Genomic DNA, 72,089 nt, shown 5'->3' with positions numbered 1-72,089 from the left:
CCCACAGTATGGTCTACCTGTTAGGATGAGCTTTGTACTTCCCTGCCAGGGTTGTTTGTGTAATAGTGCTTAGCTCCCTAAGCTGATCATGGGTGGTAGGCCTCCTTGAGGCCTCCTCCTGAGGTTCAGCCCCAGGCTGGTTTGTGTTCCCCTGTATCAGGGTTTCTAGCGCACAGCCTCCTCAGTGCAAATTATCAAGCGCTGAGTAGATCCTAGGATGAGCGGATTATACTCCCCTCAATACGAGGATTTATAGCACTCAGCTGAGTTCTGCTCTCCAGGATGCCCATCTCTACGTGGCCACTAGACTAACGCCTTATGTTTTACAGGTATTAGGCCCTCTGGGCCACCTTTGAACATACTGGTGTATGTGATAGTGTACTCCTGTTGCTAAGAGAGTTACAAGTGTCTTATTGAGTACATTTCTGGTTGGCCAGGGCCCCAGGTGATAATTTAACCTCCTTATGGTTCGGTTATTTGTCCTTCCTGGTGCTTAAAACACTGCCACAAGCTGATGCCACGTGTCTGCTGAGGTCATAGGCCCTTCTTTTGGGGCCTTCCTTAGTGCGTGATGGCGTATGTTGTACTCCTCTTGCTTTAAAGAGTAAAAAGGGTTCCTTTTACAGAGTACACTGCTTGTTGGATTGTGTTAGGTGGACTGTTATGTGGGCACCTCACAGTCTCATTTGCTGTATACTGAGGTCATGTTCCTTGCTTCCAGTGAGAAAAGTGTTCAAGGTGGCCTTCGCAGGCCACCATTAAATGTCTTACTGTTGTGACAAAGTACTCTGGCTTATGTGAGTCTTACTCCACATAAAATTTCTATCATGATATAGGTCCTTTCTGGCCTCCACAGGTCAAAGTTTGAACTAATTTTTATATGCAATATGCTAGTTCAATAGTATATAACAATTAGTTCAAACTTTGGCCTGTGGAGGGCAGTAATACACTTAGCAGTGTCTACACTGCTGGAATTCTAATAGAGGAGAAGAAGAAGAGAGCTAGTTCAAGATGAGCATTTCTGGTTAAAACTTATATAATTTTTAATTTCTTTCAGAAAATGAGTGATGGTTTCACTAGATAAGAACCTTATTTCTCATCTGGGATCATGATGAACAATTTGAAGCTGCAGTGAAACTAATTTTGACCTTCAACTGTTTGTTGCCCATTGAAGTCTACTATAAGGAGAAAAATCCTGGAATGTTTTCATCAAAAACTTTAATTTCTTTTCGACTGAAGAAAGAAAGACATGGACATCTTGGATGACATGGGGGTGAGTAAATTATCAGGAAAAGTTTATTTAAAAGTGGACTAATCCTTTTAGGCACTTACATTTTAGAAGGAACATTGAATGTTTTTGTTCTTTTTTAGCAGCAAAAATAGTTTCAAACAAAGATCACAGCAGAACCAAAGCGCAACACTTAGCCTTGTTTTCATTACTGAATGATTCAGCGTTTAGAACAAATCGGTTGAGTCAAAGATTCAATGACCTATTTATACACAACTGCCTCATTCTAGAATGAATCAGTCGTTTGAATGAATGAATCAATGACTCACTCAATAAGACGGTTACTTGCCGCCACCTACTGGTGGTTTAGTTTCATTTTTAAAATATAATTTCCCCTCCAACATTTCATATTTGTATTTTCAAAAAATATTTAAAACAATCCCATAACATTATTTAATGCAGTTGTAATCAATCAAAAATATGCAGATTTACATATGTCAAAGCTGCAATATTGTGAAAGGATATTGCTTCAGAACAAATTTATATTTCTACCAAAATATATATATTTATATACGATTATATATATATATATATATATATATATATATATATATATATATATATATATATATATTTTTTTTTTTTTTTTCCTGGACAAGCTACTGTTTTACTCGCACAAGTGACCGATTTACTCTTGTCCACATGACAAGGCTTAATGTCGAGCCCTGTATAATCTTAATGGGCCGCGTTTTAGTCACCATTTCATATTGTCTGACAACCAAAACAGAAAAAAGATATAGATGAAACAATCTTATTGGGAGTTTGGCTGTGATAAAATATATTATGTGAGCAAAAGGGTAGCAGCAGAGAAGCAAACAAATGTAAAGGGCTGACACTTGGCAGAATGCGAATACAACAATGACATGATGAATATTCTAATTGCCGTATGACGTCATTTATCGGCATTTTAGCGGCATATATATGGCATTAAAAAATTAAAAAATTGGCATAAAAAAGGCATTAAAAAGCATTAAATTAGATCTGATGAAACCTGTAGAAACCCTGTTTCAGACTGTTTTCCTGTTCCTTTCGAGGACCAAAGCTTTATGTAATCACTTCTCTGTGTGAGCAACAGAGTAGAGTAACTGAGTCAGTAACCATTTTGACTATGTACTATAAAATGTCTCTGGTTATGTCTGTAACCATAGTTCCCTGTGAAGGGAACGAGACGCTGCGTCAGTGACACTTTGGGAATGCCTCTGTGATTGCGTCTGAAGCACGTGTGTCAACTAGTCTAGTGGTGAGAAGGAACGTCACAGGAGGGTGTCATCACGACCAGTAAAGCATTAAAGCACATCCGGAATGACAGGCTACAATTAGATGAAGCAGGTCAATAACAGGGACGAAGGAAGTATGGCAAGGTGACGCAGCGTCTTGTTCCCTTCTCAGGGAACTATAGTTTTAGATGTAACCTGAGACGTTCCCTTTCGAGGGAAGTAGCACTGTATCAATGACACTTTGGGAACAATAATGCCCAGACACCATGCTTACAAGTGCTGGTTTGTGTGAATATTGTGAGCACAACTAGGACATGAACACCTGTGAACCTGGGGCAGCGCCCAGGTCCACGTTGTAGAAATATTACAAATGTGAGCAGAAAGGACCAGCCCACAACATCTTTAAGGGAGACACTCGAAATTAAGGCCTTGGAAGCCGATGAGCTCTGACAGCCAAAAGCGACGGCTGACCAGAAACCTCATAAGCAAGATGAATAGCCTCCACTATCTGCTGACTGTCTGTTTGGACACAGGGAACCCCCGTTCATATGATCCAAAGCAGACAAATAGCTTATCAGTTTTCCTCCACAGGGCAGCTCTGTGGACACAATAATAATAAACATTATTTTATAAAGCACCTTTTAAAGCAGCTTCTCAAAGCACTGCACACAATATAAGAAATACAATTGATAAAACTAAAGATAATGAAGGTTAAAAAATAGAAATAATAAATATCAACAAGCAAATTCAAGTTTAAAAAAAATGTCTTAAGTGGAGCTTTAAAAATGTCATAAGTCTGAACTTCCCTTAGTTCAAGAGGCAGAGAATTCCAAAGGGTATGTGCGTAGAAGGAGAAAGCCCTGTCACCCATAGATCTTACGTGTGTTTAAGGAACAACGAGCAAGTTTGATTGTGAGGAGAGTAATCTACAATTAGGAGTATAAGAATGTTCTGTCATTATTTTCATGTTCATTATTTAACAGAACTGAATAGTTATGTTAAATAATGTGGTTTCAGGCCATAAAATGCTTTATATATAAGCATCATAATTCTGAAGTCAACTCATTCCAAAACTGGAGTAATATAATTGCATATCCTCAACCCAGTTAAGATCCTGGCAGCTGAATTTTGTACACATTGCAGCTTGTTGAGTATGGATTTAGAAACTCCATCTAAAAGGGCGTTACAGTAGTCTATCAGAGAGATGACAAAGGAATTTATCAGCTTTTCTGCTACAGGAAAATTTAACATAGGATATAATCTTGATATGTTTTAACAGTACTCTGAACAAAATAATCAAATGAAAGTTTAGCATCAAACCAAGGTTCCTCACTTTACTTTGGGTCTCCAAAACAGCCATTAAAAGTCAAAGACTGAGAACCAACTTTGGCAATTTGATGACGGAACCAATGAGCATAACTTCGGTGTTACCACAGTTCAGACACAGGAAATTATAACTCATCCATGTTTTTATCTATATCAATAATACAGTCAGAAAGAAAAGCAGTGTCAGGGCACTCATCAGGTTTTGAATGTATATAAATCTGCATATCGTCAGCATACAAATGATAATGAAGACCGACCGATTTCAAGAAATGGCCAAGCGGTGACATGTAGATGTTAAAAATTAAGAGGGCCCAAGACTGACCCTTGAGGAACACCAGTGAAAACAGAGCTGATCTCAGACCATCCATAGAATTAATGGAGAACAGTCAGTGAAATAGGATCTAAACCGCTTCAAAACTAACCCAGACACACTAAACACTCTTTCAAGACGTGTGAGTAATAGATTGTGATCAACAGTATCAAAAGCAGCTCTTAGATCAAGAAGAATGAGAACGGATGTTGCACCAGAGTCAGAAGCCAACAACAAATCATTGGTGACTTTAACCAAAGCCGTCTCGTTACTGTGAAATTTATGAAAACCCGATTGAAGGGGTTGAAGAGTTACATAGCTGCTGAGAAACAGGCATGGAAGTAACTGCATTGACTTGAAGCAGTCTATTTATAGTTTGAAACAAATGTCTTGGGTTTCCTTGATGGTTTTCATCAGTCTGAAGGAATTAAGTTCTTTCAGTCTCAATTAATGCTCCGTAGTCACTCAGAAGATCCTTCCAAGCTAGATAATAAACATTCAAGCCAGTGAGATGCCATTTACACTCTTCTTAGTGCACAGATTGTCATTATACCATGGAGCAGAGCGAGCAAAAGTGACCTCAGAGGAGAAAAACTGTCTAGGTTAGCAGCAAGAGTGTTATTTAACTGTGAGACTTTTTTCCTCCAAAGATGTAAAGTGCAGATCACTTAAAGTGGAAACAACAGAATTCTAAAAAACTGTCTGATCAATAGATTTCCACTTCTGTAATGTTACAGTTCGAGTGGTAGGCACACATGAATGATGTAGTTCCAAATTAAAGAAGACAGCTGAGTGGTCTGACAATGACCGACCAATATCAACAGATGATAACTGTGATACATATGAGACATTTGTAATCACAAGATCCAGAGTATGGCCTTTGCAGTGAATCGGGCCAGTTAACAATTGCGATCCATTGTAGAGTCACTTTGGTCCACATGAATACTGAAGTCCCTCACAATAAGAAATCTGTGGAGCTTCAGGGTCAACATTGACTGAAAATCCGCAAATTCTGACATAAACCCTGCATGTGACTTAGTCTTAGGTATTTTGTAGACTGTAGCGATGATCATAGAAGTAAGAGCAGAAATACTCAACATTCAAATTATGAAAACTGAGGAATAGACACAGCACCTAAGTTGAACTGCAAGTTGTAAACCACAATATTGCCGCTGCTTCTCCCAGATGACCGGGAGATCTACAATTCCAAAACCAGCTGGACTAATCTGGTTAAACAGGAGTTCATGCTGAGAACATGAGCAGGCGAAAGGACGGCCTCCATCATTACTGGATCCCACACCAAGAAAAGTGGTCCACTGAACTGGAGAACGCACACTCTTCTTGGCATTCTGTCTCAAACCCAACTTTTGCATGTGAGCGAGAACGACATCTCGATGCCAAACTGCCATCTGCTTCGACTCTGCTAGAATAAGCCAGTCATCTTTATAGTTCAGAATATGAATTCCTTGCAGTCTGAGTGGCGCCAGAGCTGCATCCATGTGTAGTGATGTTTGTGACATGTCTGAAACGTCACCATCATTAAATACTTGGCCAATGAGGTACTGCTCTGCTTTTGTATATAAATCTGTTGTTCATGTATTTAGCTTTGTTGTTTGTTTTCAGTGCTATGCAGTGATATCATGCGATCCTTACTTTAGTGTGACGTCGGTCCGCAAAGGCTGTGTGTGTGTGTACTGCTTACCCCCAGGTAAGTTTTAATGTGGTTCATTCACGGTGTTGTGGGAAGTTTGGTCTGAGTTAACTACAGGTATGCGTTTTAGTGTGGTGTGTCTACAGGGTGCCCACCTGTGCGTCATGGCAGCACAATAGCCAGGTCGGAGCACCAGCTGTTAATCTACCAACTAAAAGTATACTATAGTATATTTTATCACACTGAGGACAACTGAGGGACTCAAACACAACTATTAAAAAAGGTTCAAACATTCTTTGATGCTCCAGAGGGAAACACGATGCATTAAGAGTTGGAACAATAATGCCCAGACACCATGCTTACTGTTTGAAATAAAAAACTGAAACTGTCATTTCAGTTTTTTATTTCAAACAGAGATTTTTGTTAAACAGTAACACCAGTGACACGTCCAGGGGATCACTACTTTTATTATATATTTTATAATATATATATATATATATTTTTAAAAATCCAAATAGATATCATTTACATCATGTATTTGATAGATATGTATACTTTATTGTATTTTAAATGGTAGAAAAACCTGTTTTTTAACCTCAAAATAAAGCACTTTCCCTACATGATTCAGGGGATGAGCACTTCTGTGGTGCTTGGAATTCTATATAATTAATTAAAAAACATATATTGCCACATTGATGGCTCGAGAAGGTGCAATTGTTCAAATAACATATTGTTTTATTTTAAAATATAAAGAAATTGTAATCCTAAAGCGTTTTTTCAAGTGTAATATTTCTGTTAAGGCTAGGGACAGAAAAATGGACATTTTAAAATAGCTGCTGCATATATAGAGAAAGTACTCGAATGGCCTTAAATCAGAGGATACAAGTTCACTGCAGAGTTATGGATGTTGTAATGCAATGGAAGAAATTGAGTACATGGAGGACTGATTGCAAAGTCTATTTAAGCTCTAACCAACAAAGATGTTTTAATTACAGTGTTGCTTTGGAATCTGTTCTTTGTATTACTATTGTATTGCATTGTAATGTCTATCATGTCTGTCATGTGCGATTAGGGGCCATTATGCTCTATTTAAATGTCTGTTGTAGTTCCACTGGGGGACACTGGGTGGAGTGTGGGTTTAATTGTATACAGTATAGTATACAGTATACACTCATTCAAAAATTTCTAATCTTTCATTTAAGTAAAATAATTGAAAATGGGGATAAAACTCATTATGAAATAAATGTTTATCTCTAGTTCATGTTAGCCCCAATTATTGGGAAATGCAAATTGGCTCGGATGAGTCTACAAACACTGTGAGTCATGTCATCCTCTCCTAGCATTGTTACCCGTTCCATTTGCCACATGTTCAGCATAGCTGTCTTTGTCAGCGACGAGGGATTTACATGTCATAAATGTAGGGAAATAGTCAGGCTGACAGAGAGAATCTCAGAATTAGAGACACGCATCCAAGCTTGAATCGAGGATAGTAAGAATGCAAGGGCTTCAGATACTGTTTTGGATGCGACTAGCTTAGTGAACTCTGTACATTGTTCGGTTCTGGCTGTAGAGCCTGCGCAGCAGGGCACTTGGGTAAAGGTGAGGTGGCCTAGCCGTGGAAAACACCACTCTTCCGTTCCAATAAAAACCTCAAATAGGTTCTCCCCACTCAGTGATGCACCCACTGAGAATCATGTTGAAAGTGCCCTAGTTATTGGCGATTCTATTACACGGAACGTGAAAATAGAGACACCAGCCACCATAGTCACATGTTTGCCGGGAGCCAGAGTACCTGACATCAAAGCTAATTTAAAAGTGCTGGCTAATGCTAATCGTAAATACTCTAAAATTATTATTCATGTCGGCACTAATGATGTTCGACTTCGCCAGTCGGAGATCACTAAAATTAACATTAAAGAGGTGTGTGAACTTGCAAGTACAATGTCAGGAGAAGTAATTTGCTCTGGTCCCCTTCCTGTTCGTTGGAGTGATGAGATAGTTAGCAGATTATCATCACTCAATGGCTGGCTGTCTAAGTGGTGTCCGCAGAATAATATAGGTTTCATAGACAATTGGAAAGGTTTTTGGGGCAGACCTGACCTGTTGAAAAGAGATGGTATTCATCCCTCTCTGGATGGTGCTGCTCTTCTCTCTAGTAATATGGCACATAGTCTTAGAAATGAAACATGACAAACTGGGGCCCAGGTCAGGAAGCAGACAGACTGGCTAAACCAAACGTCTGCTAGCTGCCTCATGTTACAGAAGTCAGATAATTCCCAACACATAGAAACTCTTACACCTAGATATTATCACATAGAGACTGCACATAGTGTCTGTACCCCGAATTAGTAAAAACAAAAAACTTCCAAACCCATTTAATGGTAAAAATGTAATTGATGTTCAACAAATAAAAAATAGAGATAATAATGATAAACAAATGATAAAGCTTTGGTTGTTAAATATTAGATCCCTTTCTTTAAAATCACTTATTGTAAATTATATTATCACAGACAATAATCTAGATGTGCTGTGTTTGACAGAAACTTGGCTAAAACCGGACGATTACATTACTTTAAATGAGTCTACCCCTCAAGGTTATGATTATCGACACAACTTAGCCAGCAATGACACGTGGGGCCCAGATGGGTTAACTACGGGTTCCATGGGTACTGTGTGGGCATGGGCTTTGGCTGGGTGAAATCAGCGGGTCCCATGTAGGTTTTGTAGTATGAGTCCCACATAGGAAGACCATATGAGCTGATTACATGGGCCCCATAAGGGACAGGCATGGGCCAAGTGGGCATGGGTTTGATCTGAGAACACATATATGGGTCTTGCATGGCATATTTATGGGCCAAGTGGGCATGGGTTTGAACTGGGAATGCACATATGGGTCCTGCATAGAATTTTTATGGGCCAAGTGGGCATGGGTTTGAACTGGGAACACATATATGGGTCTTGCATGACATATTTATGGGCCAAGTGGGCATGGGTTTGATCTGGGAACACATATATGGGTCTTGAATGGCATATTTATGGGCCAAGTGGACATGGGTTTGAACTGGGAATGCACATATGGGTCCTGCATAGAAATGTTATGGGCCAAGTGGGCATGGGTTTGAATATACGCATTTGAATAATACGCATATTGCTGAGTGACACGTGAGCCTTGCTTATCGTGGACGCTTGCACACACTAATGTCCCTGTGTGCTCTGCACGCATACACATGCACACAGACACACGCACACACACACACTTAGTGTCATGTAAGCTGGTTATTTGATGTTAAATGGTTACTTATCTTTTTATTGAAAGCTCCTGTTGAACACTGATTTGCTCAATTTTTGTCTAATTTCATTAAGGTCTTGCCAGCCAGAAGACAGGAGCCAACCAGACAGGAGCCAGCCAGACAGGAGGAGGTGTACCCTGTTGTTCATAAATATGGCGTAAGTTTCCATACATCGACCTTAAAGTTTCCTTTAAATGCTCCTGATATGTTACAAGACGTTGACAAATTATGTTAATTTCAAATGCTTATGACTTATATCACAGTAGTTTAACCAGGATATTCTCATTTCAAAAGCAGAGGTGCAGCCCACAACTGATATTACATTTGATATTTGATGAAAGTTCCCAATCAGGGAGAGGAGGGCTCTAAAGTATTCAGAATTTGGGTGGATATTTTATTTAACCCATTTTGCCCATTTTTATCAATTTCTTACACGAAAGGTTTTTCCTCCATAGAGATTTCGGTGGCGGCCGCCACCACGTTATTTCTTGCCGCCACCGCCTCACGATGAGGAAATCCAAAAATAAATACTTCAAGCGCTGTCTGTCGGGTGCGCTGGTTTTTCTTATTCTGTGCGACCCATGCTATTTCTGGATCTTACAGTTACGCTAGCACCCCCCCACCGTCGTAGCTATGATCGCTCCGCGAGGGGTTACCGCCACTCTCCTTTTTTGGCCAAGGAAAAACCCTGATATTGCTCAATTAAACATGATTGTAGTATCAGTTCTGGCCACAATCTTACATATGACTCCTTTAAACAGACCATCACAGATTAGGGATGTGTCACGATCTTTGGATATTGGAATATATTATTATTAATTATTATTAAAGATAATTTTTGTTGTTCAATTTAACATATTTCTTGCAGTTCAAAGCATCAAGTGTCTTGTATTTATCTTGTACTTACATTCATTCTTCGTTTTTAATTTTTCTTAGATTGTTTCCTTAAATGAATGGTTGGGCTTACCCAATTATGAATTTAATTATGAATTACCATTAATTATGAATTGCCCAGTTAGGACCAACATAAGATCCTTACAGAGCCCACTTTAAGCCCATATAGGCATTCACGGTTGAATCCTGGTGCAAGCCCACTTTAAACCCCTTTAGGCAGGTGGGGCCCAAATGGGTCTGACACAAATTGCCCGGTTAAGACCCACATAAGACCCTTACAGATCCCACTTAAAACCCACCTGGGCATCCATGGCTGGCCCCCATGTGGATCCCGGGTGCAAGCCCACTTTAAACCCCTTCAGACTGGTGGGCCCCAAATGGGTCTGACATGGATTGCCCAGTTAAGACCCACATAAGACCCTTACAGATCCCACTTAAAACCCATCTGGGCATCCACGGCTGGCCCCCATGTGGATCCCGGTTGCAAACCCACTTTAAACCCCTTTGGGCAGGTGAGGCCCAAATGGGTTTGGCATGAATTGCCCAGTTAGGACCCACATAAGACTCTTACAGATCCCATTTAAAGCCCATCTGTGTAGCCATGTTGCAAAGCCCACTTTGGACCCCTTTGGGCAGGTGGGGCCCAAATGGGTCTGACATGAATTGCCCAATTAAGACCCATGCAGTACCCTTACAGGTCCCACTTTTAGTACGTCTGGGCTTCCACGGCTTGCCCCAATGTGGATCCCGGGTGCAAGCCCATAATGGGGCCCACATTTGCCACCCATGAAGCCCTCATCTGGGCCCCACATGTCATTGCTGGCTGGGAATCCTCGACAGAAAGGAAAAGAGGGAGGTGTTGCTGTAATTTATAGTAATATTTACAGTATCAGCCAGAAGTCATTCAAATATAATTCCTTCGAAGTGATGGTACTTTACGTAACATTATGTAAGTTGACATTTGTGCTGGCAACTGTATACAGGCCACCAGGGCACCATACAGACTTTATCAAAGAATTTGCTGATTTTCTATCAGAGTTAGTACTAGCTGCAGATAAAGTCCTTGTTGTTGGTGATTTTAATATCCATGTAGATAATAATAAAGACTCATTAGGATTGGCATTTACAGACATTCTAAACTCTATTGGTGTTAGACAACACGTGTCAGGACCCACTCATTGTCGTAATCATACTTTAGATCTAATATTGTCACATGGAATCGATATTGATGCTGTTTAAATTCTGCAGCAGAGTGACGACAACTCAGATCATTATCTAGTCTTGTGTATACTACATTTAGTCAAGGCGGCTAAACTGCCTCCCTGCCATAAATATGGTAGAACCATCACTTCTACCACTAAAGATCACTTTATAAATAACCTTCCTGATCAGTTTCATCGCCTTAGCATACCAGACAGCTTAGAAGACCTCGATGTTGCAACAGAAACTATTGCCTCTGTCTTTTCCTGCACATTAGACTGAGTTGCTCCTTTGCGTTTAAAAAAGATTAAGGAAATTAATCCAACGCTGTGGTACAATGAGCACACTCAGGCCCTAAAGGTAGCTGCCAGAAAAATTGAGCGCAGCTGGAAGAAAACAAAACTAGAAGTATTTCGCATTTCGTGGAGAGAGAGAATAATTGAGTACAGAAATGCCTTAAAAACTGCTAGATCTGCCTATTTTTCAAAACTTTTAAAAGAAAATATGCACAACCCCAGATATTTATTTGATACAGTGGCTAAATTAACAAGAAATAAAGCTTCAACTTCTGATGTTTCCAAAGAGCACAGCAGTAATGACTTTATGAACTTCTTTACTTGCAAGATTGATAATATTAGAGAAAAAATTATAACCATGCAACCGTCTACTACAGTATCGTATCAGACAGTGCATTGTAGTGCCCCTAAAGAAAAATTCAATTCATTTACTGCTTTAGGAGAGGAAGAATTGTCTAAACTTGTTAAATCATCAAAATCAACAACATGTATGTTAGACCCTATACCGACTAATATATTGAAAGAGATGCTTTCAGAGGTCATAGATCCTCTTCTTAATATCGTCAATTAATCTTTATCACTAGGATACGTACCAAAAACTTTTAAGCTGGCTATTATTAAACCTCTTATTAAAAAACACAACTTGATCCTAAAGAATTACTCAATTACAGGCCGATCTCAAATCTCACTTTTCCGTCAAAAATACTAGAAAAGGCAGTATCATCACAACTTTCCTTTTTAGAAAGAAATAGTATCTGTGAGGATTTCCAGTCAGGATTTAGACCGTACCATAGTACTGAGACTGCTCTCATTAGAGTTACTAATGATTTGCTCTTATCATCAGATCGTGGTTGTATCTCTCTATTAGTGTTACTGGATCTTAGTGCTGCATTTGACACTATTGATCACAATATTCTTCTAAATAGACTCGAAAACTATGTTGGCATTAGTGGAATTGCTTTGGCATGGTTCAAATCATACTTATCTGACCGTCATCAGTTTGTAGTAGTAAATGATGAGATGTCATATCAATCACAAGTTCAATATGGAGTACCGCAAGGCTCAGTACTAGGACCGTTGCTATTCACTCTGTACATGCTACCCTTGGGAGATATCATTAGGAAGCATGGCGTTAGTTTTCATTGTTACGCTTATGATACTCAGCTCTATATTTCTTCACGCCCTGACGAAACTTACCAATTCACAAAATTAACGGAATGCATAGCTGATATAAAAAATTGGATCACCAGTAATTTCCTACTACTAAATTCAGAAAAAACAGAGATTCTAATTTTTGGACCAAAAACTACTTCACGCAATAACCTAGAATACTGTCTAACACTTGATGGCTGCTCTGTTAAGTCTTCATCGTCAGTTAGGAACCTGGGTGTGCTCTTTGATACCAATCTTTCATTTAAAGGCCATGTTACTAGTGTAAGGAACCCCACATCGGCCCAAAAACGGAATCCGACACGCCTGGGCGAAGGTTAACGCGTGTATGTCTTTTCAGCGTCTCTATGAAGTTCACTTAATTTCACTCGTTTAATCTGACTCCAATTTCAAATGATTATTACTCTTAGGTTGTGTTTCCAATTAGAAATTAATCATTTGTTATGTATTAATTTAGATATTCGATTATTCTGATTACCTTATATCTTCAATTATTTCGTTCACTGCAGTCCCGGTATCGCTTTAGAAGAGTTACTTCGGCCGACTTGAGCACTCTTTCCGAACACAAACTCGTCAGTCTGACCTTAAACATTGGATGCAGGGTAAATATCTATCTTTAAGTCGGTCCCGCTCTGCTTACTCGTAACAAAAAGCATAGTTTTTTATATATTTACGAAAACTGCAACTTATTTAAGGCAGTGATAGTCAGAAATCGAAATGGACTTAATTGACGTGCCCTATGCTCCATCTATTAAACCTTTCGTATGAACAATCCTGAACACAGATTTGAGGTAATACCTTCGCTTTAATCTACTAGAAATAATAGATTAAGAATAATACAGAATCAACCAAATATAACATTTTATTTGTCAAGTAAAAATATATCATGCCAATTACATTACATTAGACAATTAGAAGCCAATTCAGAAATGTTAAATGCATAACATCGATTACTCAAAGAAATGCATATACACACAGTGATACGTGAATGTCTTCAGACATTTACCCATCTCTGTATGGGGGTTCTGGTTACAGAAGTTCCCCCATGACTGCTTTGCTCTTTACCTTTTATACCAGGACCAGAACAAAAGGATCGTAAATGTTTATTACACCAACACCTGTTTTGGGGGAGAGGAGAAGAGACACCACCCAAAAAGAGGACAGAATTTTCCTTAGTTTTCCATCTTCTTCATAATACCAGTGACTGCTGTGAAATTGAGACCATTTTACCAACCGCACCTGAGACATTTAAAATGATACCAAACATGAAAATGGAAAAACAATAAATACACAAGTTACATTATACGTGTTGAATAACTTTCAGTCAGGGGGAAGGAGAGTTTGTGTGTGTGTGTGTGTGTGTGTGTGTGTGTGTGCGTGTGTGTGTGGTGGGGGAGGTGTTGTCCTTTTGGGGTTAGGGCAAGGCGTTGCCTCTTGCTATTTCTCTGAGATCTTCTTCTCTAGGCGAGTTTTATTGCTTTATTGCAGGATGCTTGATCTCAGTTTTCGTTTAGCAGGAAAATCAAGCCTTACACAATCATATTTTCAATTTTTAACATTATGTTTACTCTTTCCTCGTATGTCCTCATAGATTGCTGAAGTGTTGGAGAAGTTTCTACAGGAAAAGCACAACTTTTAATATATTACTTTAAAAAAATATATATTAAATAGATAATAACAAACTTCCCCAAACAGAAAATGGAAAAGCTGCTGATCTGGGAAATTACTCTATTGTGTACTGTAGAATTACTGTAATATTAAAGTATTTTAAATGTGTGTATCTATTCGACAGCTGTATTCTCCAGTGATCATGGACAAACCAGTGTGCTTGATTGACACAGAGTCAGATGGGAAGCTGTGTGTGCAGCAGTCAGCTATACAGATCCTGCAGCAGATCCAGCAGCCAGTGGTGGTGGTGGCCGTGGTGGGTCTCTACCGCACCGGGAAGTCCTACCTGATGAATCGCCTCGCAGGACAACAAACAGGTTAGACCTATACAGGCAACAGTGATAACGTCCAAAACCTTAAGAAAACATCATACGGTTCAAAAGAATGACCTAATTTGAATGCATGTAAGCATGCATATAAGCCAGTGTGTGTGTGTGTGTGTGTTTGGTGTGGTTTATCAGGGTTTGCATTGGGCAGCACCATTGAGTCCAAGACGAAGGGCATCTGGATGTGGTGTGTGGATCACCCCACTAAAGCAGGAACCACTCTGGTGCTGCTGGACACTGAGGGACTCGGAGACGTGGACAAGGTGACAAAAACCAGAGTACTGAAACACAACTAAAAATAACATCAAACGTCACAAACAGTTTTGATGGTCCAAGAATACTTTCACTTTCAGAGCAGAGAAACCCGTATTCAGAGGGAATGTCACATTCACCATTTGTTCACACATTTTCAATTAATAGCTAGTTAGTTTGTTGACTAGTCCTCAAAAATTACACAAAAAGTTCAAATGCCAAATAAATTCAGAAACGTTAACTGCATTAAAAGCAACAATGTAAAAAATAACTTCAGTTAATGCGCCACATTTAAATCCGCAGCGTTAATGTGAGACGTCAAAGGCCAAATCATTTCATTGCATTTTACATCAGGAGCAGCTGTGCAGTACATTGAGAGTTAAAGCGCAAAGAGGCGATGGCCAGAGAAATGTTATGGATGGTTTTATTCCATCTGCACTCACTGAAACACTAGCAGTTCTGCGTGTTCACATTCCTCCACCGATGAACAGAACTGTCTGTGTTTTAGTGCGTGCACAAGAAGAAAACTAATGATATGCTGATTTATGCAATTACTTCCTGCAGCATTAGTGATAGATCATGTCAGGTAAAAGGGATGCAAAACATTCTGCAGATAATATTTAATGTTGTGTCTGCTGGCTTTATTTCTTCAACAGAGTCAAGTTTAACACTCTTCCTTGTTCTATACAGGCCATTTTGCGTTAATTTTTTTACGCACTGCTTATTGCACCTATATTGAGACTTTTCTCGGTGATTCACAGTCTTTAAATCCATATAATTTGTGCTGTCATTGATGGAAAAATCTGTTTGCTTATAGCAGTACTTAAAAAGAAGACAAAGTATTTGTGTTGTGTATATCTGCGTGGTGGCACAACTGGTAAACAGAGTGTGCTTATGTAGCAGCGACCCGGGTTCGAATCCAGTCCGTAGTGTTTCCTACATTTAATGTACATATATATACAAATATGTACATATGGCCTGTTATGGTGAACGCTAAACTCTCGCGAGACGGTGCATGATTGAACATGGTAAGAAGTCAGCAAAAGTCAGCAGAAGTCAGCAAGTAGAAGTCAGCAAGTAGAAGTCAGCAAGTAGAAGTCAGCAAACAGAAGTCAGCAAACTTCAGAAGTAGAAGTCAGCAAACTTTTCTTGTGTTTTTTGCCCCCGTGTTTGTTTATTGGTTTGTTCACTTCACCTCCCACAAACTACAATAAACTGGATTACAATTCGGACCTGGATCATCCAGAAGACTACATCGACGAATGCTACAATAGACTCTGCATCATGGGACGCTCTCGAAAAGCTAAAAAACCATGCATATCGGGCTCACCTGCTTCATCCAACGCATCTTCCTCACCCACATTTCTGCACCCCCCGTGCTGTCCCGAGGTAAGCGACATACTTACATCCAAAGACAATAAACTATCCGGACTGGACGCCAGAGTAGCATTAATAGAAGTACTGCACAAAGAATTTCAACAACTCCACCACAGTTTGGAATACAGCCAACAACAAATCGACAGAAAACAGTTCGCTTCAAACTCTGTTACAACTCTCACAACGCAACTGTCTACTGTTACCACTCAGCTCGCCTCCATCACCTCCGAAAATAAAACAATGAAAGAAACAATTTTGGACTTACAAGCATGCAGCATGAGGGACAACCTGATTTTCACCGTCATCGCTATGCACCTATGTCTCGCTGCACTATACAAGTATGCACCTCAGTCACCTATGTTTTGTTTTCAAACTTTGTGTTTTTTGTTTTATTATGTGCTTTGCTGTAAATGCTTATGTTTGTCTAGTGTTATTATGTCCTACTGTTCTGTTCTTTATGTTCGGCACAATTCATTTACATATATATGTCAGTATAGCTCAACATGCAACTCAAATTCATAACCTGGAACATCCGTGGCGTTGGCTCTCCGACAAAAAAAATAAAAAATTCTCACCTCTTTGGATAATCTACAGACAGATATATGTTTACTTCAAGAAATACACCTTGCAGATTCAAAACAAAACACCCTAAGATCAGCTCAATTCACTATAATTCAGAACAAAGAGGAGTATGTATCTTGATAAGCAAAAAAAATCAATTTGTTCATAATACAACTATTTCAGACCCAGAAGGACGCTTTACTATCATAAACATAACAATTAACAATAACCCGGTAACAATTGCCAACATTTATGGTCCAAATTCAGATAACCCTGCCCTTTTCCACACATTTTTTTTCTTCCATTTCAAATTTTTCCAACGGCCTGGTAATTATAGGAGGCGATTTTAACACCGTAATTGACCCATCACTTGACAGAGCCACAAGTAACAAAAGACACTTGCAATCCACTGACACAATAATACAGTCCATGAGAGATTTTGGCCTTGGCGATGGTTGGAGGCTACAGCATCCAACTGACAGAGAATATACATTTTACTCAACAGTTCATCACAGCTACTCTCGCATAGACTTTTTCCTAACTAGCAATTCAATCATACCAAATATCTCTGAGCACAGATTAAAAGAAACAGAGAAAAAGTAACAATTGCAACTATTAAGAACTCAGCAGGGAAGCCTACCAACTCTCCACAAGAAATAAATACAATATTTCGAAACTTCTATGCTAAACTTTATTCATCTGATAATAACACAAGACAAGACGATATTAATTCATTTTTCAATAATATTCAACTCCCAAAACTTAAGACCGAACAAATCAGTGCACTGAATAAACCAATCATAGAAAAAGTACTCCATATCGCCCTGAGTCGAATGCCTAACAATAAAGCACCAGGACCTGATGGCTTCCCTGCTGAGTTCTATAAACACTTCTGGGCTGGGTTTCCCGAAACCTTCTTAACTCTACGTCGTTCTTAAATTATACCTTAAGCTGTACCTTAACATTAATACGTGTGTCCCCAAACGTTCTTAGTTAAGTATACCTTCTGTGAGTCATACTTTCATAACGTTGGTCTGGAGCACTCTTAGCTATACCTTATCACTGTTGACAGTCAATACGAATATAATTCTGAAGCTGTAATACACCCAGTGTTCAATTAGGATTAGGGCAAAGAATAAAATGCAAAGATTCACTGCTAAATTTAAATGTGCTTTATCGCTGATCCAGAGACCGACGCACGCTCCGCGCTTGTTATGTATCATAATTATTCGGTGTTTTTAACCTCATCGCGCTTTATTTTAGGTTTAAGACATTTAAATACACATTTGAATTAAGTAGGCTACTGCATAAAAAAGACATTTATAGTTTGTTAAATTCCATATGCTTATGTCTACGGAAGCTGCAACAAAAACCCTTTCAATTATAATTTGACGAAGCGTTTTATTCATATCAGATACATTGTGTATGAAACAAAAACGTTTACTCTATTATTCTCCCAGTTCACTGGCCACATACTTTTATGTATTTCAGGGAAAATTTCGTAAATCCGACAGCTCTGAATTGCTGTGCAAACTCATCGCGCAACAAAACACATTCACTTCCACATATTTTACAATCAGAATATTTTATAAAATTCATGATATAGTTAACAAGTTTGTGAATATTTTGAATAAAAATAATAATAATTTAAAAAACGGTATAAACGCCATAACTACTGCATGTCTGTCAGCTGCATGACACGTCTCCAAGGAATTGAAACTTTGTTCTAAATAACGGTCGCCTTAAAGGTCCCGTTTTTCGTGTTTTTTTGAAGGTTTGATTGTGTTTATAGTGTGCAATATAACATGTTCATGTTTCGCGTGTAAAAAAAACACAGTATTTTTCACATAATTTACTTATCTGTATACCGCTGTTTCCACTGTCATAAAAACGGGCTGATGACTTCCTTGTTCTATGAAGTCCCTCCTTCAGAAATACGTAACGAGTTCTGATTGTGCCAGCGGTTCCTGTGTTGTGATTCGACAGCAGCTTAGCGAACCTTGCCCGGAAAGGTCACGCCTCTTACCATAACGTGGAGATGCACGCGCTCAGTGTTATTGTAAACATGTCTTTAATTTTACCCTATCAATTTGAGCCGGAATCAGACCCGGTGATTGGACTGCGGGATGAAAATAACAGCGTTTCGACGACATGGCGACAAACACACTCTACAAACGCAACTCTTGTGTATTCCTGTGGGCGGAGGTTAGTCAAAAAACTGTTTTAGTGACGTCATTAAAGAAGGAAGTAGAGGGATGTAGTCCAAACTGGCCGTTCGATGTAGGCGACTTCTGTTAAATAAAATATCTCGCTTGGCATTGAACTTTGAGCTTTAAAATTTTACAGATTTTATTTATACTCTAACAACAACATTACACACTAACTAAAGTTTGAAACATGGGATCACGAAGAACGGGACCTTTAAACTCACGCTGATGGGGGCTCCACGCCCCCAGAATATAGATAAATTACAATATAGATTTAGTTTGGAATTTGGATTACTTTTATAACAGCCCATGAGTCCTGATAAATGCAATTTCTACTTCTGAAGATATACCTTAAGCAACCACCTAAGGGATAAAAACGCCTAAAAACGATATATCTCCAGTTAAGGTCTACCTTTAGGGTCTTCGTAGCACACTAAGAGACAATGTTATTGAGAAACCCAGCCCTGGTCCATTTTATCTCCATTATTCATCAGAGCAATAAACAGAAATAAAAGAAAATTCAAGATTACCAGTGCACATGAACACAGCCACTATTTCACTTATCCCTAAACCTAATAAAGATCCAACCCTTCCGCCAAACTACCGTCCTATATCTCTCATCAACGTAGACATCAAAATAATCAGTAAAGTTCTTGCACATAGAATTGAAAAAATTATCCCATTCATAATCCACCCAGATCAGACTGGTTTTATTAAAGGTAGGCAGGCATCCAACAACACACGCAGACTATACGATTTAATCCATTATTCATCACTACAACAGGAAAATACCATTATAGTCACTTTAGATGCAGAAAAAGCATTTGACAGAGTCAACTGGAACTTTTTATTCACCACATTACAAAAATGTGGCTTTGGTGAGTCGTCTATTAATTGGATTAAAATTTTATACACAGCATCTTCTGCCACAGTCACAACCAATGGACTAACATCACAAAGCTTCATACTGCACAGGGGGACTAGGCAAGGATGCCCACTCTCTCCTTCTTTATTCACCATCTTCATTGAACCCTTAGCAGCCATCCGTCAGAACCCACTCATCAGAGGAATCCACACACCCCAAACACAACATAAGATTAGTTTATATGCTGATGACATTTTACTCTTTCTGCAAAATCCTCAATCATCTCTGCAAGAAATAACTAAAACCATTGATTTATACTCTACAATATCAGATTATGCAATAAATTGGAATAAATCTTCAATTCTCCCACTACATCAAACCAAATGGGATGTGGTAGCCCAGGTATCACCCATTCCTCTATGCACAGGCCACATCACTTATTTAGGTGTTAGGGTTTCCTCCAGGCTGTCAGAGCTGACTGGACTCAACTTCACTCCTCTACTGAAAACAATAGACGACCTTCACCGCTGGCACAACTTACCACTTTCCATCCAGGGCAGAATAGCTATAATCAAAATGACAGTACTTCCAAAAATAAACTATTTATTCTCAATGATCCCAACCCAACTTTCTCTCAATTGGTTCAAATTTTTAGACTCCATCATTACCCGAATTCTACTGGAAAAATAAACCACCTCGGATAAAATTAAGCACTTTACAAAAACCCAAATCTTTAGGAGGATTAGAAGCACCGCATTTTTACCATTACTCACTAGCAAACCATCTTCAATACATATATAAATGGATTCACCCGAATCAGTCAGACATTATATGGCTAGACATAGAACAATCACTCTGCGAAAACTTGCACATATGTGACATCCCTTTTCTCAGTCAGTCCATTAAACACCACCCATGTTTCAAATCATTGACAATAGCCTCTGCTCTGACAGCCTGGTGGAAATATCATCAAATCACAAACTCCAATCAAGCCCCATCTAAACTCACCCCACTCTGGACTCTAGATTTCTCATATTTCAATAAATGGGCACAAAAGGGCATCACACATATAAATCACATTTTTCAGTGTAACAACTTTGTTTCATTTTCTTACTTAGTCCAGGAGTACGGTATCGGGAGCAATCAATTCTTGAATTATCTGTAACTCAAATTACTATTACTATTACTATTATTGTTATTACTGTTATTACTGTTGCTATTATTATTGATACAAATGTTATTATTATTATTATTATTGATTTCACTTTTTCCATCAACACAAAATATTATCATCACCATCTTTAGTATTAGTACCACTAGTGTTATTATTGTCATTATTATCAATGTAATATATAACGATGTAGCGGTTCGTACAGTTATTAATCAATTTATGGATGAAATATGAATATAATAATTCATAAAGCTTTATGAATAAATTATGATTCATATATCGACCCAACTGGGAATTAAACATATATTGTGAATTAATTACAACGAATTATAATCAATTACATGTATGATTAGTTCTGGTTTAATAATTATTTAGAGAGACTGTTAGTTTGTCCAGCAAACCGTTGCTTCTCATAGAATATTATGAACGGAGTTATTCTCTGGCCAAGAGAATATTCCTATTATAGCATCAAAGCATAAAACGATCGAAAAACGTTAAAGTGACTTGGTCTTCAGTTGAAAGAACAAACAGAACAATTGAGCGTGAATAACGTTTTAATATATGCCAACTACGAATACAGAGGTTATACGTCTAAATATATATACAAGAATATACACACATATGTACAAGAGTGGAAGTAGAGAAGGAAAGAGAGAAGGCAAGTAGCAAACTTACAAACAGTCCTAAGCCAGCACGGAAATCAGTTTCATCATCTAAGATTGAGAAACGGCAGTATACTTGCATTGGTTGTGCGTGTCGAATTTCAGTTTAGCGCTGGTGCAGTTCTTTGGCTTCTTCCGTTCCGCGGGAAGGTTTGAATTGAGGACTTGAGAGTGAGTTTCGCTGGAAGATGGCGGTCCCGAAGCTGAGCGCGATGGCAGCGCGTGGTCACCGGAGACGTCCGGGAAAGACGTGCACGAGGTGCTCGTGAGACAATCGGGAGAACCCGCGTGAATGATTCAGGGCCGTTGGGAGCACACACAGGAGAATCCTGGTGTTCCTTTTTATGACAGATAGGCTGACACACCTCCTTGAGGTGGAATGGCCAATGACATTGATCCAAAGTTGGCGGGCAAGTTCTTTCTTTGTTTGGTCTCCTAGATGAATTTGCATACTTTACGACTATCAGATCGGATTTCGAGATGGAGTGCTTTCTTCACAATATCATTAAACACATAGAAAAATGCATTTGTCAGCTATGTGACATCTCTCAGTGAATAGCTCGAGTCCGGAGCTTTAAAACGAGATCAAACTCGATAGATCAGAAAGGCATATACAAGAAGTTATGATTTACAGACAAAATTCCCTTATTACAACTAACACTAGCACAAATACACTCATTTAAACACTAGAAAACATGCATACGCTCGAAATACATGATGGATATATTTCAGCGTAGTTGTATTTTACTAGCCTGGGTGCCAGCCTGAACACCGCCCACAACATTTTTTGGACGGGAAGTTCGGTCTGGACTCGATCCATTGTGGAGTAATTATGCTCGGCTCCCAGAAGGCCGAGCCAATCAAATTGCCAGGGCGGGCTTTAATCGATGATGGAAGGCTATCTGCGGTTACGTAACCACCCGCGTCATCAAAGAGCGCTTGGGGAGTTTGATTGACAAGCGATCTAACCAATCAGAACGCCGCATCCGCCTTGTTGTCCGACAAAGCAGTCAGGAGTTAGAAGATTAACATCGGTGGAGTTAAACTTGGAAAAATTGTGCATATTGACGTCTTTCCGCGTTTGAAACAACATTCATTCTCATGTTTATTTGATGCTATAAATGGACTAGTAGGAAGAGATGATCGGTTAACGAGCCTCTTGAGCTGAGGCGCTACAGCAATCTGTCACGATCATGGTCACAACACATTAAAGAGCCACAAAACGGTTTTTATTGTTTGAATTTTTTTAATAACTACACAGTTTGAAAGCTGGGACTTTGTTTAATATCATAAGTAACCTGCTGTCGATGTGTTGTCAGTTTCCTCTTTGCTCCGCGATGTATTTTCCACTCTGTGTGGCGTGACAGCGCCACGGCTTGTCGGACAAAGCAACAGTAACTAAGGGGGGCGAGTCTTTGCGAAAGGTCAATTAGTTTACAACAATGATGGCTGTTGAAGAACTGAGTTGTGTAGATTCCGCCATCGCGTCCGTTATAGAAGATATCGACAGCGCATTAATTTTAAAAGAGGAACAAAGGAGGTGGGGGGGGGGGGGGGGGGGGGTTGGGCGGGGGGACTTCCTTTTGAAGTCACCAAAGTGAGGAAGTTTTCTGTTTACCCTCACGGGTCCACAAACCTGCCGAAAGTCACAGCCGGTCGGAGCCGATTTAGTGATTTATAAACACAGTTCATCAGGTTAAAAGCGTTCTGAGAACTCCAAAGTTTATTGATTATCCTGATGCGTGTGCATATGCTACATCAATGTTATCTATTATTATTACTGATATTACTATTGCCGTCAACACAACTTATCATCACCACCTTTAGTATCATTATTGTTATTATTACTGTTATTATTATTACTGATATTACTGTTGCCGTCATCACAAAATATTATCATCATTATTATTATTATACATGCTATTACTATTTACATACTTCTACTATTACCCATTTGTCATTTCTGATTATTTTTCATTGCTGTTACTATCACTGCTGTTTTATTGTTGTTTTTTGTGTTTTGTTGTTGTGTTTTGTGTTCATCCTATGTTGTAAGTTTTGCACTCCTAATAAAAAAAAGAAGAGTGTTAAGATTGAGTGCAGTGCATGTCCACAGCAGGTTTTTCACCTTGAGAGAATGCACATCCTCATTGTCATGTTGAAAAAAGCCAAACAATGCAGGAAATGAGGAAAGGGTAACATCCTCTGCTTCAAGTTTGTGTATTAAATTACACAGTGGTGTGGGAATTCACGACAGCATTGATAAAGGACAACTCCCTCACACCTTCAGCACTCACACATCCCTATATAAGAGCTTTACTACCACTGAACTTTACTGTAGGAACCAGGCACTTTTCACTGTACTCCTCCTCTAGCAACACCACAACATTATGGATGCTGTTAGATCCAAAATGATTGATTTGGTCAATAAATTTTTCCCCAAAGCGTTTCAAACACAAAGCGAGTTCCCTTTCACATGATTTATATATATGATTAGAGGCAGTTTAGCCTAGTCTATAACATAACTTAAAAATATTTTGAGGTTTTTATCATTTCATGGTTTATATTTCTTGTGAAATCTGATCACTTTGGATTTGATGCAAATATCAATAAAAAGGTGTAAAATACAAAATAGTATTTTTAATGTCTATTATCTCTGTTTAAGTGATAAAGAAGACCTGAATATACAATTTAAGCCATTTCGTAAAAATATGTAACTCATTTTAGAGAAAATATGAGTAAATAAACCATTGAGACAGTAAAAGTCACTGTATAACAGGAATGACCCAATAATAATAATAATAATATCTTGGCAAAAGGATGTTGCAAAAAGTGTTTATTTATTAAAAGAGTGCCAATAATGATGGCCAGTACGTTTGGACAAAAGCATTTATTTCATAATGTGATTTAACTAACAGCTCTATTAGGCAATTCTGCAGTGACACCTTCACTTTCTGACATGGAAAACAAGGAAGGCTTTGACAAAGAAATTTTATCTTCAACAAGGAAGTTTCATCTTTAACAATGATTGCTTTTGTCTTATCTTCTAAAATGTTTGTACAGGAAAGGAGACAAGTAATATAATCTGTTTCTATAGAAATTACAAAAACAGGCATAGGCGTAACAATGTATTACCCAATAATTGGGTGTATATATATGTGTATATGGCTCTTTATAGAAACTGTAGTCTTTGGATTCGAGATTTGAGGGAGTTAAAGAGAGCTGAAGACAAGTGCACATCAAAACCCAAGTAACATGAAGACTGTGGCTTTTCTTTGTTTTAGTTTCTTATGTTCTAGGTGAGTTATTTTACTTTTATTATGCAGCAACTATTACTCAGTTTTGTTTTTACACCCATAATTTGGACAATCCCATCTAAAAACCTTTTAATTTTTTTCTATAAAAAATAGACATCTTAATATAACTCTTCCTTGAATTTAACAGGCCCTTCACTAAACGGAAAAGCATGAGAAGTTGTATTGAACCGTCTCATATAGTAACGATTACCTCTTGATTTACCCTCTTGTCTAAGAATTCAGTTTGTGTGTGTAACAGGTGCACACTCTGTACCAGCCCGAGTGACAGTTTGGAAACTAAATCTGTGACAGATGTTTATGAATATCTCTGGGAGAACAACAAATACATTGCCTCCGATACAATCGAGGTGGACTTCCTACAAGAAATGCAGAACGGCAGTCTGCAGGCAGAGCGATACATCAGCTTCACCATGCAAGACATAAACTACATACTGAATGTGACGAAAATGTTGAAGGAAATGAGTACTAAAGTAATCCTGCCTGTTGACCTCAGGAATTTCATGATTGGCCGATACTCGAGTTATAAAAAATATTCAGACTTAATTCTCAATCAATTCTTTTTTACGGTAAGAAAAAAACAAAACTAAAGAAACTAAGACTTTAAAATTTCCAAATGCTTACTGAAGATGCTTTATTCTCCCATTTCCACAGCGTGAGCCAACCATTCGGCCAACTCCAGCTATGATGAAGTATCTGTCGTTCTACAGAAACCTGATGAAAGATGATCCGGTGTACTTTGCCGTGGGTCTTCTGCCCTGCGAACGACTCTGGGGGTGGCTGGCTGAAAACCTCAACACACCTCCAACTACTGCGTACTACTTTTGGAAGGTGGAGAATATGGGCGGCCATCCTGAGAAGCACTACAGAGCTCTGCTGAACAAGTATCTGAACACGCCTAAAAAAGTTGCGAAGGCCAATGCTGTATTCCGTGCACAGATGCAAAACGAGCACAATTTCTTCTTCTCATCTTGAGTGGTTGATGGCTGGCTAGTGGTTATGAAGTGTTTCTACAATTATAAATGGAAATGTGATTTCTTTGAATTCTTTGCATGACCCTCATGAAATTAATCAGAAATCCTATTAATGGTTATTCAGGGCATTTATTCTGTATTTTTCAGGTGATCTTTGATTGAAGTTTGTAGGAGAATCAAATTCAAGTTTTGTTTCATTAAAACTGTAGGGAAGGTGTGAGGATGAAGACCAGGATGGTTGTAAAACTGTTTGCTTTAAGTGCACTATGTATCTGAAACTTCAATATTATTTCTACACATTTATCTGCTACAATTAAAATTGTTTTGAAATCTGCAACTTGTGCTTAAAATGTGAAAGTAAATGGGAAATGGGAATCACAGTCTTACCAATCAACCAGTCAAGTTTGGAGGCATATATATTGAGTTCGCTCAGCACAATCTCTACCATGTTTGAACATGGAGGAACGTCACAACTCTAAACAGCTGCAGCTACAGCAGTGTTTCCTTTAATAAAATATAAATGTTCATTTTCCTTTTATACAGTATTGACTTTTCCCAGAAAATGTTTGCCCTACAGTTGAAATCTGTATCTAAAAAGCTCAGTGTGATACACGAGCACTCAGCTAGACAAAACTAACATACTTCTATAGTATTGAAAGCAGTAGGTGTCAACAAAAAGCTTAAAAAAGGTTAAAAACAACAACAACAAAACATTACATTTGTAAATAACATATTTCCATGGTGGCAATTTCTTCAAAAACCAGTATGGCTCACACAATGACAAAAACACTTGTTATTTTGGTGGCATTGGCAAATTTACTGACACGATAACTAGGTTTTGAAGTATGAATTTAATGTTTTACTGAGTTGCTACATTTTGCAGACATGATGTTTCAGCAAACAGTTCAGACACTTGAACATTGAGAAACTGTAATAGGATATGACTGTCTTTCCTCTATTCTCTTGGCTGTGTGTCTCAGATATGTACAGGTATGTTTCAAAGTTTAATGCTCTGCAGTTGTCTCGGCTGTTGAATTGTACAGCATCATCAACGATGTGGAGCATTGAGTGGCTGGATTATTTTGCCTTCATCCTCTCCAGCTTACCTGAGCTTCGAGGTGTGCAAGAGAAGATAGATGGGATTTCCCTTAGTTGAAGAAGCCTATTGCTCACCTTTCGTTTTGGGTGGTGGAGAGCCTGAGTCCTCTTGATCCACTGGTCCAACTAAAACTGACCACACACTTGAAGAATTTAAGGCTAATTTTGAGCCCAATTTGCACCCCTCAAACGATCTGTGGCCTGATAATATAACACTTATAGTTAATTAATATTTGAATAATGTAGCAATTGATAATATTAATAATTATTATTAGTAGTGGTAGTGATCATGTAGGAGATAATTTTCTTGTTTTAAACCATAACATACTTTGCATGCAGCTTTTAATAGTAATTTTGCCTGTACTAACAGGCAAAAAACAAACAAAAAAACCCTCAAATACAATAAACAAGACTTGCTAAATATTGTCTAAACAAAGATAACATAATTGCTTTTAAATCCACAGTAATGATTAGCAAAATAACTACAAGAGTGTCACTATTGTAAAGGAAAAGTCATGAAAACAGAGAGGACCTCACCCCCATTTTAAAATCAAGAGTTTGATACAACTCCATTCAGAGGTGGTCATTTATCTAGACTGAAAATGTTTACAGCGTTTCATGGTTTATGGTTTTAATAGAGATCTGCAGTAATGGTACATCTATTATGCGTATTCTGCGATTAAGTACATCCAAACCGCTAGGGGGAGCTCTCGCAAAGCTCTGCTCAAGAGCACACGATCACTGCAGTTCATTCAGAGACGAGCTGATATCGCCAGAGAGTGAGACGCTCCGCTCATGATTAACTTCGAATTGTTAAATCTTCTCTTGCAGGTGAGATTAATTCAATACATTACAGGATAAAGGGTTCATGAGCATTTTTCATTGACACTTTGATGTATTAAGTGGGTTTTGACTCAAAACAATATTTTAATTACTTGCGAATATAACGTGAACAAAAACTATGCGAAAATTATACATTTTTAATGATATTTTTTTCCCCGTTTAATTCTCAATTAGATATTTTTTTGCTGTGTTCTGGTTTCTACATATTTACTACAATATTCCTTCATTACACCATTAAATTTAAGTTGTTTGTGAATGTTGATGTAGGTCAGGGGTCTTTTTGTGAGCGAGGACTACCTCAAGGGATAAAATAATCTGGAGGGATACTTGTTTGTTATACTCAAAAAAAATATTTATCATAAATATAACATGGTGGTGCTTTTTAATTTTACTTTTGATCACCATCATATGTGAAATAATCAAATGGATCAGACTTACAAGTGTTTTAAATTATTATTTTTAATCAAAAATTCCTGAAGAATTCTGAATATATGCATTTAAAGATGTATTTATAATTTTCTCTCTGAAAATCACATTATTAACTGCTACACAATTTTAAGTCATTTGCCACAGTGGCAACAGTAAGTGTTTGATTTGTCTCATGGACAGTAGGCTAAAAGTGTTTAAGTTGGGATGCAAATGTACATTTGTTTAAATTAACTACATCTCTAAGAAGTGTAAAAACCTAATTTTTAAATATTTAAGTATTGAGCTAGTGCAGCTGAGTTGGATCTGGACAGCTCTAGCTTGTTTACCATTTGCTCCTTTATAGTGTCATACATTTGTAGATAATGGGATCTCTGTTAAACCATACATGGCTCTTCACTAGAACAGTAAAAAATAACTATAGGTTCTCTATAAACCGATGGTATGTTATAAAAAAATAATAGCCCAAATATTTATTACAAATTTCTCAAGCTCAAAGTCTAGTGTGACTGCGTATTAATGCACACAGTTATTGATGAAATATCAATGGTGTCAAAACAGTTGTTTGCCTTTGTAAACTGGAGACTGCAACAGATGAAAGGAAACTAGAAATCATTTGGTGGATTATCTGTACTAGCTGTAGGAGATGGGGATGTGTAGGCCGAGTCCTTTAGCAGGTCTCCACAACCAAAGTCCAGCAGCTGGATGTCATGGGAAGCTGTAGAAATCAGCAGGTTCTCTGGATTGACGTCCCGGTGCAGGACTCCGCGGCTCTCGCAGTGTTTCAGCGCGGTGATCAGCTGCACCAGCACTTTCCTGGCCAAGATCTCATCCACACAGCCGTTCTCCTCGCAGATCTTGGCAGGGAACTGGCCGTTCCAGGATCATGCAGTAGCAAGTGGGATGCTCAAACCACTCCAGCCTCTTCCCAGCAACTTCGCATAAGCTTCTGCAACGCATACGATCACAAGAAATGTTTTCAAATGACAAATCATTTAATAATTGATTCATTCTTTAATATAAGCTCATTAATATAAGCCTGTTCTGACCTCTGTGAGATCGTTTAGCAAGGTCTTTTGAATGAAGTGGACAGACGTCCATCATCTGGGATCTCCTGGCTGCCGCTCTGACACTTCCTCTTCTTGTCAGCCTGACCTGCGGACACAGAAACAGTCAATTCAGAAGGCAAAGGTGTTAAATATCCAGGAAGCTCTTGGCTCAGTGTCTGATGGCGGATCCTGACCGCGGTCATCAGAACCGAGTCTCCAAACCTCCTGACCATTCGTTTGAGTGAAAGCAGCTCTGCTGGATCTGGAATATTTCAGACATTAGTTATTATAATAGTAAAGTTTTAGTAATAATAATATTTTTTTTTAACTTTCTATTGGGTCTTGAATTGCAATTGAGCTAGAATCATGGCAAGAAATAAAACGCATATTTGAACTTTAGACATTTTTTTCAATCACTGTAAAACTTCATTCCAAAACATACCAATAAACAAATGAAAAATTCATCCTCCTCCAAACTGCAATAAAAGCAATACAAAATATAGCTGCAAGCAGCAATTACGGGGCCAAGCACAAAAACGGCACAAGGAGCCAGCCAACATGGCTGGGAGCATCAGACCAACAGCAGCAGTGAGCAATTAGAAAAAAAAGTTATTAGCATTTTTGTCAATTTTGTTATAACTTTTGACCACAAGGTGGCGCTGGTCCAAAACTACTCAGGCTCCGTCAGGGCATTGTCCTGATGACCCATACCAAATTTATGAATTTTTGTCGAACCCATCAGAAGTTACAAGCAAAAATAGCCATTTTTCATATTTCCCCTCCAGTAGGTGGCGCTGCGCCGAAACACTGTATATTGCCTCAGGTCATGCTTGTGATGACACGTACCAAGTTTGGTCTGAATATGTCAAAGCATTGTAGAGATACAGCTTCAAGAGTAATTTTTGCATCATGCCTCAAATTCTTTGCTCCGGTATACGAAAACGGTTTGACTTATCGACTTGAAATCCATAACTTTTTGTCGGCATGGTCTGAAGATGATATGGTTCAATTTTGGTGAAAATCGGAGCAACGGTCTAGGAGGAGTTCGAAAAAGTAGGTTTTCAAAGTAAAACGATATGGCGGACAGGAAGTTCAGCTGACTATGGCAAATTTGTAATCTATGTTCTCAGCATGACCCAAGGAATCTATTGAGACCAGTTTCATTACAATCGGTTAATATAGTCAAAAGTTATTAGCATTTTTGTAAATTTCGTTATAACTTTTGACCACAAGGTGGCGCAGTGCTGAAACTTCTCATGCTCCTTCAGGGCTTTATCCTGATGACCCATACCGAGTTTCGTAACGATACGCTAATGCGTTCGTAAAATACAGCATTTAAACACAAAATTCAAAATGGCCGACAGCTAAAATGGCCAATATGGGAAAATTGGATATTATTCGACTCGGCATGATGCCCCAAATCCAAGGAGACCAAATTTATGATTTTTGGACAAACCCATAAGAAGTTATAAGCAAAAATAGCCATTTTTCATATCTCCGCACCAGTAGGTGGCACTGCGCCGAAACACTGCATGGTGCCTCAGGTCATGCTTGTGATGACATGTACCAAGTTTGGTCTGAATATGATAAAGTGTTGCAGAGATACAGCCTTACTTCTATTTTCGGAGGCGCTACGTACAATTCGTTCGTGTGTTTTTCGAAAACGGTTTGAGCAATCGACTTGAATTCCATAACTTTTTGTCAGCATGATCTGAAGATGATCTGGTTCAATTTTCGTGAAAATCGGAGTAACGGCCTAGGAGGAGTTCGAAAAAGTAGGTTTTTCAGAAAATTCAAAATGGCGGAAAAATTTTCATGACGGAAAATGACGTCATAGGGTGCAATCTATTCGACTTGAGCCAAGGAATCAGAGGAAAAAATAATTTTGTTTCTAGCCCTTATGGTTCAAAAGTTATTAACATAAACATAAGTGCAAATTTGGACAGCTGGTGGCGCTAGAGGGATTGAGTTAGAGACTCCAAATTTGCTATGAACATAGGTCAGACTGTCCTCTAACTGTGTGCCAAATTTCATAACTTTCCCGCAAACGGTTCTATGGGCTGCCATAGACTTCAAGAGCGGAAGAAGAAGAAGAATAAATATAGCTGCAAGCAGCAATTACGGGGCCAAGCACAAAAACGGCACAAGAAGCCAGCCAACATGGCTGGGAGCATCAGACCAACAGCAGCAGTGAGCAAATAGAAAAAAAAGTTATTAGCATTTTTGTCAATTTTGTTATAACTTTTGACCACAAGGTGGTGCTGGTCCGAAACTTCTCAGGCTCCTTCAGGGCATTGTCCTGATGAACCATACCAAATTTATGAATTTTGGTCAAACCCATCAGAAGTTATAAGCAAAAACAGCCATTTTTCATATCTCCACTCCAGTAGGTGGCGCTGTGCTGAAACATTGTATGATGCCTCAGGTCATGCTTGTGATGACACATACCAAGTTTGGTCTGAATATGATAAAGCATAGCAGAGATACAGCTTCAAGAGTCATTTTTGCATCATGCCTCAAATTCGTTGCTCTGGTATGCGAAAACGGTTTGACTTATCGACTTGAAATCCATAACTTTTTGTCAGCATGGTCTGAAGATGATACGGTTCGATTTTGGTGAAAATCGGAGCAACGGTCTAGGAGGAGTTCGAAAAAGTAGGTTTTTAAAGAAAAACAATACGGCGGACAGGAAGTTCAGCTGACTATGGAAAGTTTGATATCTATGTTCTCAGCATGACCCAAGGAATCTACTGAAAACAGTTTCATTACAATCGGTTAATATACTCAAAAGTTATTAGCATTTCTGTAAATTTTGTTATAACTTTTGACCACAAGGTGGCGCAGTGCTGAAACTTCTCAGGCTCCTTCAGGGTATTGTGCTGGGGACCCATACCGAGTTTCGTAACGATACGCTAATGCGTTCGTAAAATACAGCATTTTAGCACGAAATTCAAAATAGCCGACGGCCAAAATGTCCGATATGGGAAAATTGGATATCATTTGACTCGGCATGATACCCCGAATCCAACAAGACCAAATTTATGATTTTTGGACAAACCCATCAGAAGTTATAAGCAAAAATATCCATTTTTCATATCTCCGCACCAGTAGGTGGCGCTGAGCCGAAACACTGCATGGTGCCTCAGGTCATGCTTGTGAAGACATGTATCAAGTTTGGTCTGAATATGATAAAGTGTTGCAGAGATACAGCCTTACTTCTATTTTCGCAAGCGCTACGTACAATTCGTTCGTGTGTTTTTCGAAAACGGTTTGAGCAATCGACTTGAATTCCATAACTTTTTGTCACCATGGTCTGAAGATGATCTGGTTTAATTTTCATGAAAATCGGACTAACGGCCTAGGAGGAGTTCGAAAAAGTAGGTTTTTCAGAAAATTCAAAATGGCGGAAAAATTTTCATGACGGAAAATGACGTCATATGATGCAATCGATTCGTCTTGACCCAAGGAATCATAGGAAAAAAGAATTTTGTTTCTAGCCCTTATGGTTCAAAAGTTATTAGCATAAACATAAGTGCAACTTTGGACAGCTGGTGGCGCTAGAGGGATTGAGTTAGAGACTCCAAATTTGCTATGGACAAAGGTCATTCTGTCCTCTAACTGTGTGCCAAATTTCACAACTTTCCCGCAAGCGGTTCTATGGGCTGCCATAGACTTCAAGAGCGGAAGAAGAAGAAGAAGAATAATAAGCGTACGGAACGCCAACAATAACAATAGGTGCCTAAGCACCTTCGGTGCTTGGCCCCTAATAATAAGCGTACGGAACGCCAACAATAACAATAGGTGCCTAAGCACCTTCGGTGCTTGGCCCCTAAATACAATACAAAAAGGAATAAAATACAACTCTCCTTAGAAATACTCCATAAAAAAAATAAAATGTTAAATAAACACCAAACTCATTCTAAAATAAGAAAAGTACAATAAAAAAGTGTCCTCAGAAATATGAACTCTTTCAAAAACAAAACTATCCTCCGATCTCCTTCTACAATGAAAGTCTCCTCTCAGAAATCCTCCGAACAGCTTCAAAATCACAATATCCGCACAGAAAATACTCTGCAAGTCTCCTAAGACGAGGCAAATTCACAGAATGATTTACAGAATATTGAGAGTGTAAATGAAGAAAGAGTTATTTTATGTGGGGATTTTAACGCAAATGACAGTGTGGTGAGGAACAATGAATGATGCTAATGGGATGGTTATTGAAGAAATAATGGATCTAAAGAATTTGGAAATGATGTAAATTATACAGACTTTCCTACAGGGTTGTACGGGTGAGTAATTAATCCATTAGGAATGGAAACTGCCTGGTATTTTAGACTGTGAATGCGTTCGTGATCATGATATGAGGGCTCCTATATGGTGGATGCAGTCAGCCAATGTTCTCAATGCATCAGGGTTCAGCATGTTGTCAATTATCTTCTCTTGACGTGTAGAATATATATCATCCAGCAGAGAGTTTGTGGCCATACACAGGATTGGGACTTGTTGGTGACCCAATATTTGTATCTCATTACTGTAACGGGAAGGTATGTCAACCTCTTAAGAAGCACTCACAGCACCCCCAACACTTCTCTGATCACAGACAATCTCATTGGGAATAGTAAGAACATCTGCCAGGATTGGTAAGCCAAGTTTTCTGACACAAAATTCATTTAGGCATTCATCTTCCTCTATGTCATCAAGATTAAAAAGCAATTGTTTACATGGTAAATCTATTGTTAAAGACTAATTGGCATCATACAAGAGTAAAAACTCTTCTTCTGACAGCAGATGATCATTTAATGCCAAAAGATAAAACTCTACTTAAGAAAGAAGATTAAGTAAACAGTCATCAGTACCCTCCACTACATAAATATAACTTTGCATGATCATCCTTTATTTTTTGGGCAGTCATTGCCCCGGCAGAAGGACTACTGCTGAATTTCACTGAGGAAAGAGTCTGCAAAGTTACAAAGCACAAGATCGCTCCAGCAGGAGTTCTTCTCTATATCAGTGTCAGTTTCTGAACTCCCTGAAACACCTCCACTGTAGTCTTGAGGTTTCTTTTGGGAACAAACACATCACAATATATCTAAAGTATTGTTCACAAAAGACTGAAGCAAAATGTAGTTATTTGTTTTTATGTTTGTTGAAATAATTGTGATTATCAAATTAACCATTATGCAGCAAGATGGAAGTGTATTTCTTTTTCATCGACTAAAACTAGACTGAAATGATCAGAAATATGAATTGATTATAATTTGTTACAATTATACATATATCAGTTACAATAATTAACATTATGTAGCAGCATTGATATTACAATGAATTAACCTGTTCGTCCAGCGTTTTAATTGTCTATAAAACATATTTTTCCAATTGTCTAAAAAACATTTCTCTCATACTACAAGCAGTGTGAAATTTGTGATTTCTTTCTCCACTCCTGTAGTTGTATCTGTATCCCCTGGATCTCATGTTCTGCATTGAGGACCATCTCCTCAAAAGACCTGGATCCACTTCAAAAAGCAGAATCAACACATTTAAAGATCTGTCAGCCAATAAGAATAAAGCATTTAGTGTATACATAGGACAAATCTTTAATGAAATCTGTGCATGATCAATTTCAATTCAAAGGTACCTTTGATATTAATACAATTATTTGTGACATTACAATAAAAACAAAATGAGATTTCCATCAAAGCAAATAGAGTTTGAGAAAAGACTTACAGCAAAATCCTCAGTGGTAAATTAACACTGCTCAGTGTCTATACAAGTCCTTCCATTCTACAGTGTCAAAGTAACACTTAAACAGTGTAGCAGTCAATGAGATAACTGAGGATTCATTAAAAAAGTACATTTCGATTGAAAACTGGAAGTCACCACTTTGACATTTATTTAAAAATCATACTAGCAGGCAACTTTAGCTGATCTGCTTCTTTATTCTCTTTCTTTAACAATGTGAAAAGTAATGTGTCAGTGAAACTCTATTGAAATTGATAATAGAAAATTAAGTTTAATTGACGTCAACAGTTTAATTAAATGAAACACTAATCACCATAACAATGACCATTATTAAAACAAAAAAACATCTAGAGCTAAACTTATTAATTCTTAAGAAGAACTTCTGTAGACATATGAAAGAAATAAAGTCAAACTGGTTAGTAATGAGTGAAGATGATAATGCTGATTTTGGAGTCGTCTGCTTGGAGATCTTGAGAGATTTAAGGTCTTCTTTTATCTTCCGTTGACTAAGGCTGTGTGTGTGTAAGTCAGTTATAGTTGTGTTTCTGCTCACCTCTTTTCTTTTTTCTGTTCTTATTGTTCCTCGTTCCTGCAGTGATTCACTAATGCTCAATCATCCTTTATTTATTTAATTATCTCATAAACTGCAACATTGCTTCAGTGTTACTTTAACACCAGGTACACGCTACATGATCTTCACCCAGCCAGCAATGACACGTGGGGCCCAGATGGGTTAACTACGGGTTCCATGGGTACTGTGTGGGCATGGGCTTTGGCTGGGTGAAATCAGCGGGTCCCATGTAGGTTTTGTAGTATGAGTCCAACATAGGAAGCCCATATGAGCTGATTACATGGGCCCCATAAGGGACAGGCATGGGCCAAGTGGGCATGGGTTTGATCTGGGAACACATATATGGGTCTTGAATGGCATATTTATGGGCCAAATGGGCATGGGTTTGAACTGGGAATGCACATATGGGTCCTGCATAGAATTTCTATGGGCCAAGTGGGCATGGGTTTGAACTGGGAACACATATATGGGTCTTGAATGGCATATTTATGGGCCAAATGGGCATGGGTTGAACTGGGAATGACATATGGGTCCTGCATAGAATTTCTATGGGCCAAGTGGGCATGGGTTTGAACTGGGAACACATATATGGGTCTTGAATGGCATATTTATGGGCCAAGTGGACATGGGTTTGAACTGGGAACACATATATGGGTCTTGAATGGCATATTTATGGGCCAAGTTGACATGGATTTGAACTGGGAATGCACATATGGGTCCTGCATAGAATTTCTATGGGCCAAGTGGGCATGGGTTTGAACTGGGAACACATATATGGGTCTTGAATGGCATATTTATGGGCCAAGTGGACATGGGTTTGAACTGGGAACACATATATGGGTCTTGAATGGCATATTTATGGGCCAAGTTGACATGGATTTGAACTGGGAATGCACATATGGGTCCTGCATAGAAATTTTATGGGCCAAGTGGGCATGGGTTTGAATATACGCATTTGAATAATACGCATATTGCTGAGTGACACGTGAGCCTTGCTTATCGTGGACGCTTGCACACACTAATGTCCCTGTGTGCTCTGCACTCATACACATGCACACAGACACACGCACACACACACACACACACTTAGTGTCATGTAAGCTGGTTATTTGATGTTAAATGGTTACTTATCTTTTTATTGAAAGCTCCTGTTGAACACTGATTTGCTCAATTTTTGTCTAATTTCATTAAGGTCTTGCCAGCCAGAAGACAGGAGCCAACCAGACAGGAGCCAGCCAGACAGGAGGAGGTGTACCCTGTTGTTCATAAATATGGCGTAAGTTTCCATACATCGACCTTAAAGTTTCCTTTAAATGCTCCTGATATGTTACAAGACGTTGACAAATTATGTTAATTTCAAATGGTTATGACTTATATCACAGTAGTTTAACCAGGATATTCTCATTTCAAAAGCAGAGGTGCAGCCCACAACTGATATTACATTTGATATTTGATGAAAGTTCCCAATCAGGGAGAGGAGGGCTCTAAAGTATTCAGAATTTGGGTGGATATTTTATTTAACCCATTTTGCCCATTTTTATCAATTTCTTACACGAAGGGTTTTTCCTCCATAGAGATTTCGGTGGCGGCCGCCACCACGTTATTTCTTGCCGCCACCGCCTCACGATGAGGAAATCCAAAAATAAATACTTCAAGCGCTGTCTGTCGGGTGCGCTGGTTTTTCTTATTCTGTGCGACCCATGCTATTTCTGGATCTTACAGTTACGCTAGCACCCCCCCACCGTCGTAGCTATGATCGCTCCGCGAGGGGTTACCGCCACTCTCCTTTTTTGGCCAAGGAAAAACCCTGATATTGCTCAATTAAACATGATTGTAGTATCAGTTCTGGCCACAATCTTACATATGACTCCTTTAAACAGACCTATCACAGATTAGGGATGTGTCACGATCTTTGGATATTGGAATATATTATTATTAATTATTATTAAAGATCATTTTTGTTGTTCAATTTAATATATTTCTTGCAGTTCAAAGCATCAAGTGTCTTGTATTTATCTTGTACTTATATTCATTCTTCGTTTTTAATTTTTCTTAGATTGTTTCCTTAAATGAATGGTTGGGCTTACCCAATTATGAATTTAATTATGAATTACCATTAATTATGAATTGCCCAGTTAGGACCAACATAAGATCCTTACAGAACCCACTTTAAGCCCATATGGGCATTCACGGTTGAATCCTGGTGCAAGCCCACTTTAAACCCCTTTAGGCAGGTGGGGCCCAAATGGGTCTGACACAAATTGCCCGGTTAAGACCCACATAAGACCCTTACAGATCCCACTTAAAACCCACCTGGGCATCCATGGCTGGCCCCCATGTGGATCCCGGGTGCAAGCCCACTTTAAACCCCTTCAGACTGGTGGGCCCCAAATGGGTCTGACATGAATTGCCCAGTTAAGACCGACATAAGACCCTTACAGATCCCACTTAAAACCCATCTGGGCATCCACGGCTGGCCCCCATGTGGATCCCGGTTGCAAACCCACTTTAAACCCCTTTGGGCAGGTGGGGCCCAAATGGGTTTGGCATGAATTGCCCAGTTAGGACCCACATAAGACTCTTACAGATACCATTTAAAGCCCATCTGTGTAGCCATGTTGCAAAGCCCACTTTGGACCCCTTTGGGCAGGTGGGGCCCAAATGGGTCTGACATGAATTGCCCAATTAAGACCCATGCAGTACCCTTACAGGTCCCACTTTTAGTATGTCTGGGCTTCCACGGCTTGCCCCAATGTGGATCCCGGGTGCAAGCCCATAATGGGCCCCACATTTGCCGCCCATGAAGCCCTCATCTGGGCCCCACATGTCATTGCTGGCTGGGCAGAGTCGTTGGATCACTGTTCTTCTCACAACACACGACTGTCTGGGGTCAGTTAGTGTCTGTTATGCACACATTACACAACATTTGAATAGGAAGAATCACCAACAACTGTCTGGAAAATTAAGTTTCATAACCAAACATGTGAGAATTAATACAGGAAATAACATGAGTTCATGCGTGAGACTGAATTTCTTCTTGCTAAAATGATCCATGCAAGAATCTTGTGATCCAAGTTTTCTGTGCGCAGATTTGCAACAAAAAGAAAATACTAATATGAAGGAGAGGATGGTTGCTTGCAGAAGTCATGCTTTCTGTTGCAGATCTCTGACTCCCTCTGAACTATCTCTTTCCCTGTATCTTGCTCTATCATTGGCTTTAGGTCATCACAGATGTAATTTCTAGTCAAAACACATTTCACACTGCATGACTCTTGAGTTGCAGAAAGGTCCAGATAAATATCTCACAGGCATCGGTGGTGCATCAGCACTTCTGTTAGATCTTACTTTCTATATGAGGATTTAATACACACCTTCATGCTAACATTTCAGTGACTGAAGTTCTAAATCAACACAGTTTCACTGATGATCCAGTATAATAAACCATAAACCCAGGATAGAGCGGTTGAGTGAATGTGGTCTGGACTGTGTGGATGAGGCTCATTGTGTCTCCAGAGACGCTGTAGAAGGACAGAGTTCCTGCACTGTGATCCACATACACTCCTATTCTCCTGCTGATGGACTTTACAGGGAGTTCAGTCTTTATGTTATTGTGTCTGAATGAGGAACTGAAGCAAGAGCAGAACAAACTCCAGGACTGATCATTAGATCCAAACACACACTCATTACCACGTCCTTTCCTCCTGATGCTCTTATATGACACTGATATACGCACTTCATTCCCACTCCACTCAATCTCCCAGTAACAGCGTCGATCACACACACTCTCTCTACACAACACCTGAGGATATAGATCAAATCTGTCTGGATGATCAGGATACGGCTGATCTGTTTGAGTTCCAGTAATCACTCTGTTCCTCTCAGACAGATGGAGGCGTTTATTCACTGTGTTTGGATCCAAAGTGAACTGATGGGAATCTGATGGAGATAAAACACATCAGAATCAGGAATTATCAATCTGATCTTTTAATGTATCTGAACTCTTCATGTTTAATATATCAGCAGTGTCTCAGTACAGTTTACCAGATATCCTGTGCAAATCATCATTTACATGATCAACTATAAAACTCTTCAGTCATGTTTTATTTCTTCTTCTACAGGAAGAACATGAACACACTCAGTGAGTTTTTCTGCTTGTTTTCTCAGTGACTTACATTGTAGGAAGTCCTTCCTGGTTCTGGGAACAATGTTGGTGAAAGTGACTGTGGAAATCAACAGACATGAAGAGTGTGATTATCATGTCAAGAGAAAATGATCCTGTATCCGTTGCTAAGATATTTCTAATATGATCTTCTACATGATATGAGATGATGGAGGATCATTTCTGAGAGCAGATGAATCTCCAGGACTTTACCTCTGTCAGAGATCTTCTTCAGCTCCTCTTTGCAGAAATCCTCCAGTTTGTCTTTCAGCTGAAGGACAGATTCTCTCAAAATATCAAAAGAGGAGAGAGAACTGAAGGGATCATCATTTACGTCTGTAGATTCAGGAGGAGCTGAGAGAGACTGGAAACTCTACAGAAAACAGAAATCAAAGCTCATCACCTCCACACTTCAGCCAATAACCTGCACTACTGTCAGATTTGAGCAGCTCTTGTTGATCTTTAGTAACTCTCCTCAATCCAGCACTTTCACAGCATCAGATTCATTCTTCTCATGTTCATTGTATTAGAATAACAAATAAGAATATATGTGAACTTTCCAATAAATCATTTTGTTTGGATGATAAATCATTTGCTAAGAACATAAATGTTGAGTAGGGTTTGAGGGTTGAGTAGATTTGATCAGGAAAAGCATTTCAAAAGCTAACAGTAGATCAAGAATTATTAATAACTTTTGAGCAGTTAGTGGTCATTTTATGCATGGCTTGCTTTCAATGGCTCTGCGTGAGCTTTCAGCTCCATCTAGTGGCTATATTCAGCATATCCTTAAGATCTCAAAATGATCACTTGATAAGTAACAAGTCTGTGATCTGTGATCCACAAGTCGCTTTAAACGTGCATTTGATTATGCAACATGCGCCAGCTGTCTTCCGGGATTTGTAATGAGAATAACATCTTTTTTGTCTATACTCGATCACATGCCTTTATTACTTTCCTAATAAATTATTTAATATTACGTAGTTATTACACTTTTATCATGCCAGCATGTATCCTTACAACATTATAGAAACAGCCAACCTGGTACTTCACATGCTGTCATCAAAATGTTTTGTTTTATAGTTAAAAAAAATTGTCAAATATAATGTCCATTTATTAACTATAATTCATCAAATTCAAATAAGGTATTTTAGTCCAGTGAATGTAATAATTTATTCTACACACTCAAAAAAGAAAGAAATGTATATTTGTTTTATGATAAAGAGAGGGACAGTGAGTCTCAAAATGTGAATTACACCTGTGCTGGGAGATGATGCAAAGGTTCTAGTTAATATGGTAACTCTGAAATCAAAGTTCAGTTTAATAATTTAATCAAAATCAAAACTGAATATTGGACTATACGATCCTGTCCTGCATCAGGACATCTTTTAAACTGTCTAGATTATAAGCTGCTGGACCTGAACAGTTTTGACTGTGCAAAAGTCTGCATTATGTTCTACAATTTGTACTTCACAAAAGACGTGCTGTAGTTCTGTCTGGAAAAGGTAAGTGCACTATTGTTGTTGCTCATGTTTTGCAGTCGGATTATCATACAGTATGTATCAATGAATAACACAGTTTTGACTGTTCATGCACACACCATGACAAGCATAAAATACCTGCTAATTACTTTGCTTATTTTGATCACTTATATTGGCCACTTTTTGCATTTAATTTGGCTTATTTGGACTGTTGACACTGAAAATGATGCTGTAAATTTCTTGATTGCCGTTTTGACAGTGTCTGCCTGGATATTTTAGTCATATTTGCTCATTCTCTTTAATTGCCCTGATTTGATCAGTTGTCCTGAAGAATTTATGTAATTTTATATAATTTGGTTTTAAGGAGTTAAAAAAAAATGGTCCCTATCAACTTTGATTGACACGGCAATAAAATTCTATAACATTATTTTGACAGTTAAAGTTTGGGGCGTGGGCAGGTTTTGGTGAGCTTTTGTCAATGGCTCATTCTGCTCTCATGAAATGTTTCTCTGTGAGTCTCTTGCTCAAGTCCACTATGATCCTGTTCTTCTAGATCTCTGTTACCTGCAGGAAATGGATGTGATCCTGTGTGTGTGAAAGCTGCTCCAGCTCAGCGTCTCTCCTCCTCAGATCATTGATCTCCTGCTCCAGACGCTCCAGTCGTCCTTCAGCTCGACTCACTGCAGTCTTTTCCTGATCTCTGATCCGCTGTGTGGCCTCAGAGCGGCATTTCTTAATGCAGCGGATGAGCTCAGTGAAGATCCTCTCACTGTCCTCCACTGCTGTCTGTGCAGAGCGCTGTTAGGACACACATCACAATCACACAGTGGCTTCAGTGAGTCCTGACTGAGACTTCTCAAATTTCTCTTCTTCTCCAGACTCACCTTATGAGACTCCACAGCCTCTCTCAGCTGCTGAAGATCTTTCTTTCTCTGCTGGAACAACCTATGCGTCTCCTTCAGCTGGTTCTAAAGGACAAACCAATGACAGGAGAAACATCACATAAATCATCAAGAAAACAGATATGAATCCAGTATCAGTGAAGTGGTGAGACTGAGAGGTTAAAGATCTTTCATGATAAAGTTATAGGTTCATTCATAAGTGTCGGCATTATTTCATCAGTGTCTAGTTTTTTAGGGATAGTTCACCTAGAAATGTAAATTCTTTCATTGTTTACTCATCCTCATGTCTGTCCAAACTTTTATGATTTTCTCTTGCATAACACAAAAGAAGATATTTGTTTAGAGATATTCTTCCATTTCTATACCAGTTTCCAAATCAAATATGGAGACCCATCAATAACATCAAACCTCACTGGCTCATGCTTGTGACAAAACATGCCATCATATTATTTATGGGTGTTTCTAAAACAGAAGGCTGTCATCAAACTTTACTGAAGGCCACAACAATAATAACTTTACTAAATCACCCACAATGTTTTCAGAGATGAAAGCATAGATCTTATTTTTTGCTTTGCTGTAAATTAATCACTTGACACTAAATTGCCAATAATGTAAGCCACTGGGAGACCACAGACAGATATCCTTCACTGGTTTGCATTAATATGAAGAATTGTAATACAAAGTATTTTCCCAAAATTAAGTTAATAGCATTTTCATGAAACATTTATGCACACTTACTAGACCATCTCTGTGGCGACCAGGGCAGGCGAGAGCCGTGAGGGAACGGCGCGAGGCCGATGACGCAAGTGATAACGAGCATCACCTGGGAGGCGCACCGGCCTCGAGTCTCTCACGGAGGAGCTCCGGGAGCATAAAACGAGGAGTGACGACAGTGAAGGACGAGAGAGGACCAGGCCTGGACTTTACGTTATGTTTTATTATGTTTGTGTGGCCGGCAGACGTCCGCGAGGGTCTCGCTGCTGAGGGGGATCGCGGTGCTGCTGAGTTCGGGCAGCGCGGGAGTGAAGACCGCGAGAGGCTGCCCGAGGCGGTGGTGCTGGAGCCTAGTGAAAGGTGGGACGAAGAGCTCGGTGCCGTGCCCCTGGGACGAGGTGGGGTGGCTACTGTCCGCGAGGGAGCGGAGGAGTCGCCGCCGTCCGCCATGGGCCGGAGCCTGCTGCCGTCCGCCATAAAGGGGAGGAGCAGGGAACGGGGGACTCGCTGCCGGCTGCCTTCAGTCGGAGGAGCCATCACCGGCCACCAGGGGGCGGAGGAGGATCGAGCCGTCCAAGGAGCGTCCAGTGCCATCGCGTGGCACCGCGAGGAAAAGCCTCTCGGCTGGCTGAGGACCAAGCGGCAGTGTGTCCAGGAGCCGGACCCAGAATTTTTTTTTCTCTTTTTTTCTCTCTCCTCTCTCTCGTCCTGTCACTCCCCTTGCTTCCGTCTCCTTTCTCTCGTCTCGTCTGTCCTTACCCCCAGGTGCTGCGGCCGCCGAGACAGGCCCCGGGGGGGAGTAAGCGCAGTCTCGGGAGTACCCCCCGGCCTGCGAGGGGCGATGGGGGTATGTGGCGACCAGGGCGGGCGAGAGCCGTGAGGGAACGGCGCGAGGCCGGTGGCGCAAGTGATAACGAGCATCACCTGGGAGGCGACCGGCCTCGAGTCTCTCACGGAGGAGCTCCGGGAGCATAAAAGGAGGAGCGACGACAGTGAAGGACGAGAGAGGACCAGGCCTGGACTTTACTTTATGTTTTATTATGTTTGTGTGGCCGGCAGACGTCCGCGAGGGTCTGCCGGCATTACTTTCGTTTTGTATTTGTTTATTTTGGAATTAAAGTTTTGTTGAACGTTCGCCGGTTCCCGCCTCCTTCTTCCCATATTTACGAACTATGTTGCAGTCTCGTTCTAGTGTTTAATTGCTGAGGAGAATGCTAGTCTACAAGCCTCAGAAGGACTGGACTAGGAAGGATGCAGCCTTCTGTTCGAGAAACACCCTTTTGATTACCCTTTGGAGTTCAATCCTCTTTTTTAGGATTGAAACTTTTGGATCCTATTGACTTTCAACATATAGACAGATGAGACATTCCCCTATAATACCTTATCTAGTGTTCCTCAGTAAAAGAAAGAAAGAAAATACATACCAGTTTGAATAACATGAGTAAATGATAATTTTGTGTGCATTTTTTTTTTGAGCCTGTAAATGATCATAATGGGACCTCATACCTGGGACCTCATACCACGTTCATACCTGTTTCTCTGTCCTCTGTGCTGCAGCTGATACAGTAATGTGGTTTTTATGTTCATCCATCATACACAGCACACATATACACTTCTGATCAGTGCGGCAGAAAACCTCAAGGATCTTGTCGTGTTTCTGGCAGATCATCTCCTGCAGTCGTCCAGTGGCTTCAGTCAGATTGTGTCTCTTTTCTTTAAACAAACTCTCATGTTGTTCAAGGTGATTCTGACAGTAAGAGTTCAGACACACCAGACAGGACTTGACGGCTTTGTGTTTTCTTCCAGTACAGACGTCACACTGCACATCTCCAGCTCCAGCGTAACAGTCAGCAGGAAGGTTAGTCTTCAGTTTCTCCACCACTTCAGCCAGAATGGTGTTTTTAGCTAAAGCAGGTCTTGGACTGAAGGTCTGTCTGCACTGAGGGCAGCTGTAGTCTCTCATCTGATCCTCCTGATCCCAGCAGCCTGTAATACAGATCTTACAGTAACTGTGTCCACAGGGAATGGCCACTGGATCCTTCAGGAGATCCAGACACACTGGACACAGGAACAGATTCTGATCCACTGAAATTCTGCCTTCTGCCATTTTACTGCATGAATACAGAGACACAAACAACAGATCAACTACACCTCAATTTCTCTGAACTCATGTTTCATGTTTCCTGGTTCTGTGTTTGAGTGACGTGTGAAAATAGGTATGATGTCATGCCATGCCTGCTTTGGGTTGTGTTTGGCTACTTTCTTTTAATAGACTGCACTTGGGTTCTTCAACACACCTTCAGTGGACACCTTCAACATGTAGGTGCATGCAACACTGCGTTACAATTGCCCCTGACACCAACAAAATAGTGACCAGCTTAGTAAGGACATAAAAATAGATTATTTTTTCCAATAATTTGTTTTTGCCTCTCAATCTAGGGATCCATTTTACTCAGTACGCCCTGTACACTCTCTGTTCACAGCATGCCTAGGTTCAGACCAAGGAAAACAGCAAGGAGAGTTAATTAATTGTTCTGGACAATATGGATGTAGTGGATATTAAATACTTTTAACTATATATATATTCTCTGGAGTTTATTGTGGTCCTTGGTATTTATATGAAGGTATTACATGTGTTGATACAATTGCCCCTGCATGTGGGGGCAGATTTAATATTTGACTTCTAATGCTTCAATCAATATTGTCAATATTTCAATCTAAGATTCCTTGTAAAAACATTTAGTGACTGTTACCAAGTAGAACACAAATACAAGTTACTGACATAAAAATTGTATCCAAATATTTCAAAAGGTTTTTGAGTAATGACAACATGACCACAATTTGTTACAATTGCAGTCCTGTTAAATGTTGCAATCCTGCATTTACTGAAAAACAAAATTGAGTTTTGTTGATGTCTTGCTGTATTTGTGGCTTTGTTGACAACTACTTTTGATAAACTAACACACGGAGCAGTTAGTTCATGCGTTCATGACCTCAAGGCTAGATTACTGTAACGCTCTACTGGGTGGTTGCCCTGAACGCCTAATAAACAAACCCCAGCTGGTACAAAATGCAGCAGCAAGAGTTCTTACTAGAACCAGGAAGTATGACCATATTAGCCCAGTTCTGTCAACACTGCATTGGCTTCCTGTTAAACATTGTATAGATTTTAAAATCTTGCTAATTACTTACAAGGCACTAAATGGTTTAGCTCCCCAGTACCTGAGTGAGCTCTTAAAAGGGACCTATTATGCCCCATTTTACAAGATATAAAATAAGTCTCTGGTGTCCCTAGAGTGTGTATGTGAAGTTTCAGCTCAAAATACCTCACGGATAATTTTTTATAGCATGTTAAAATTGCCACTTTTAGTGGTTGAGCAAAAACGAGCCATTTCAGTGCGGTCCCTTTAAATGCAAATGAGCTGCTGAGGGCCTAAGAGGGCGGAGCTTCAAGAGCTGATCCTCCAGAGTCAGTGAGGACACGCTATAATGTCAGAAACTGCGAATATATGCTGCATGGAGATAGAATATTATAGGTAAAGTTTAGTTAAATTACAGTTATAAATTATAGTGGATAAAGAAGAAGACAATATATTAGTACAAGCCTGTTGTACCCTCTGAATGATGGCCAAAACAATACAGATGAGTTTTATGATGTTTATTGTACTTCAGCAAAAGATGAAGCATCCATTTTCACTCTAGAAAATCACTGTAAGAGCTTAATAAAACACTGCAAGTGTGCATTAAAATATTATCCATAAACTCTCTCTCTTTTCCTTGTATTATCATCAACATACATAGCGAAGTACACAGAAACACTCGTTACAAATAACAGTAAAAGAATATATAAAGACCTTATGCCTTTCGGGTGGTGTTTAATAAATGTTATACCCGTAAATAAACTCTGATGAACTGTAATAAAGTGCTCTCACCTTCATTACTGCCATATTTAGTGTCACTCTGGAGACTGTAAGCTGGATCAGAACAGTTTTTACTTGACTATCCTTGAGTAGCACATTTTTAGCACAGTCTCTGTTTTGTATTGTCCCTTTGTATTGATATTCGTTCACTAAGCAGTCCGGTGTGAAATGATTCGCGCAGACATACACGAATTTCGACAGAACTGAGGGAGAATTTTAAGTTAATCCACCTCGTCTTCAGCAGCTCAGATTTAGGTAGTAAATGAAGAGAGTTATGTGGATTAATCCATCCAGCTACAGAACATCTAAAACGCTTGGAAGTGGGTGGATTTTTATCACTATAGGGTGGTTCTATACACACACTGCCAACACACATTTATGTCCAAACACCATGCAAAACTGAATTTTGCATAATAGGTCCCCTTTAATGCATAGTCCTTCACGTTTATTGCGATCTCAGAATTCAGGCCAGCTGATAATACCTAGAATATCAAAATCAACCGCAGGCGGTAGATCCTTCTCCTGTTTGGCACCTAAACTCTGGAACAATCTTCCTAGTATTGTTCGGGAAGCAGACACACTCTGTCAGTTTAAATCTAGACTAAAAATGCATCTCTTTAATCTGGCATACACATAACACATTATCTTATATAATTCAAATCATGTAAATTGTTAAGCTGCATAGATTAGGTCAGCTGGAACCGGGAACACTTACGATAACACCTGATGTACTCGCTACATCATTAGAAGAATGTTAATAAGTTACGTTAATATTAGTCTCTCTCTGTTTATCCCGAGGTTTGCCGTAGCCTGCCAGATCGAGGCTGTATCCAGATGAGATGAAGGACCTGCGCCTAGACATGACAACAAGCCTGAAGTGTCAACTAAACTATGCCTGTGAATGCCTCTTTCCCTTTTCTTTCCTATGTATAGATAAAACGTTATCAAAATAATTCCAGTTCGCATGGATCCACAGAAACAACTAATAATTCTGTATTACGTGGGCCAGACAAGTCTTTTGGTGATGTCACTTTGTAAAGAAAGACTAAGCGTCTGCACACATTCACATTCAAATGCGCTTAACTATAGACTAAACATGTAAATGAACGGCAAGAACACATTAAAAGTCTTCTGTTTTCAGTTAAAAGGGTGTCATGTAAGGGGCCCCCATGTTAATAATTAATGATTTTTACAACGGAAGTGATTTAATTAAAAAACATACTTTAGCTCAATAATAACTTAGGGCTGCTGTAAAACAATATGTTTTGTAAAAGTGCTATTCTTTAAGCTTGATTCTTAATACTGTGTTGTCATTACCTGATGACGCATGACTTTTTTTGTTTTGTGATGGTTGTTCATGAGTTCCTTGTTAAACTGCCCAATGTTCTTCAGAAAAATCATCCAGGTCCCACAAATTCTTTTGCTTTTCTAGGGCCTCATTTAAAAGCGTGTGTACGCACAGATTTGATCTTAGAGTGTGCATAGGTTTAAATCCACACCAACGCTCATATTTATAAAAACAGTCTTTGAAGTGGAAAAGTGCTTAGCACCACGTCAGGGTCTGAGCAGACACACTCTCTATTCCTTGTCAGATTACTGCAGGTGAGGCCCCTATAAATTTATAAATGAGGCCCCTAACATCTTCTGCATACAGTACCTGAACCCTTTCCAGCAGTGACTGCTTTTGAGGTCCATTTTTTCACACTGAGGACAACATTTTGGTCACACTTTAGACTAGGGTAGTTGTTAAGTTTAGGTATTGGGTAGGATTAAGGGATGTAGAATATGGTCATGCATAATAAGGCATTAAATGGTTAGTTCAGCCAATAATAAAAGTATTCTTGAAGCTTTAAAATATTAAGGTTGAACCACTGTACTCACATGAACTGTTTCAAATATGTTTTTAGTACCCTTCTGGGCATTGAAAAAGGAAATGATCTTGCTGGCAATGCAGGCCTCACTGAGCCATCAGATTTTATCAAAAATATCTTAATTTGTGTTCTGAAGATGAACAAAGGTCTTACGGGTGTGAAATGACATGAGGGTGAGTAATAAATGACAGAATTTTCATTTTTGGGTGAACTAACCCTTTAATATATGCTTTACACTGTGTACAGAATTATTAGGCAAGTTGATTTTCTGATCATATTTTTTTTTCCAAGCACATTTTACCAATTCCAATCCACATCAATCTTAATAACTACTATTAATATTGTTTTTAATCATTTATAAGTGATATATAATTGTTCATGAAGGCTGGAAATGAAAAATGCCTTATATTCAGGTGTGCAGAATTATTAGGCAGGTTTTCTTTTACAGGCAAAATGAGCCAAAAAAGAGATTTAACTCAGACTGAAAAGTAAAAAATTATTAAATACTCATGAGAAAGACGCAATACTAATGCAATACTAGAAATTGCAAAGTTAAAGCATGACCAAGGGACAGTAAAATGCTCATTGGGTCAGCGGGGTCAGACAAAAACAGGTGGAAAAGAAAAGACACACGTTAACAGCAAAATAATTAAGAATTAAGTGTGAAACCATCAGGAACCCTTTAGTCTCCAGCGCCACCATTTTCCAGAACTGCAGCCTACCTGGAGTCTCCAGAAGTGCAAGGTCTCAGGATCTCAGAGACTTAGGTTAGCTAAAGAATCCTAAAAAATGACCTGCACTTGATAAGAATCACAAGCTGAAGTGTTATAAAATACATGAAGACTGGGTTTTTATAGGCCTTATAGACAGACAGCTTGAGAGTGACTCCTGAAGGACCAGCACCACATCCTCTTGTACCACTGTTTGAAGAATTTATCTTCCAGAATCTGGCAGTAAGTTTTGGAAGATCATTTTTAGTCCATCTCTGCAAGACAGACATTTCAGGATAAGAGATGGACTAAAAGTGAACTCAAACACCTTACTGCCAGATTCTGGATAAATTCTTCAAACAGTGGTACAAGAGGATGTGGTGCTGGTCCATCAGGAGTCACTCTCAAGCTGTCTGTCTATAAGGCCTATAAAAACCCAGTCTTCATGTATTTTATAACACTTCAGCTTGTGATTCTTATCAAGTGCGGGTCATTTTTTAGGATTCTTTAGCTAACCTAAGTCTCTGAGATCCTGAGACCTTGCACTTCTGGAGACTCCAGGTAGGTTGCAGTTCTGGAAAATGGTGGCGCTGGAGACTAAAGGGTTCCTGATGGTTTCACACTTAATTCTTCACCTTAATTCTTAATTATTTTGCAGTTAACATGTGTCTTTTCTTTTCCACCTGTTTTTGTCTGACCCCGCTGACCCAATGAGCATTTTGCTGTCCCTTGGTCATGCTTTAACTTTGCAATTTCTAGTATTGCATTAGTACTGCATCCTTCTCATGAGTATTTAATAATTTTTGACTTTTCAGTCTGAGTTAAATCTCTTTTTTGGCTCATTTTGCCTGTAAAAGAAAACCTGCCTAATAATTCTGCACACCTAAATATAAGGCATTTTTCATTTCCAGCCTTCATGAACAATTATATATCACTTATAAATGATTAAAAACAATATTAATAGTAGTTATTAAGATTGATGTGGATTGGAATTGGTAAAATGTGCTTGGGAAAAAAATATGATCAGAAAATCAACTTGCCTAATAATTCTGCACACACTGTATAAGAACTAATAAACAGCCAATATCCTAGTAATATGACTTGACAATGGTGGACTCGGACACAACCCTATAAGAGACCTTTTTCAAAAACAATTTTCCAAACTTTTGACACCCCAATGTATGTTCATGCCAATGAAAACCAAAATAGGAACACAATTTGTGTACTAAAATAGATATAAAATACTGTACATTTTGTGTTTAAGCTTATGGAAATGTTAATAAAATTAACATTTAATGTTAATAAAATTTTATTTTTACAGTAGTAAAGTGTTCTGGGCTAACCCTGTGATACCACAAATATATTGTTATCTTTATTTATTACTGAATATTTTTTAATTATAGAACAAAATGTCCCACTATGAATATAATTACTGAAAATGTGCACACTGCCCTACTCATGAATATTTTACTTGCTGTTAATATTGGATTGTTCTTACTATATGTTTTAAGATGCATATTTTACCTGCGGCTAGGTTGCATTTTGCCATCTTTGAAGTTCAGAGGATGATCTTTAGAGGAGTTGCTTTTCATAGAGCAGTCGCTGGATACTGAAGAAACTGATCCTGGTCTTAAATTGTAACTGCATAGAGTAGAAATGACAAATTGAGTGCTGTTAAGTGGTAACAACCCAGTGTAGAACAAAGCTCTTTTAGCAGGTCAGTTTTCTGTTAGCTAATTACACACACCTACACATCTGTTCATGGACAACATTATTTGAGATAGAAACATCTTACTCATGTTCAGATGAAAATCCTTCATCTTTGATGTTCAGAGGATGATATTTAGACCAATTGCTTTTCATAGACAGGTGGCTGGATACTGAAGAAACTGAACCTGATCTTAAATTGCTGGGTGCTGGCGATACGAACATTTGCCATTTGCTTGATATGGAAAAACACAGTAATGATATAATTATTTACAGACATTTACAAGTTTCTTCATTTCACGACCTGGAGCTGGTGCACAGAAAGGCAATCAAGGAAATATTTTACTATGAATGAACTAACAAATGCACACATTTTTTACATATTATGAATGTATTGTGCTAATGAGGGTTAAATGATGATCAGTAGACTAAAAAAATAAAAATCGATCTCTCTCTTTGTCTAAACTTTATTTAAATGTTATCATCTGTAGTGTTATTTAATTATTTATTTGTTTGTTTGCTTAAATGTGTCCTTGTATTTAACAGCGCAGCATTTTTTTTTAGGTTTACTTCATTAGCTTACCTGCCACTCGAAGACAAGTCACCATCTTGTATCCGTTCCGCTCTGTCCATGGTTTAAACATTAAACCACATTATACAATTAAATTAGTACTGGTAACTTATGTTGTTGGATGATGTGGTTCCAAGTGATTTTCAGATCTTTCAGAGATTAGATACTTGTTTACCCTCATGTAAAATATCCATCCATTTTAGGACTGTTTCATAACTCTCTAACTGAATTCTCTCTGATGCTTCCTTGTTTCTTCTCTGTTCAGCTCTTCCGCCATGCATCACTTCTAACTGCAGTGCAGGAAGGCGAGAAGCAAAGCGTGGTAAAGTTAATTTCACTTTCAATATTCGCCTGCTTTAAGGGCCATCTAAAAATTCCACCCACAGTACATAAACGTAAACGATGTTGATTCATTCACATGACTTGTGACTTGTAAGTTTTAATGTAAATCGTAACGTAACGTAAATCTCAGTTGCCCCTGAGCTTCCAATATAGTATTCTATGATAGTGATATGTGGATTATATCTAGGCAGCATTGTTTCCATGTGGGAATGGGCTGTACATGGGCAATTTATATGGGTCCCATGTGGGTCACATATAGGAATGCCCATTTTGGATGATAATATGGGACCTAAATAGGACCTATGTGGGCAAAATAATTTCATGCACAAAATTACATTTTGAAATACATTTGAATTGATAGTCACTGTTATACAAAGAACATATAATAATATCACAGATAGAATCTGATCTGTATAAAAACTTAATTAAAAGCATTATTTTCTATTGTCACATTTCATTTTGTTTGAATTATAAATATTACAATGTTCACCTGCTTACGAATATATCAAAAATGTATTTTATTTCCAATTTGCATAGGCGGGAATGAGGGAAAATAAGAAATGTCAGAAATTAAAGGGTTAGTTCACCCAAAAATGAAATTTAGATACATTTAGATAAAATAAACTTAGAGAGAAGCATTTTACTTAATATGTGCTCTATATGATATTGCATATTCATTGTATTTGGACATGTGCTTCAATATTAAATGTATAAATCATTTAAAGCCCTTTGAAGCTGCACTAAAACTGTAATTTTGACCTTAAACAGCATTAGTTGATAGATTTTTTTTTTCCTTGTGGACAAATTTGCCATGTATTGTGCCTGACAGATCTCAAATTAATCAATATTGAATCAAAGGCAATCAAATCGCAAGCTTCTAAATCAAAATCAAATCCAGTTGTGAAATTTGTGTCAATGCTCAGCCATAGTGTTCTTTTTTTACTTTAAGCAAATGTTGTTTTTTCCATTTACTTTCTGCACCAGAATGCTTCGTTTACATGCCAAAATCACAATATCTCATGGGAGATGATGCCTTCAGACCCTCCTACAACAATTTACTTTGGAAACATTTGATCTTCTTCACCTCTTTTGAGCAGGTATGATATTGCAAGTGAAAGGGTCCATGTGCACTTTTTATTGACACTTTGATGGAATAAGAGGGTTTTGACCACCAAAACAGTATTTGAATTACTTGTGAATATAACATGAACATAAATGACTCTAGTGAAAGTCTGTACATGAAAAGTATACATTTTTTATAATACAAATGATCTTTCTTTTCTTTTTTTTCTGTTTAATTCTCAACTAATTTTTTTTTTTTTTGCTGTTGTGGGGGATATGTGGTATCTTCTTCTTTTTTTACCATTTACCACAAAATTCCTCAATTACACCATTAGCTTGCATATGAAATCTTTATCTAGCTCTCATTGAAGTATAAGTGCGAGACATCACTGTCGTTGTCAGAGCGCGATCAGACATCACCAAGCGAGTGCTGAATGCAGTTGGACATAGTGGTGTTTTTGAGGTAAAAAATGATATAAATACTGTTCGGTTTCTTGTACAAACCGATCGTTTCGTGTCTTAGGACATCAATGTGTCGTCACGAGCCGCAGGGTTTAATTTGGATTCGTCTGTGCATGTTTATTGACTCTTATAGATTGTGTTCCCATTGACTCGCATTATTTGACTGAGAGACGGCAACGGTTGGAGTTAAAAATCATCATTTGTGTTCTACTGAAGAAACAAAGTCACCTACATCTTGGATGCCCTGGGTGAACTATCCCTTTAAGAAGGCTACTGCATAAAAAAGACATTTATAGTTTGTTAAATTCCATACGCTTATGTCTACGGAAGCTGCAACAATAACCCTTTCAATTATAATTTGACAAAGTGTTTTATTCATATCAGATACATTGTGTATGAAACAATAAAGTTTACTCTATTCTTCTCCCAGTTCACCGGCCACATTTTATGTATTTCAGGGAAGATTTCATAAATGTCGAGTTTATTCTCAACATTTTATCTCGACTTTTTTCTCGAAATTTAACGAGTTTTTTCTCGTAATTTAATGAGTTTATTCTCAACATTTTATCTCGACTTTTTTCTCGAAATTTAACGAGTTTTTTCTCGTAATTTAATGAGTTTATTCTCAACATTTTATCTCGACTTTTTTCTTGAAATTTAATGGTTTTTTTCTCGTAATTTAATGAGTTTATTCTCAACATTTTATCTCGACTTTTTTCTTGTGTTGTTATTGTCATTATTATTAATGTTATCTATTATTATTACTGATATTACTATTGCCATCAACACAACTTATCATCACCATCTTTAGTATCATAATTGTTATTATTACTGTTATTATTATTACTGATATTACTGTTGCCGTCATCACAAAATATTATCATTATTATTATTATACATGCTATTACTATTAACATACTTCTACTATTACCCATTTGTCATTTCTGCTTATTTTTCATTGCTGTTACTATCACTGCTGTTTTATTGTTGTTTTTTGTGTTTTGTTGTTGTGTTTTATGTTGTAAGTTTTGCACTCCTAATAATAATAAAAGAAGCGTGTTAAGATTGAGTGCAGTGCATGTCCACAGCAGGTTTTTCACCTTGGAAGAATGCACATCCTCATTGTCATGTTGAAAAAAGCCCAACAATGCAGGGAATGAGGAAAGGGTAACATCTTCTGTTTCAAGTTTGTGTATTAAATTACACAGTGGTGTGGGAATTCATGACAGCATTGATAAAGCACAACTCCCTCACACCTTCAGCACTCATACATCCCTATATAAGAGCTTTACTACCACTGAACTTTACTGTGGGAACCAGGCACTTTTCACTGTACTCCTCCTCTAGCAACACCACAACATTATGGATGCTGTTAGATCCAAAATGAATGATTTGGTCAATCAATTTTTCCCCAAAGCGTTTCAAACGTAAAGCGAGTTCCCTTTCACATGATTTATATATATATAAATAAATCATGTGTGTATTTTCACATGATTTATATATAAATGATTGGAGGCAGTTTAGCCTAGTCTATACCATAACTTAAAAATATTTTGAGGTTTTTATCATTTCATGGATTATATTCCTTGTGAAATCTGATCACTTTGCGCTGAGGACATGATAAAATTGGATGCATATATCAATAAAAAGGTGTAAAATACAAAATAGTATTTTTAATGTCTATTATCTCTGTTTAAGTGATAAAGAAGACCTAAATATACAATTTAAGCCATTTCTTAAAAATATGTAACTCATTTTAGAGAAAATATGTGTAAATAAATCATTGAGACAGTAAAAGTCACTGTATAACAGGAATGACCCAATAATAATAATAATATCTTGGCAAAAGGATGTTGCAAAAAGTGTTTATTAAAAGGGTGCCAATAATGATGGCCAGTACATTTGGACAAAAGCATTTATTTCATAATGTGATTTAACTAACAGCTCTATTAGACAATTCTGCAGTGGCACCATCACTTTCTGACATGGAAAACAAGGAAGGCTTTGACAAAGAAATTTTATCTTCAACAAGGAAGTTTCATCTTTAACAATGATTGCTTTTGTCTTATCTTCTAAAATCTTTGTACAGGAAAGGAGACAAGTAATGTAATCTGTTTCTGTAGAAATTATAAAAACAATATGTGTAACATACCCAATAATTGGGTGTATGTATATATATATATATATATATGTATGTATATGGCTCTTTATAGAAACTGTAGTGCTTGGATTTGAGATTTGAGGGAGTTAAAGGGAGCTGAAGACAAGTGCACATCAAAAACCAAGTAACATGAAGACTGTGGCTTTTCTTTGTTTTAGTTTCTTATGTTCTAGGTGAATTGTTTTACTTTTATTATACAGCAGCTATTACTTAGTTTTGTTTTTACACCCATAATTTGGACAATCCCATCTATAAAAAATGGACATCTTAATATGACTCTTCCTTGAATTTAACAGGCCCTTCACTAAACAGAAAAGCATGAGAAGTTGTATTGAACTGTCTCATATAGTAACAATTACCTCTTGATTTACCCTCTTGTCTAAGAATTCAGTTTGTGTGTGTAACAGGTGCACACTCTGTAGCAGCCCGAGTGACAGTTTGGAAACTAAACCTTTGAAAGATGTTTATGAATATCTCTGGAAGAACAACAAATGCATTGCCTCCGAGACAATCGAGGTGGACTTCCTACAAGAAATGCAGAACGGCAGTCTGCAGGCAGAGCGATACGTCAGCTTCACCATGCAAGACATAAACTACATATAGGCCGATACTCAAGTTATAAAAAATATTCAGACTTAATTCTCAATCAATTCTTTTTTTACGGTAAGAAAAAAACAAAACAAAATAAACTAAGACTTTAAAATGTCCAAATGCTTATTGAAGATGCTTTATTCTCCCATTTCCACAGCGTGAGCCAACCATTCAGCCAACTCCAGCTATGATGAAGTATCTGTCGTTCTACAGAAACCTGATGAAAGATGATCCGCTGTACTTTGCTGTGGGTCTTCTGCCCTGCGAAAGACTCTGGGGGTGGCTGGCTGAAAACCTCAACACACCTCCAACTACTGCGTACTACTTTTGGAAGGTGGAGAATATGGGCGGCCATCCTGAGAAGCACTACAGAGCTCTGCTGAACAAGTATCTGAACACGCCTAAAGAAGTTGTGAAGGCCAATGCTATATTCTGTGCACAGATGCAAAATGAGCATGATTTCTTCTTCTCATCTTGAGTGGTTGATGGCTGGCTAGTGGTTATGAAGTCTTTCTACAATTATAAATGGAAATGTGATACAAATATGAAAAAAAAATTCTTTGCATGACCCTCATGAAATTAATCAGAAATCCTATTAATGGTTATTCAGGGCATTTATTCTGTATTTTTCAGGTGATCTTTGATTGAAGTTTGTAGGATAATCAAATTCAAGTTTTGTTTCATTAAAACTGTAGGGAAGGTGTGGGGATGGAGACCAGGATGGTTGAAAACTGTTTGCTTTAAGTGCACTATGTATCTGAAACTTCAATATTATTTCTACACATTTATCTGCTACAATTAAAATTGTTTTGAAATCTGCAACTTGTACTTAAAATGTGAAAGTAAATGGGAATCACAGTCTTACCAATCAACCAGTCAAGTTTGGAGGCATATATATTGAGTTCGCTCAGCACAATCTCTACCATGTTTGAACATGGAGGAACGTCACAACTCTAAACAGCTGCAGCTACAGCAGTGTTTCCTTTAATAAAATATAAATGTTAATTTTCCTTTTATACAGTATTGACTTTTCCCAGAAAATGTTTGCCCTACAGTTGAAATCTGTATCTAAAAAGCTCAGTGTGATACACAAGCACTCAGCTAGACAAAACTGACATACTTCTATAGTATTGAAAGCAGTAGGTGTCAACAAAAAGCTTAAAAAAGGTAAAAACAACAACAACAACAAAACATTACATTTGTAAATAACATATTTCCATGGCCTCGCCCACTTTGTTGCATGTTCCTGGGGGCGTGTTTTGCAGGGTTTAGGATGTCACCAACCTGTTGTAGTCCAAACCGGTCGTTTTTGTTGGCATTAAAATGCCTTAACTTTAAAAGACAATATCTCAATGAACCACCCCTTTAATATAACTCCTATTGTGCTCATCAGAAAGAAGAAATTCATATAAACCTAGGATGGCTTGAGGGTGAGTAAAGTTTGGGCTCATTTTTATTTGAAAGTGAACTAATCCTTTAACAGCCGGTGTTCACTAATGCGCAATAATCACTTAATTAATAACTTAATTATCTCATTAACTGTAACACTGCTTTAGTGTTACTTAGGCTGTGTCTGAAATCGCCCCCCATACCCTTAAATAGGGCACTATTTGAGGGGACAGCCATTTATAGTGGTGTCCAAAACCATAGTGGATGTTACTGAGTGCACTCATTCAATCCCACAATGCATCACAACAAAGAGTGTACAACCGATGTACATTCAATGGCTAAAGAATAGGCTTGTTCCAGATGCATCACTGGTCCTTAACATACAGTGGGTACGGAAAGTATTCAGACCCCCTTAAATATTTCACTCTTTGTTATATTGCAGCCATTTGCTAAAATCATTTTTTTCCTCATTAATGTACACACAGCACCCCATATTGACAGAAAAACACAGAATTGTTGACATTTTTGCAGATTTATTAAAAAAGAAAAACTGAAATATCACATGGTCCTAAGTATTCAGACCCTTTGCTGTGACACTCATATATTTAACTCAGGTGCTGTCCATTTCTTCTGATCATCCTTGAGATGGTTCTACACCTTCATTTGAGTCCAGCTGTGTTTGATTATACTGATTGGACTTGATTAGGAAAGCCACACACCTGTCTATATAAGACCTTACAGCTCACAGTGCATGTCAGAGCAAATGAGAATCATGAGGTCAAAGGAACTGCCTGAAGAGCTCAGAGACAGAATTGTGGCAAGGCACAGATCTGGCCATGGTTACAAAAAAATTTCTGCTGCACTTAAGGTTCCTAAGAGCACAGTGGCCTCCATAATCCTTAAATGGAAGACGTTTGGGATGACCAGAACCCTTCCTAGAGCTGGCTGTCCGGCCAAACTGAGCTATCGGGGGAGAAGAGCCTTGGTGAGAGAGGTAAAGAAGAACCCAAAGATCACTGTGACTGAGCTTCAGAGATGCATTCAGGAGATGGGAGAAAGTTGTAGAAAGTCAACCATCACTGCAGCCCTCCACCAGTCAGGGCTTTATGGCAGAGTGGCCCGACGGAAGCCTCTCCTCAGTGCAAGACACACGAAAGCCCGCATGGAGTTTGCCAAGATGGTGAGAAATAAGATTCTCTGGTCTGATCAAGATCAAGATATAACTTTTTGGCCTTAATTGTAAGCAGTATGTGTGGAGAAAACCAGGCACTGCTCATCACCTGTCCAATACAGTCCCAACAGTGAAGCATGGTGGTGGCAGCATCATGCTGTGGGGGTGTTTTTCAGCTGCAGGGACAGGACGACTGGTTGCAATCGAGGGAAAGATGAATGCAGCCAAGTACAGGGATATCCTGGACGAAAACCTTCTCCAGAGTGCTCAGGACCTCAGACTGGGCCGAAGGTTTACCTTCCACCAAGACAATGACTCTAAGCACACAGCTAAAATAACGAAGGAGTGGCTTCACAACAACTCTGTGACTGTTCTTGAATGGCCCAGCCAGAGCCCTGACTTAAACCCAATTGAGCATCTCTGGAGAGAACTAAAAATGGCTGTCCACCAACGTTTACCATCCAACCTGACAGAACTGGAGAGGATCTGCAAGGAGGAATGGCAGAGGATCCCCAAATCCAGGTGTGAAAAACTTGTTGCATCTTTCCCAAAAAGACTCATGGCTGTATTAGATCAAAAGGGTGCTTCTACTAAATACTGAGCAAAGTGTCTGAATACTTAGGACTAGGGATGTGCAACGATTAATCGTGATTAATCGTTTGCAAAATAAAAGTCTGTGTTTACGTAATTTATGTGTGTGTTCTGTTTATAATAGTTATGTATATATAAATACAGACACATACATGTATATATTTAAGAAAAATGTTAATTTATATATATTTATATTTACATCATGTACTATAAAATATATATAAATATATATATGTACTTAAACATGCATATATTTTTTTAAATTTATACATGTATGTGTGTGTATTTATATATACATAACTATTATAAACAGAACACACACATATATTACGTAAACACAGACTTTTATTTTGTTAGCGATTAATCACGATTAATCGTTGCACATCCCTACTTAGGACCATGTGATATTTCAGTTTTTCTTTTTTAATAAATCTGCAAAAATGTCAACAATTCTGTGTTTTTCTGTCAATATGGGGTGCTGTGTGTACATTAATGAGGAAAAAAAATGAACTTAAATGATTTTAGCAAATGGCTGCAATATAACAAAGAGTGAAAAATTTAAGGGGGTCTGAATACTTTCCGTACCCACTGTATATTCAACAACAAACATATATAAAAAGTAACATAAAGTAACTTTATGAATGAAGGTGGAAAATTAAAGATATGTTGAAAAACATCTTAAATTTCAATGTAGTGAAACAGCTTGTAGCATTGCCACATAAGGGTGACATTTATACTCGTGTATGATTAACAAGAATGTGTGGTTGGTCATTTATTTTAATTGTCACCTTGTGCTCTGTTCCGTTGCTCCGGTGTGTGTGTGAGATCCCATGTGAACAAGCTCTCGCGAGATTTTGCGGTTCCCGCGCGGCCTTCATAACACGGAACTTTAAAGGTAGCCGGCTTACCGGCATCTGCAGCGTTTGTGCTCGCTCCCGACTGTGAACCGATTGTGGAATACTTACCGAACTGTTTCTTGTTGGAGTTTACTGCCGCCTCGCTTGTGGAGTTTTGTCTGGGTGTTTTTTGGACTTTGGACTGCTTTCCAGTGAGGATATTTTAACAGTTTCGGTCAATACATTGGATCTGCTCACGGACATTTATTCATTCATTCATGGACATTTTCCGGTGAGACTGATTCAATATCATACATACTAAAGTTGGACTTTCACTTTCGCATACACTTTTTTTTAACATTTTTTTCTGGTTGTATTGTGGGTCATGAGTTTTTCTAAATTGTATAATACACTTGGGTGATTGAAACAAATTTTTGTCTGTCTTTTTTTCATATTTTTTTCCTGAGGAACGAGCGGTTCCCTCAATTTAGTGTACGCTCTATTCGGAGTGTTACAAGCTGTCAGCAGGAGGTGCTGCAACACCCTCAGCAACCATAGTTCCTGCACCCATGGTATTACTTTTAACACTGTGTGTGGATAACACTGAGCTGTATTCATTTAACGCTGGGTATTTTGCTCTGTAGCCTTTGTCTGTTTATGTGGGTCAAGTATATCTTGAGGCTGCGGTCTGACATGCTGGTTTCATGTTCCTGCTGTTTGTCGAGATGTTTGGGGCACTTCCTTTAATGTAAAAGAAGAGCACACAAAGACCTTATAAAGGCCTCTTCTTACAGTCGGTGCACTGTAAACATAATTATAATAAAGAAAGAAGAAAGAAAAATCCTCAATTCAACTTTCTGGTTCAAAAGCTGCCTTAAATTAATAAAATCAAAGTGTCTGTACAAGACATTCCAACTCATTATTTGAAATATTGTCTAGTGTTGGATTGTCCACTGTAAGTGCAGGATAAATGTATGTGACAAAGTTGTTTCTATGACAGCTCAAGCTCTCCGATACACAATGTACCACATCAGTTTCCAAAGTCCTCACTTCATTTTATTCACTAATTGCTGATTTAGTGCACTCAACTGATATGCACTATAAGGGATTGGGTAATGAGTGAAAAAGAGAGTGATTTTGAACACAGCAACAGAGTCATCGAGGGTCAGTTCCTATGCTAGAGTCAGCCTCTACCTTAGAGTCACCCTACTCCTACTCCTACTCAACCTCTACCTTAGGGCTATTCAGAGTCAAAGAATCAACTCATTTGGAGTTGACTCCCTATCTCAATCCTCGTTTGCTGGCTTGAGTGATCTGCCGGATCAGGAAGCCCATTCTATCCACCATATTCATATGCCCCATTAGGCATTTGCACAATTCTCCCAACCACCATAGATAGATTCACAAATAATCTGCCTGATCTGCCTCATCTGCTCAGTGTACCCAAACACACGAATGAATGTGAGGATCATTGACTAGTAGTACGGGCACCATTTTCTCTCCTACAAATTATACACCCATTTCAAATCTTCTGTTTATGTCTAAAATACTAGAAAAAGTTGTCAGCTCAATTGTGCTCCCTCTTGCAAAAAATTGATATCTATGAACAATTTCAGTCTGGATTAAGGCCCCACCATAACACAATTTAATGTCCTTCGGATGAGACATTAAACCGAGGTCCTGAATCTCTGTGGTCGTTAAAAATCCCAGAATGTCCTCCAAAAAGAGTAGGGGTGTAACCCCAACATCATGGCCAAATTTTCCCATTGGCCTCTGTCCATCATGTCCTCTTAATCATCCCCATACACTGATTGGCTTCATCACTCTGTCTCCTCTCCACCAATAAGCTGGTGTGTGGTGGGCATTCTGGCACAATATGGCTGCTGTCGCATCATCCAGGAGGATGCTGCACATTGGTGGTGGTTGAGGAGATTCCCCCTTCTATATGTAAAGCACTTTGAGTGTCCAGAAAAGAGCTATATAAATGTAAGGAATTATTATTATTAATTATATCACAGAAACTGCACTTGTTAAAATTACAAATGACTTACTTCTAACTTCTGACCAAGGCTGTATCTCAAAACTAGTGTTACTTGATCTCAGTGCTGCATTCGACACTATAGATCATAAAATACTCCTAGACCGACTACAAAATTACACTGGTATTCGGGGACAGGCATTACGGTGGTTTAGGTCGTACCTTTCAGACCGTCACAATTTTGGGACAGTCTGACAGACAGGGACAAATCTAAGATAACGATAGTAAACTATGGAGTGCCACAAGGATCAGTGTTAGGCCCTTTGCTATTTTCAATATACATGCTGCCACTCTGCAATATTATAAGAAAACATGGAATTAGTTTCCACTGCTATGCCAATGATACTCTGTTATATATTTCATCACAATCAGATGAAATCTCTAAATTATCCAAGTTGACACACCAAGTTGAGTGTGTTAAATATATAAAACATTGGATGACCAGTAATTTTCTTCTATTAAATTCAGATAAGACTGAGGTATTACTTATTGGGCCAAAAACCTGTACACAGAATCTCTTAAGGCAGGAACACACCAAGCCGATGGCAACAAACTAGTGGTGACGAAAGCAGACTGTGGGGTTGGCTCACGTCGGCAGCGTCTGTATCCAAAGTTGCCCTGACACACCAAACCGACAGCCGATGGCCAAGTAACACGTCCGTTCTGTGCCTGCGTAAGATGTGATGCCTTTCCGTACCAGCAGGTGGCAGTAGCTGAACAGCCAATCAGAATGATCAGATGGGCCGACGAGCTTCAACATGTCGAAACGACCAGAAAAAAGCCAATGAGAAACAAACTTCAGCCGACGGTGTGGAACACACTGAGACAACTTAGTCAGCCGACAAACAAAAACTGCCCGACGGCCGACCGTTGGCTTGGTGTGGCCTTAAGACTACAATCTGCATTTAGAAGGATGTACTGTTACTCCATCCTCGACAGTTAAAGACCTGGGTGTTATATTAGACAGCAACTTGTCCTTTGAAAATCATATTTCACATATTTCATACGTTTTTAGTAACATATTACATATTTCATATTACAAAAACAGCCTTCTTCCACCTAAGAAACATTGCTAAGATACATAATGTTATCTGTTTCTGATGCAGAAAAGTTAGTTCATGCCTTCATGACGTCTCGACTAGATTACTGTAATGCATTATTAGCTGGTAGTCCTGCTTCCTCAATAAACAAGCTACAATTAGTACAAAATGCAGCTGCTAGAGTTCTTACCAGGTCAAGAAATTATGATCATATAACAGCAATTTTATCATCTCTACACTGGTTACCCATTAAGTTCCGTATCGATTATAAAGTATTGCTAATGACCTATAAGGCTCTAAATGGTTTAGCTCCTGTGTACTTAACTGATCTTCTATCACCCTACAATCCTTCCTCTTTAAGATAAAAAAACTCTGTGCTCCTAGTATATCTAAGTCCACTAAAGGAGAGAGAGCGTTTACACATTTAGCTCCTAAACTCTCAAAATTGTCTTCCTGATAATTTTCAGGCTCTGACTCAATCTCCCATTATAGCTAGGCTAATTATTTCCATTTGCTTTTCTGTTTTATCTCGGGATGCCCATCCTGAGGTAACTAGAGAGTACATCAGCTCCAGTTTAGATCCAGCCTCTTATGAAGACTTCAGATGCCTCAACACCTGAGAAGAGATGACCTCAATCCTTGCAAGCACTTCAAGTGCAGTTTATGCTGCAAGATGTTTAAATTGTGTACTATGGGAATGATGTCAAATTACGAATTAATTAGATTTTTAGATTGCATTTTTAGTATTATTTTCCATAAACCAGTTAAAGTGCATAATACTGTGTGTATGCTGCATCAAAGAGGCATGCTCACTCTGATGTAAACAACCCCAACATGGATGACAAGGACAACGACTGAAGGAGACGTCCTGAATGAAAATGCACATTCACCCTCTAAAGCCCAGGATACACTGCACAATTTTCATCTGTCCCAGACAAAAGATTGCCATCATTAAACAATTGTGGTAACATCTGTGATCGTGGCTCCTTATCGGCGGTATTATGGTCTTTTTGTTTACCATTAGCGCATGCTGATGACGTTTTATTCTTCTATAGAAATTTGCATCGTAGCCTACAGCACCAAATTATCACACTAACAGAAGGAGAAGACTCAGAGGTAACATAAACAACAATGCCTTTATTCACAGTTCAAAGAAGCAGCATGGTAAACAGGTGAGTATTGAATTCAAAGTAACAAGCTTGGGAATCGACAAGACCAGACAAAGGTGCTGTGTGAAGTGGCTGTGTATATAGGAGTCCTAATGAGCTTTTGCGGGTGATTAGTATTTGGGTGACAATGATCTAGTGGGCGGAGCTCACAGGTCTGGTGCTATGGATGGAACTTAGACTGTGACACTAATAGGCCTACATAAATACTTAAAAGACTTAATATGCTACTTATGTTTTAACATCTGTTTACACACATTTTACACTTTCATGTGGACCAAAATATGCCCTACGTATTGACAGACAATGTTCAGATTTTTTGTTCTTATTCTTTATTATAGTCGTTTACAGCTCTTTTGCACATCATTTGTTTAGTTTTTAATGTGTTGTTTTATTGAATTTAAATGTTTAGAGTCCTTTTTATTTTATGGAAAAAGTAATTAAACCTGTTAAAAAGGACAATTTCTTTGTAACTTTTTTGGGTCTCACTTTATATTAGGTGGCCTTACCTACTATGTACTTACATTTAAGTTAATAATTTAATAAAATGCACTTATTGTGTACATACATGTTTTTACATTGTACTTATAATTAAAAGAATACCTCCATCTAATTACTGTAATTATGTTTATAATTACACCATTGACCCATCCCTTACACCTTAACACACTCTTAAACCTACCTATACCACCAAACCTGTCTCTAATCTTACCCGTATTCCACCTCAATAGCAGCAAAAGTGATTTGCAATACATACATTGTACTTATTTTTTGATGTAAGAACATAGTAAAGGACACCTACTATAAAATGGGACCCTTTTTTTGTTTTTTAACTTAATTCAGTACCGTTCAGCAACTTTCATGACATTTCCTCTAGCAGCAGCTCTTCTAATCTGGTGACCACAATTGCAAACACAACTGCCAAGTTGCAAGTTTTGCACCATCAGCAAAACTGAATGCTGAGGTTTTTTGGGTTCTTCCTGTAGGTATGCTCTGTAAGTCACAGCGCATACGCACAGCAATCTGAGGTGCTGGACCACTGATGAAACAGATACTTATGTTAACTTCCTCTATTATGGATCAAAACAGAGAACACCGCTCTTGTGTGGAATGATTACTTGGTTTTTGAAATGCCAGTAGGATCAGTCATTTGATAGTCACGTGACACGTCACATCCAGTTATGCATGTTAGATTTGAACTTTTACTAACCACTATAACACGTTTTAAGATGTTACATGTTGTCGTGTTTACTATTTGTATATTTTAGTATGGAGTTGAGTACTGCTTGATATTACATATATAATACAAACACATAATAAGTATTTTGAGAATGGTAAGTTTGTTCTTTATGTGTGTACAATATTAATTTTCATTTATTCAGGTCTTTAAAATTTATTTATTTTAAATTTACAGCAACCTAGTAATAAACACTTTTCAAATTTAGGTTATTTTAAGTTTTTATTTTTTAGCCCAGAGCCCCTGTCTCTGCTTGTTATTGCACCAATGAACTTTAGTGACCATCTGGGTAAATTTATTTACCTAATTTCAAGTTTGTTAAAATGTGTCTGCTTGTTTTTGTGTGTGACTTACAGAGGAATCACTGAGTGTTTAACAAATGAGTTTAGATGAGGTGTTTCTGAGAGACCTGATCCCATCACAACTTCACTTCATAATCCACTTGAGCATTTAAATCCACTATTAAATCTACTTTTTCTTCTTGGCTTGCAGACGTGAGTTGTTGAAAATCTATGGCATTTGTTAAAGAGTTGCTCATGAACTCACTGATGGAACTGGCAGGAGCTTTTTTCTGTGTACTTTAATTTTCAGTGGCATTGCAATGTAATTATTACATTCGCCATACAGAAAGGCCTCCTGGCTCAGCCGGGACTCAGAGTGTGTCACCCATGATCATTAATCATGGTTAGTGTGAATAACTCTTTGTCTCTCTCTCTCTGTCTAAGCGGATGTTGGGGTGGAGGTGGCATGTGGGTGAGAGTGTTACAAAATGTGTGAGTCTCTATTCTTTCATTTTAAACTTTCTCTTCTCTTTTTAACATGCTTTAGAATGATCTTTTCAGTAGTTTTTCCTTTTTAGTTGCTGAGAGAAGAACGTTTTTTTGCAAGTTAGTGGGTGCTTCTTAATAAAGGATCACTAAAGACTGGAGTAATAATGCTGAAAAATCAACTTTGAATTTGTATAAAATTTCAAATGAGGCAGTTTTTATAATTAAGTTGTTTTTATTATAAAAATAAACATAATGAATGTGTACATGCATTTTTGCTGCTCTGCAGAGTTCTTTTTTTCTATCTTCTATCAGATCCGGGGTAAAAAAAATAAATAAAAAAAAACCTTTCTGTAGATGAACACAAGAGAAAATATAACAGCAGTGATTTAATTAAGGGTTTAATGGGTTTAATGGTTTACAATAGGGGTGTGTTTTTATCACGGTTTTAGGGTCACAGTTTTGGTATGTTTCGGTATGTGCTATGTTCAGGAAATAGGACAACTGTCAAATAAAAATAAAGAAAATAAGAACAAATAATCAAACTACAAGCAACAGCACAAATAAATACAATAGAGCAAAGATTCAAATAAAATAAACAGTGCTTTTCAGGTTTTTCAGTTAGGCCTACAGAAGATGAATAAAGTAATCAAATATAAAATAACACTGCATATTATCTTCACTGTATAAATTAAATAATCGTTATTAAAGTTACAAAAGCTATTCAGTCAAGAGCACAGAGTGATTTTTTTTTTTTTTTTTTTGTCATTTGTTTGATTAACATTAAAAACACAGACAGAAGGAATATTAGGCTTCTTTCTTTTTAAGACATAATGCACAATCCAGTACATATATGCATTGCGTTGTATTTCTCAACTGTTATACATTCATGTTATACATTATGTTATACGTTTGCTAGGATACTTGCCAGGACGGGTATGTTGACACAATTTTTGTATTTGTATTTGCACGCTGTCTGGGATAATCGTGTGCTCGCTTCAGATGAGTGCACACACAAATTTTCTCACAGCTCGCCTTAGTTCTCTTTCGCGTCTTGCTCTTGAAAGTTTAAATTAAGAAGTTTAGTTTAGATACACAGATAGCAACATCTGCTGTTCATGTCTTATTTGCGCCTGTGAGCTATCAACACCTGGGTGATGACGGCATAATGACTACTCATAATCAAGCATACAGCACTCGTAGTGAACAAAGTTTACAAAGAGTGACTGATACCAGAATGATTTGATGTCAGCAAGGCATGTTTACTCTCACACATGCAAAGGAAAAACAGTATGGCCTAAAGTCTAATGGTGACAATCCAGTAGACATTCTGAAAGGAATTAGGAAAACATATTTAGACATTTTAAAATGTAAACCAAGGTGTTATACTGACAGACAATAAACTGGAAGAAATTTGTCAAACAGTTAATGGATTATTATCTCTATTGTTGATTTTAAAGCAGTAAAGTGCAGTAAGCAGTGAAAGACAACTTCATTTGATGCCCTAACTCTGTCTGAGGGCCAAAGACTGTTTTTACTTATGTTAGTAGGGGCTAATACTAGTTTTTCACAGCAAAATCCCCAATGGTAAATTAACACTGCTCAGAGTTAATACAATCCACACTAGTGTTACAAGTAGCACTGAGGCAGTAGAGTTAATGCGACAAATAAGTGATTAAGTGATGGTTGAACATTAGTGATGGACACCTGCTGTTAACAAACAGAATCACTGAAGGTAAGAACAGCAAGAACTGAAAAGAAAATAGTGAGGATACTAAACTGTAACAGTTTACTTTTTGATGCATTTTTCGTCTTTCTCAAAGGCTCATTGGACCATAAAGCTGCTGCTCATGATTACTCAGGGACCAGCCTAAAACTCAAGAACAATTTAAAACGACACCGCTCCGAGGGGTTAATATAATCCTTCTGAAGCGAATCGAGTATCTGTCCATAACACAATGAGTATGAGCTGAAGAAAGTGCCTCCATCCACATCCATCCATCATAAACATATTCCAAACTGCTCCGGGCGGTTAATAAAGGCCTTCTGAAGTGAAGCATTTGTGTAAAAAAATATTAATATTTAACAAGTTATGAAGTAAACTTACAGAAAAAAAGAGTAACTGACGCGACACCAGTTTACACTTTCTTCGTACGTTGTATACGGAAGGCGGTCTAACCGTAGCTAGATATTTTACTTCATAACTTACACATCAGCTCAAGGCCTTGTAATAATGTCCACACAAGTGTTCTGTCTTTTGAGGGGTGGGACAGGGGTGAGAGGGTTTAGAAAAAATAGTTTACTGATTCTGTAAATTGTTCATGTGAAAATAATAAATATATTGATAAAAAAAAAGGTTAAATTTCATCCTGATAAACAAGCTGTGGATAGGCATCATGACCTTTTTGGAGAGTATCATAGCTATGACAGAAACTTCTGGTAAGCAACATTGTGTAGGAACCGTGGATGAACCAGACAAAATTAATCATTCAGATGATTCTTTCAAAACATAATTCTAATTCAGAATCGAGTTTCCGGCTCAAGTCCGTCTACAGAGAAAACCAATGCTGATTACTTTTTACGACATCCATGTTTTCTGACAGAAGGAGAAGTGACAGCCATTTGTGAAACCTAATGGTCATTGAGAAGATAAAGAGTCTTTGATCACAAGATCAAAAGAGACAGAGAAACAATGCAGGCCCTTTTGGTTTCTCTAAGGGACCTAAAACTTCACAGAAAAAAAACAAAAAACAATGAAGACTGTTCTGCAGCTAAAACTGCAACAAAATTGTTTCAAACAATTTTAAATGGCCTTATCCAACATTTTTTAACTGCATACATTTTACATCATGTTTCCACAAATATTACCTGTAACCAGTTTTGCTTTAGAACACCCACAATCCATGTAAATGTGATAACTCTTGAATGACTGACTGAAAGTATGCCTTATTTGGAATTGATTTAATTCTTTTCCTCTTCTCTAAATCCTGACTTGAGTGAAATCTGTTTTAAATGTATCATATTCCATTTAATAGAAATTATGTTAAAATGGTACTCTGCTAAAGCTGAGACGGGAAGTAACACCTATGGTATGATTGGGGGCAGAGAAAAGCCCTTTTGAAACAGGATGATATCTGATTGGCTAAAACTCCTCTCAGAGGTGTGACAAACACCTAAGTTTAAATAGTCATATCGCAAGACAGTGAACTAGACAACAAAACTAGAAGAAAGAACCGGTCAGCAGAGACCAGAGTAAGCAGAACAACTAGTAACCATGGGGTAACAAGAAGAACAGACAAGCAGCTCATTCAAGCCATCCAACTTTCACTCACTTTTCTTTTATATTACTTAATTTTCTTTTCCATTGAAAGTCTCGTGTTCTAAGTTTTGCCACAACGTTCAACCAACAACTTATGCCGCTTCAACTTTAACTCCAGCGACAAAGAGTCTTCCTTTTGTCTTTTCGTGATTGGGTTTTACCAAACACAATCTGGACCCTGCGACAGATCATTGACTTGGAAAACCTTTCTCTGCACACCAACGAGAAGATTCACATTTAAAGTCGACTTGGGCAAGTATCTCCAGATTAAAACTGAACTGGTGCATTTAAATTAATTATTCATGGTTCGTTCAGGTCTTTGAAGTGCATATTTGAAGTGCCAGGTATTCTGTTCATCATATCACTCTCTCTCTCTTAAAACTCCTTCTCTCTCATTTCCTTTCTTACTGCAACGTGTATGAATGTTTGTGTGTGTGCGTGTGTTAGATTAAATAAATTCTCATGTAGATTTTAAAAGAAAGTGTCTTGTATTATGTGCTTCTATAATTTAATGTCTTAAACTGTCGATCTTAAAGTTACCGTGCTCTAATCAGTGTGTTCACGATTGTTGGATATTTATATCCGCTACAAGAGCTTATTATGGCTCGAGCAAATGAACGCTGAGCAACTCAGTTGCTCGGTCGTAAACTAAACAACTCTATATAATTCCCTATAAATGAATTATTTCATTATTTCATTTTTCTAATTTTACTTCCTGGGATGTGTTCCCTACAATAGTAAGAAAAGTGGCAGTCATGAGATATTAATAAGAAAAGCACAAATACAACATCCTTCAGTCTAATTATGATAGTCAATTTTTGCTGCATCGTGAAATAAACCAGTTAAATAAGTGTTAATAAATACATTTATTAAGTATTTATAACATGTGAATTAAAAACAGCTCACTATTTGGCAGGTATTGCATTAAAATCGCCCTTTTTATTCATGCAGTTATAACTGCATTATTAATGATTATTAATGATTTCATTAACAAACACCTTTATAAACCCTTTACAAAGGGAACCTTAATGTAAAGTGTTACCATATATATTAATTCTAGCTTTAATATATAAGCTTTTAAACAGGTTAAGCTTACATGTATTCTTTTGAGGTCTTTGTTAAACTATATCAATTATTATGTCTATTTGTTTGTTTCACTTGCATTGATAGTCAGATATTTTCTTTCAGCTGCCTTCTCAAAATTGTCCTGAGAGGAAATGCATTTAATTTCATGATTCACTCTTGTGCTATTGTGTCTCTGGACTAGAGCTGCGGTGATTCACTAACGTGAAACCAGACTTCATTCATGTCAGTAAATTACACTGTCTGAATCATTCCCTATCCCCTATATAGTGCATTATGTGCCATTCACAACGTAGAAAATCATAAATTTGTGAACAAGTGACCGATTTTAGCTGCAGCTTCAGCATCTATTTATAATGTAGGGGCAGGGCTTCAGATTCTAGACAGCATTTGATTGGGCAGAAAATCTGATGAGAAGCTGAAGTGCAGAGTGATGTCATCAAAATCACTGATACATATTAGCAGAAATGAGAGACTGTGTTTTGAATGATAGTATCTTCTAAATGCATTTTTTTTTTCTTTATTCATTTGTCATAAGTATAAAGTACAAATTCACAAAACTAACAGAATGCATAGCTGACATTAAAAACTGGATGACAAGAAATTTCTTATTATTAAATTCAGAAAAAACTGATATCCTAATCTTTGGACCAAAAACTTCCTCACGAAAAAACCTTGAATACTCTCTAACACTTGACGGGTGCTCCATTAAACCTTCGTCCTCAGTTAAGAACTTGGGTGTGCTCTTCGATACAAATCTTTCATTTGAAAGTCATGTTTCTAGTATCTGTAAAACCGCCTTCTTCCATCTAAAAAATATATCTAAATTACGACATATGCTCTCAATGACAAATGCGGAACAGTTGGTTCATGCATTCATGACCTCAAGACTAGATTATTGTAACGCTCTACTGGGTGGTTGTTCTGCTCGGCTTTTAAACAGACTACAGTTGGTCCAAAATGCGGCAGCTAGAGTTCTTACTAGAACCAGAAAGTATGACCATATTAGCCCAGTTCTGTCAACATTACATTGGCTCCCTATTAAACATCGTATAGA

General features: G+C 38.2%; 3 protein-coding genes and 1 pseudogene across 3 annotated transcripts; 3 read left to right on the top strand and 1 right to left on the bottom strand.

Annotated features, from left to right (window-relative positions):
* The first annotated feature begins 14,425 nt into the window (after positions 1-14,425).
* LOC125246358 (guanylate-binding protein 2-like) lies at positions 14,426-14,947 on the top strand. The gene is made up of 2 exons (XM_048157332.1): positions 14,426-14,627; positions 14,772-14,947. The coding sequence occupies exons 1-2, from the start codon at positions 14,453-14,455 to the stop codon at positions 14,930-14,932; spliced, it is 336 nt and encodes a 111-aa protein (XP_048013289.1). The 5' UTR covers positions 14,426-14,452; the 3' UTR covers positions 14,933-14,947.
* A 9,870-nt stretch (positions 14,948-24,817) lies between these two features.
* Positions 24,818-26,390, top strand: LOC125246335. The gene is made up of 3 exons (XM_048157300.1): positions 24,818-25,030; positions 25,287-25,614; positions 25,700-26,390. The coding sequence occupies exons 1-3, from the start codon at positions 24,987-24,989 to the stop codon at positions 26,018-26,020; spliced, it is 693 nt and encodes a 230-aa protein (XP_048013257.1). The 5' UTR covers positions 24,818-24,986; the 3' UTR covers positions 26,021-26,390.
* An 11,815-nt stretch (positions 26,391-38,205) lies between these two features.
* Positions 38,206-52,188, bottom strand: LOC125246282 (tripartite motif-containing protein 16-like). The gene is made up of 9 exons (XM_048157225.1): positions 51,790-52,188; positions 51,295-51,441; positions 51,024-51,140; positions 44,530-45,109; positions 42,267-42,350; positions 41,947-42,180; positions 40,118-40,277; positions 39,918-39,965; positions 38,206-39,681 (listed from the first exon to the last, which is right to left on the bottom strand). Exons 1-9 carry the CDS (start codon positions 51,837-51,839, stop codon positions 39,152-39,154), a joined length of 1,950 nt encoding a protein of 649 aa, XP_048013182.1. The 5' UTR covers positions 51,840-52,188; the 3' UTR covers positions 38,206-39,151.
* Positions 52,189-56,170: 3,982 nt separating this feature from the next.
* On the top strand, positions 56,171-57,549 carry LOC125246363 (annotated as a pseudogene).
* Positions 57,550-72,089: the final 14,540 nt, after the last annotated feature.

Source organism: Megalobrama amblycephala, linkage group LG14 (genome assembly GCF_018812025.1).
Source record: "Megalobrama amblycephala isolate DHTTF-2021 linkage group LG14, ASM1881202v1, whole genome shotgun sequence".
In the NCBI taxonomy this organism is placed as follows: domain Eukaryota; kingdom Metazoa; phylum Chordata; class Actinopteri; order Cypriniformes; family Xenocyprididae; genus Megalobrama; species Megalobrama amblycephala.
Note: the sequence above shows the minus strand (reverse complement) of the source record. Positions and strands in the feature narration are given on the sequence as shown.

Bases quoted from the DNA above. Each gene is read 5' to 3' on its own strand.
- LOC125246358 (XM_048157332.1), top strand. From the start codon at position 14,453: ATGGACAAACCAGTGTGCTTGATTGACACAGAGTCAGATGGGAAGCTG. The intron at 14,628-14,771 runs GTTAGACCTATA...GTGGTTTATCAG, and splicing joins CCTCGCAGGACAACAAACAG to GGTTTGCATTGGGCAGCACC.
- LOC125246335 (XM_048157300.1), top strand. From the start codon at position 24,987: ATGAAGACTGTGGCTTTTCTTTGTTTTAGTTTCTTATGTTCTAG. The intron at 25,031-25,286 runs GTGAGTTATTTT...TGTGTGTAACAG, and splicing joins TTTAGTTTCTTATGTTCTAG to GTGCACACTCTGTACCAGCC. The intron at 25,615-25,699 runs GTAAGAAAAAAA...CCATTTCCACAG, and splicing joins TCAATCAATTCTTTTTTACG to CGTGAGCCAACCATTCGGCC.
- LOC125246282 (XM_048157225.1), bottom strand. From the start codon at position 51,839: ATGGACAGAGCGGAACGGATACAAGATGGTGACTTGTCTTCGAGTGGC. The intron at 39,966-40,117 runs GTAAAGTCCTGG...TGATTTCCACAG, and splicing joins GAAGAAGATCTCTGACAGAG to TCACTTTCACCAACATTGTT. The intron at 39,682-39,917 runs GTAAGTCACTGA...TATCTCCATCAG, and splicing joins CAGGAAGGACTTCCTACAAT to ATTCCCATCAGTTCACTTTG.